The sequence below is a fragment of the Capricornis sumatraensis genome, chromosome 16 (genome assembly GCF_032405125.1).
Source record: "Capricornis sumatraensis isolate serow.1 chromosome 16, serow.2, whole genome shotgun sequence".
NCBI lineage: Eukaryota > Metazoa > Chordata > Mammalia > Artiodactyla > Bovidae > Capricornis > Capricornis sumatraensis.
In genome coordinates, this window is record NC_091084.1 from 27,403,216 (window position 1) to 27,475,304 (window position 72,089).

Genomic DNA, 72,089 nt, shown 5'->3' on the forward strand with positions numbered 1-72,089 from the left:
GGAGAAGGAGATGGCACCCCATTCCAGTATTCTTGCCTGGAGAATCCCATGGACAGAGGAGGCTGGCGGGCTACAGTCCCTGCAGACACAAAAGAGTCATGCAGGGCTGAGCAAGTGAGGACACTCACAGAGTCCCATGATAAGCACGGCTTTCAAGGCAGGAGATCGATTGCTATGTGTGCCATGGGCTTAGGACTGGGAGGTGGCATGTTTGCTCCCCCATCTTGCTCATATCCCTCACTGAATACGAGAAAACTGAGGATTATAGAAAGCAGATGCCTTGGCTGGCTCTTTAGTGGAAGTCTGGACTACTGAGCTTCTTTGGTGGCTCAATGATAAAGAATCCACCTCCCAATGCAGGAGACATGGGTTTGATCCCTGGGTCGGGGAGACCCCCTGGAGAAGGAACTAGCCACTCCAGTATTCTTGCCTGAAAAATCACATGGACAGAGGAACCTGGTGGGCTACAGTCCATGCTGTTGCAAAGAGTTGGACACGACTTAGAGATTAAACTACCATCACCACCACCAGATTACCAGTCAGGTTTTCCAACTTGCAGCCCAGAGTTCTCTCCAACACACACATGTTGCCATTTCCCAAACATTTGCAAGCAATGCAAACATCACACCGATGATCACTAAGGGCCTACAAACTGTAGCAGAGACCAAAAAGCCAAAGATTTATGAATCAAGGCTGTGTTTTCACGTCTGAGCACAGGAGAATCATCTTTTAGCATAAATAAGTCAGAACATAACCTAGAGTAATCCTCAGCAAAAACAAAGTGCTCAGAGAGCCTGGGCTCCTGCTGAGAAACACTAAGCGTGCGGTTTAAGTTTATTTGAAGCATGTAAAGGCCTGAGGGCCTACACATGGGCACCAATAGCTTTGAGGAGAGGCTATTTCAGCTGGAACAACGTTGTTTGGCACCTAATGCGTATCAAGCACCCAGGGTGGTCGGCCCAATTAGAGAATTAACATTGCTCATATCTGCTCAGCCAGATAGAAAGGAACTACTCTATAAAAGGGGCTAAGCATCCAAAATTAAACAGGGGAAGGAGAGGCCTCTAATTGCTCGCATTTTTTGCCCAGCAGCGTGGTGCCAGTCTCTGAATCTCCCAAGCAGATGGAAGGAAGGGAGGGGTTGAGAGGAACAGGGAATCACTCCACTTCATCAACTGCCTCCTCCCACTCTCCGGGCACCACTCCCCCCAGCTCTTTCTCTCTTTTTCCTTTTGTTCAACCTATTCTGCCGCCTGCTAAGTCACTTCAGTCATGTCCAGCTTTTTACGACCCCATGGACTGTATAGCCTGCCAGGTTCCTCTGTCCATGGGATTTTCCAGACAAGAATACTGGACTGGATTGCCATTTCCTCCTCCAGGGGATCTTCCCAACCCAGGGATCAAACCCAAGTCTCTTGCAGCTCTTGCATGACAGGCAGATTCTTTCCTACTAAGCCATCGAAGAAGTCCTTCAATATTTCTGCCCTACTCCCATCAGCCGAGGCTCAGGCACATTTTATGTCAGTTTGGTGACATAAAATGAGCATCAGACTCAGAGAAACCTGAATTGGAATCACTCCTTCTCTAATACAGTCTGTGTGACCTTCGACAATTTACTTAACCTCTCTGAGTCACACTTTGCTCTTCTGAAAAGAAGAGCTAATACTCTAATGTTTACCTTTCAGAGTCATTCTGAAAAATACATGATATCTATGAAAGTCTTTAGCAGACTGAGCCTTGCCGAGAGCATGCATACACTGATGTCAACACGAGTCAACCCTGTCCTCCAAGATTCAAATGCAATTGGCCCTCACCCCAACCTTACTTGTAGGAGAAAACCCAGGTTTTTCAAAGATGGTTGGAGGAGGCATTTACAGTTCTCCTGGTCACCTCTGAACTCCTTCAGGTTGGGACTCATTTTATCATCTAAAGATAAGCAACACATTCTACTCCAAGCAAAGTCACGTTGGACACCAGCCTGATTCCTTCTTTCCCCCAAAGCCTCTTGCTGAGAGTATGGATGCGGTGGGCTTTAACTTACATGAAGGAGCAGAGAGCATTTGCATTGTGGTACCCTAAATAACTTTAATTGATAACGATATCACTCCTATTTTCAAATGCCCTTCAACCCTCCCCAAAGGTTGCCCCCAGGTTTCCTCACTGGCCAGTTCTCTGCACAAACTTCAGTCTCTGCCGTCTTGTCTCCTCTTTCCCTCCTTTTCCCTTTCATTATCCTCTCTCTTCCCTCTTCACCCTCATGAAAAGTGAAAGTGTTAGCCACTCAGTCATATCTGACTCTTTGCGACCCCATGGACTGTAGCCCACCAGGCTCCTCTGTCCATGGGATTCTCAAGGCAAGAATACTGGAGTGGGTTACCATGCCCTGATGGTCAGATCTTCCTGACCCAGGGATCAAACCTGGGTCTCTTGCATTGCAGACAGATTCTGAGGCACCAAGGAAGCTCCTTTCTTCCCAGCCCAGGCCCCAGGTTGATATAGTCTCCTTACACAGAGCATTTTGGTTATCTCTTCACGTCGCTGTATCTTCCGATACCAGTGCTTGGAGCTTCATTTTGCTCATCCAAAACACTGTGTCAGAGAACTTTCCTGAATAAAGTCAGTCCTCCTCCCCCCTCCCCCAGAAGTCTGGTGCCAGTTGTTAGGGCAACAGTTATGTTCTTCCTACTACATGGAATCTTAGTCAATAGATGTTAGTAGCTCATTGCCCCTTCGTACTAAAGAAGATCGTTTCCGAGATCACCTTTCCCTCCCATGATCTTCTCCTTTAGTAAGCCTTAAAGGAATAAGCCGTCCTTTTTCCTCCAGCCCACCTCTCATTCATTGTTCAGGGAGATGCTCCCACTGCTCTTCTGCGACTGCTCTCTGAAAGGTCAGCTTGAATCTGCCCGATCCAGTGACCTTATCTCCGCTCTCTGGGGCAATCGGCACTGCTGACCTTTCTGACCGGGGTCTTCCCAGTGCTCTCAGGGCTGGTTCTCCTCCCATCTCTGGCCATTTCTCCTCCAAGTCTCCCTTCTCCTCTTCCCACTTTGACATCCTGGCCACTGGGCTACCAGCAGTAACACTCCCCTCTTCCTGCTGTACATGACCTTCCCAGTCATCCTCTTCATTTCATTCCAACCGCCCAACATCCCCAGTTGCCTGTAAAGCCCATGTGTTTCTCTCTAGCTGTGGTTCGCCCCAAAGCACACAGACACATGTGTGAACACCTGCTGGAAATCTCTGACTGGGTGAGGCACTGGCACTTCCAGCTTACAAATCCAGACCATGCTCATCATCCCCTCCATCCCCACCACCAAGACCAGACTTCGTTCAGTTAGGGAATCACCAGCCTCCAGCCCTCTCCGGGCATCCATTGACTCATTAAGTAAATGTTGACTGGCTCCTTCTCCCTATATAATCTCATTCATTCCCTTGGCTCTAAATAACATCTATATGCTGATGACTCCAAAATATATATCTCAGCCTGAAGCTCTCCTCCTAGCTATAGACTCATTTATCTTACTGCCTACACAACCTCTTCTCCTGTGACTTACCTCACAACCACCTCAAACTTATTTTATCCAAAATAGAATCCTTACCTCCCTCCACAGTGACTGTTCCTTTCCATTTGAACCCAAATGAGTAAATAGCAACTCCAAACATTCATTTACTTAAGCCTCAAACACTAGCATCTATCTTGATTCCTTCCTCTGCCTCATCCACGTAATTCAGCCTAGCAGCAAACTTCTTCTCCTAAAATGTATATAAAAACTATCCTTTCCCCTCCCTTTCACTCCCACTCCCATGATCTAGGCTGTTAGCATCCTTTCTGTTGGAGATTCCAGTGGCCTCCTTGTGGCCTTTTGCTCTGGCCTCTCTGCCCTCCTAATTCATCCATACCCTGAACGAGACAACAACTTTAAAAAGATACACATATTTATGTTCATGTTATCCTCCTACTTGAAACCTATCTGTGGCCTCCCATTTCTTTGAGAATAAACTCAAAATTCTTTCTCATGTCCTGTAAACACGTTGTCTCTCCAAAGTCCCTTCATGCACTCAGGTCTCTCTGTAATCACTAGACTTCTTCAAGTTCTTCAAGTAAGGAACAAGTCAAGCTCTTTCTCATCTTGGAAACTTAATTCTTCCTTTCTCCTCTGTAATACTTTTCCCAAGATAGTTCCTTCCTGACCTTCAGTCTCAACATAAATTTGACCTTGTCATAGAAGCCTTCCTGACCCTCCTAGATAGCCTTGTACCTGCTTACCCACCGTTATCTTTTTTAAAAAAACTTTTATATTACTTTGGAGTTCAGCCAATTAACAATATTGTGATAGTTTCAGGTGCATAGCAAGGGGATCCAGCCATACGTCTACGTGTATCCATTGTCCCCTAAACTCCCCTCCCATCCAGGCTGCCACCTAACGTTGAGCAGAGTTCCCTGTGCTATACAGTAGGTCCTTGTTGGTTATCCAATTTAAATACAGCAGTGACCCACCATTCATCATAGTATTTAATGCAGCAGCATAGTATTTAGCTTCTTTATGGATTTTTTTTCCCTACTTGTTTATTGCCTGTCTTCTCCATGATAGCAGAGAACTTGTCTGCTTTTTTAACCACTGGATTGCCAACATTGAGAACAATGACACATAGTAATCGCTCAGTTAATATTTGGTGAGCGAATGAATGTATGCTTGGAAAAATGAATGGATCTTTAATACGTACAGTATGTTGGAGAAGACACAGTCCTTGCTATGCAAGGATGATCCACTTGGTAGAATATAAACTCATAATTATAACACAGAGTTATTTCTTCTGTGAGAAGTATAATCCAAATGGTATGGAAATGCAGAGGTAAGTACAGCTAGGCCTGCCTGGGGAATTTGTAGACGACTTCACATAAAACCGATAAATAGATGGGAAGGGTACCGCACAAGATAGAGATTGGGTAGATTTTAATTTTTTATGTGTAGTTGATTGAATCAAAATTGTAATTTATTCTTGTATTTTAGCTTGACGTCAACTCAGGTAATCACCTGATGTTGAAGATAAGAGCTGGAAATTTTGAGTATCTGTGTAAAATACAGTCTCAATACCTGTAACAAAATTGTTAATCGGCTGGTATATAAAATGCATTTCCCCTCCTTCACCCTCCAAGGAGATAGTCCAAAAATTTCACTCAGTTTGAGGTACCAATATTATGAATGGAAAATGGCACACTGCAGATATAAATTAATGAATTGAATTAAGAATGGAAAAAGGGTCATGTCATATTCTCATTCACTACATCTCCTTCTCAGCATATATGTCAATCATCTTAGGCTACGTCATGCTGTGATAGCAAGTGATTCCAAAATCTTAGTGGCTTCCACACTAGAATTTTATTCTCACTCCTGTTATGTGGGTTTTAGTTCTCCTTTACCACTGATCCAGGCTGAAGCATCAGCTCCTACAATGTTGCTCTGGAGGCAGAGGGGAGAAAGAGATGGCAGAACCCAGTCATGGCTCTTAAAACTTTTGTTTGAAAGCAGCTAATATCACATTTCATTGGCCAAAGTCAATTACATGGCCAAGATGAGTACCACTGAGTCAAGGGTGTGAAATTCTTGCAAATACTTGGTGATAAAAATACAACCGACCATGAAGTGTGTAAGTCAAGTTCATTGCTAACATTATTCCCATTACTATAAGGAGGCTAAGAAATATATTATCTACATAGGAAATGCACTTAGAGACAATAGCTGATGCTTTGATGGAGTCATGCAGCAGGAAATATCCTTACAAAGACACAAATTTCAAATCCTACTAATCCCTCAGAGCCAGAATGTCAGATCTCCTGAAATAGTTCAGTATATAATAGCAATATGCACAAAGCAACTGTCTCCTTTCTAAGACCAAATAAAAATAAATTTCAATCCATAAATAAGGACTACTTAATTTTTTTTTAAAACTGGAAGCATTTTGTATGCCTATGTATTTTATAAAGTGTCAAATACTGTATACAGATTTTGGTTGGCTTTAAGAATTTGAAGGTTTTCTCCGGTATGCCATAGACATATTAAAAAAAAAATTTTAAGGTCATATCCAGAAGCGTCTCAATCACATCATTAAGTGAAAATTCAAACAGACATTTTAGAGGGGGAGCAGGGGTCTATTATTTAGTTAAAGCAAATTACAAGCTCCTTAACAACAGAGAGCACATCTTAAAAATTTGGAATCTCCATGGTAACTAGGTACCCAGGAAGTTCCCAATAAATGTTTCATGCTAACATGTGATATCAAATTTCAAAATGCTCATCAGCTTGACCCTGAAATTTCAATTATAGCAATCTATCCTAAGAAAATAATTGGAGATGTTCAGAAAGAAAATAATTGGAGATATAGGCAATGTTTACCTCAGCCCTATATGTAATAGCAAAAAAATACTAACAGCTAAAATATCCAGAGTACTCATCAAATATATAACAGTACATCATATAATATAGTACATCATCATATTATACAATTATGAAAAACTATATTTTCAAATAACATTGATGGTAAAGGAAAATGAAATATACTATGAAGGAGAAAGAGCAGTTAAAAATGAGTAGGTATAATAAAATCTCATTTTAATAAAATGAAACTATAAATGTACACCTGTATTCACACACACATACCAACATGCCTATATGCATATGTATCTGAATGAAACAGATACCAAAAAATGATCTGTTATTTGGGAAAAAACACTAGTTTCTTGCAAGCCCCTTCTGGCTTATAAAGATGGGGGATCTTTTGGTGACAGAGAGGAGAGATTCATGTGAAGATGTGGAAAGAGGTGAGGCTGGGGCTGGAGACAAGGCAGACTCTCTGTGGCAAGACCTAGAACAGGCAAGGAACTGAGGCAGTTGGCAGCTGATGACGAAGAACTCAGATGTCCCTTGGAGATGTTTCATTCCATGTTGCTGTGCAGTGTGTATTGCATCCTTCTCCTTTGCCTTCCCCTGAAAACTTTGGCCAAATCTCCATTTTTCTCTTCTACTTTGTGAAGGTAGATCTAGGAGATGTCCATAGGCTGACTTTCAGTCAGGAGCAAGACACAAGGGTTGGAGAAGGCAATGGCACCCCACTCCAGTACTCTTGCCTGGAAAATTCCATGGACAGAGGAGCCTGGTAGGCTGCAGTCCATGGGGTCGCTAGGAGTCGGACACGACTGAGCGACTTCACTTTCACTTTTCACCTTCATGCATTGGAGAAGGAAACGGCAACCCACTCCAGTGTTCTTGCCTGGAGAATCCCAGGGATGGGGGAGCCTGGTGGGCTGCCATCTATGGGGTCACACGGAGTCGGACATGACTGAAGTGACTTTAGCAGTAGCAGCAGCAGCAGCTCTGGGTTAAGAGAGAAAAAGGTGATTTTTATTTCCTCTCAGTACTTTAATGGATTTTCCAAATTTCTGCAATGAATATGCATTGCTTTTATAATCAGGAAAAAAAGTTATTTTTTAAAAAATAAATTGATGTCAAATGAATGAAGAAGTAAGTAAATCATTGAATGAATTAACTAATTAGTGAAATGATTGACCTGGGCAACAGAAGCTCAAACTGGATTCTAATAGACAGATTTGCTTGTTCTTATTTCCTGCTGTGGACATTAGTCAGCCTCTATCTTTAGATGAGACATCTTTCAAAAGAGAGAGAGAGAGAGAAAATAGTCTTCAAATTGAAGCAATATTTTCATGCCTTCTACTCTCTGACATTTGCAAAATGCCTCCATCCCAACCTGGGTCAAGCCTGACACACCTCTTATCTTTTTCCTCAGGGTCTGCGGCCAATACCCCCAGAATTCACTAGCATAGAATTTCATGGAAATCAAAGAAAACAGACAATGGTAGGATCTACAAAGAAGCCCGCTGCCCCCTGACTTTGAAATGTTGTGGTTTTGTGTTTATGTGGCCTCAAAATATCTGTGCGCATGTGTATGCATGTGTGTGTGAGACATGAACAGGCATGAAACCAAGGCTGCAAATTGAAAACATACTTAACACACATCTGAACATATTCACCCTGAATCAGTGCCAAACCACATGTGCTCAGCATGTCAACAAACTGTCTGATTTGTTCGAATCACCCACGTAAACACCGTCAGGCAGGGCTGGAAATCGGGTGCGCTGGGCTGGATGGAGCTACAAGGGCTTCTATAGAAAGCATATTGTGAACCCATACGGGCTGGTGGAGATGGCAGCTGGGTGAGGACCTTGCCACCTGCCGGGCCAAGAGCAGAGAGGCCCGCCCCAGAGTCCCAGAATCCAGGCTGAGGACGGCTCAAGGGCACGAAGAGCTTCCTGGATTATTTGGGAAGGACGGTTACTGGGTGGACTCTTGGAGAGGAGAGGGAGTGAGAGGGAAAGTAGAGCCTGCCTGACCAAGCTGATTTTTTTTTTTTTTTTTTGTACAGATGCTGCTGGCAGCAGAACAGAGTGGGAGACTGTGTTCAGCTACATTAGTCAGGGATAGAGTTTTAATAGGGCTGCAGAAGGAAGTGATGACGGCAAAGTTAGGAGCAGTGAGTAACTCAATTTGAGAGAGCTGAGCTCTCTGGGAGATGACAGCAGAGGTACCATTTTTCTCTTTGGCCCCATGGGGGCTGGGCTGTTGTCAGGGTCAAGGCAGACACTGGCATCAGGCGCTTTTACCTGAATAAACACGAGCCAGGGCCTCTGGGAGGTGACCCTGCAGCAACTCCCGCTGTGACCCCGAGACATCCTGGGGCTCATCAGCTATGCCAACCTGGGTGGAAGTGATCCTGAGCAGCAGAGGACAAAGCTGTCATTTATGGTTTTAGGAGGGAGGGGAAGCTGTGGACCCAGATGGGGCAGGGGTAAGGAAGCCTTTTAACTGCTGCAGATGTAAGGATGGTGAAGGTGCCACCAAGGGGTGCCAGTGATCAGCAAGTCTGGTAAAGAGAAACTGGTGACCAAGCTGTCAGGGCTCAGGCAACTTTGAATTAGAAAGGCATCCTCCTCCTGGTGAAGGATGCATGGCTTGGTGGAGAGGAGGGAGGGATGGAGTCAGCCTCCACTTCGCCCCCTGGCTGGGCACCTTTGATCAGAGTACCATCTGCCCAGCCATATGCAGCAACCCTGAAAACCAGCCTTTGATAAACAAACTCCTTAGCCTGGAATTCCTGGCCCTCCGTGAGCCAGCCCCACTGTGACTGTCCAGCTCAATTGCTCATATCCCTTGCCACAAACCCACCCTCCAGCAGAAGGCAAGTCCTAACCATTCTCCTAGCTTGCCTTCACTTTCTCACACTTATTTATACATTTGCTACTACTGTTCTTTCAGGCCATAATGCCCTAACCCACATCTTTGCCTAACATTACCACAGGCATTTTTAAAGTCCCACTCTTGTACCCTCTCCTCCAAGAAGCCTCCTCTGATTGCCTCCAAGGCAAAGCAATCTTGTTGTAACTTGAGTTCTTGCAGTACTATCTTCGCAACCTCATGTCATCATTTTGGGGTCACTGTTTACCTTTTGCTACCCTGTGCTGTAGTTTTTATGTTTCTTGTCTTCTCTACTAGACAGTGAGTCTCCTGAGGGCAAAACCTGTTTTTTGTTAATATCATATACTCCACAACATCAAAGTGGTGTGTACTTGGTACAGGAAAGATGCTCCTTAGGCTGTCCTGTAGAAAAAGTATTGGCCAAGCAGGTTTAGATTCCAGCTCTTGTCACTTGAAGACAGCAATAGCTAATCATCATTTACTTTTAGGGGTGTCAAGTACTGTTGCAAGTGCTTAACTTGTAGGAAGTTACTGAATTTCCCTAACTAGTCTAGGTAAGTTCTGTTTTTATTCTTCAAGTGCAGAATAAGAAACAGAGACACTAAGAAGTTAAGTGTTGTAAGGGGCAGAAGTAAGATTTGATCCCAAACCAACAGGTCCTGAGTACACACCTATTGCTGGGCTATCCATTACTAGCTGATGGGCCTTGGGTTTCATTAACCTGATTCTCATCTTATTCATCTGTAAAATGTGGATAATAATACTTATAAATTATATATGTATTTATACTAATTATATATTAACTGTAGATTCCTGGAAACTAATATAACTCCATAGTCACCATTAATAAATATGGTTTGAATGAAAGAAATACAGAATTTGTCATCCAGAGTAGAATATCCAATAGAAATACAATGTAAGCCACACATGTTATTTAAATTTTTCTAATAAAGGCAAAACAAAATAAAATTAACTTTAATAAAATATTCAATGCAATATATCCAAAATTTTATTATCTCAGCATGTAATCAATATAAAAATCACAGCAAGGTATTTTACAGTATTTCTTTATAGTAAGTCTTCAAAACCTGGCTTTCACTTTACACTTAGAGCATTTCTCACTTTGGACTACACATTTCAAATAATCAAGAGCCACATGGGGCCAGTAACTACCATATCAAACAACACAGATCTTGGCAGATCTAAGAAAAAATAGCCCTCTCTGAAAATCCTGTGAGGAAGTCAAAATTCTGTTATTTGAGTTATGATAAATTTTCTCTTTTCAAGAGCTCATCACTAAAATGTAAATACTTTTGGGAAGTATCAGTTAATGCTGAAGCTGGGCTAATGTTGCATCTCAGACTAGCGGAGATGCTCAGAAACCCCATTTGGTGCTTAAAAGTGTGAATCTGAGAGCTGTTCAGATCTGAGTTCCAATCATGACTTTGCCTCTCAGAATTCCTGTGACCTTGGCTGAATCCGTGAACATGACTGAGCCAAGTTTCCTTATCTGTGGGATAACAGAACATTAGGATGGAGTAAGAGGAGGCTTGTAGGCCAGAATAGGGCTCAAAAAGCATCAGCTCACCTCCTTTTCTACTGATCTCTGTATCCTTGTATGTCCCTCTCCTGGCGTGCATGCTCAGTCGCTTCACTCGTGTCCGACTCTTTGTGACCCATGGACGATAGCCCACCAGGCTCCTCTATCCGTGGGATTCTCCAGGCAAGAATGCTGGAGTGGGTTGACATTTCCTACTCCAGGGGATCTTCCCAACCCAAGGACTGAACCCACATCTCCTATGTCTCTGGCACTGTAGGTGGATTCTTTCCCATTGAGCCAGCAGGGAGGCCCCTTCCCTCTCCCTACACTGCCTCTATTGCAAAGAAACACCCTTAAGGTTTTGGTTCAGAGGAGTCACCAGGGTTGAGTTACTCTCACTCAGACTTGTTGAGCACTGATGTCCCTAAAACATGAGGTGCAAAGCAGTCCCCTCAAAGTGCATCACACTGCTCACGGTTTTTCCATGCCAGTGCTGACCTCAGGATTTTCAAGTCCATTACGACTCTGCCTCCTTCTTGAGCCTGATCTCAGCCCCTCTGCCCTCTGCTCCTCATGCCTGGGCCCCTGCTCCTGGGCCATGGGATAGAGCGGGCTGGCCTCAGTGTGCTGGTCCATCAGATCCAGTCTGAGAAGTGACTCTCCCTCTGGTCTGTCCATGGATGCCTCTTCTGATTATCTGCCTCCTATAACCTTCCTCTCTGGGGCCCAGGGCTTGTTCCTGTCACTTGACTTTGTCTTGTTCCACTGATGAGGCAAATTGTGTGAGAGGCCATCATGGAGGTGAGCACAAGTAGAATTGCCCTGGGAGCTATGGTCTACAAGATGGATTCATCCAAGGGATAAATGGGGATAGCCATAGTCAAAAGGAAAAGCCCAGAAATGAGAGCAGACTGCTCTGAGCCACGAAGACCACTGAGGGGCCTAATGGCATATGAGAGGCATGAGCAGCAGTCTGGGGTTGTCAAGAGAAACAAGGGAATGCCCCGTGGATGAGTGCTGGTCCTGGAAGCTAAGTGTGCAGTGAGGTGTTAGTTTTAGGACAATTGTTTCCATTGAGGCCCATGTGGGATCTTGGGGGTGGGAGCTCCCAGAGTCCCCTTGCTTGTTTGCCAGGGATTGAAAACACTTCAAATGCCTTGCAAACATGTCTACCCACATGCCCAGAGAAACTGCCCTTCATCTTGAACTTGTCCCTATCCCTGCCAGCCAGGCAGTGAGCCGTGGCAGCTAAGTCAGCACACGCAGCCATCCTGACGACAGCGCCTATGCCTCCCAGTTCCTCCAGCTGGCAGCTTCGCCAGACTTGCTCTAATTTATAGGCTGTGCCCACCAAATCCTGAGTCATGACATCATATGCTTACCATTTGGAAGGGTTAGATCAATCTAACTAGGAGGTAGCATAAGCTATCAGTGAAGGGCTTCATTGTCAGGAAGATCCAAATAGAAATCCCAGCCCTAGCCACTTGTACAAACTTACTCATGTGGTTTCATTTCAATTTTCTGTTCTGTAAAATGGGTGCAGCAAGCTCTATCTTACAGAGTTGCCAGAAGATATTAATGAGAGAATAATACATGTAAAGTGAGCTTAGTACCTAGCATGTAGGAATCAGTCTATCCATGGTAGCTTAACTCAAACACAGATAAGAAAACCTCCAGGGGCTGACAATGGATGGAGTGCAAAATCCTTAGCCTGACCCGAGAGGCCCTGAGCAATCTGATCCTGCATCCCTCACATCTCATCTTTCACACTCTCCAGAGATCCACTTCCCTCCAGTCACGCTCAGTCATGCATTGTTCCAGAATCAGTCACGTTCCCTGCTGCCTCTGAAACTTTGCACAAACCACCTCTTCTTCTTTGGATGCTTTCTTCATGTTCTTCACCTGCCTGGCTCTGACTCCCACCAAGCCATGTCTTCTTAAGCCTTCCCTAACCCTCTGCCTAAAACTCAGGCTCCCCTTCTACAGAGTCTAAAGCCTCTTGTTGGCCCCCTGGCCATATCTCTGCTCTTTATGCTATACCCTCTAACCCCAAACTCTGAGAACAGGGTCACAGATGTGCCTGACACAGGAAAAATAGTTAAGAAGAGCAAATATGTAGTGAGATGTAGTGAGTGTTACCCTGTTTCCAAGGAGGACGCTATGCTCGTCACATACATTATCTCATTTAATCCTCCATCACCTCTGAAGTGGATACTATTAACAGCTCAGTTTTCCAGCTGGGAAAACTTGAGGCGTCTGGGCATTAAAGAACTTGTCCTGGTAAAGCCAACTGTGTGAGGAGGTGGAGATTCCAAACTGGAGTCCTCTGACTCCAAAGTCTGGACACATAACTCTACCACCCAAGGACCGATGATGGAATGAATGAATAACATGATCAACTTCAATTGGTAGGGCAGTGAAGTAGAGAAGTACCCTCTTTAAGCAACCATTTGTGGGCTTTTTATTGCATATTTACAGTTTATGACACGTATCATCACTCTTGATGGTGACATATTTAACAAAACAAAAACTCAAAGAGAAATAAAGCACGGGATGGTGAGTTTCACTGTCCCTCTGCTCACAGAACACCTGTCCAGCACCTTGGTTGTCGGCAGGTCACCCTTGGAGGACACCGAGTGTGGTGACCAGTTGCCTCCTGCCCGTCTTCCTCTTCCTCCTTCCTGTGTGCTGGTGCTCTCTACTGCGTCCCTGCAGAAGCTAGCGAGGTACTGAGCGCCCGCAATGTCCAGGCATGGGTGGCAGGGATGCCGACTGGCCATCCCGCCTCTCTAGGAGGAGACGGGAGGCAAGAAAGAAACATCTGGAAGCTGCAGCATCCGTTCTGGCCCTTGCGCACATGAATGATGCACTAAGACAATTCTCTGCCTTATCATAAATTCTGCAAACTCATGAACTTCGCAATCTCTGAAGCTCAGCGCTGTATGGGAGCCACTTATCTTGTGCTGAAAGCAATATAAAAACAGATGGCAAAGAGTGCATCAGGAGATAAATCAGCGGCCTAGCTGCCAGGAGTTTGTGGCCAAAGCCAACATGGCCAGACTCTTGACTCTCAGACATGGGGCCCGCTGGGTGGGGCACCTCTAGGGTAAGGTGACCCAGCTGCAAAGAAGGTGGCTGGTAGGGGAGGCAGAACAGAGTCCCATTGGGAACAGGGAGGGGACAGGGCATTTTCATAAGCATTTTCCTTGAGAGAGTGGCCAGCTCTCTCCTGAGGGGTAGCTGGAGGATAACTTAGGCTCTGTCCACAAAACTGCAGCTGAGACCTGAGCTTTCACATTTACAAGTCACCTTCCCAAGGTTGACACGCTGAATCCTCATGGCAACACTGTAAGATATTTAAATTTCCAGATAGGGGAAAGGATTGTGACTTGGCAAAGTCACACGGCAGAGGCAGAATCTGAGTCAAGGTATCACACATCAGGGTTCCCCAGTGGCGCTAGTGGTAAAGAATCTGCCTGCCAAAGCAGGAGACATAAGAGATGCAGGTTCGATCCCTGAGTCAGGAAGATCCCCTGGAGAGAGGCATGGCAACCCACTCCAAAATTCTTGCCTGGAGAATTCCATGGACAGAGGAGCCTGGTGTGCTATGACCCATAGGATTGCAGAGTCAGACACTACTGAAGTGACTTCACAAGCATACACATCACAGCCCCAGGGCTCTGCCACTCACATTGCGGGTCTGCTTTGGCCATGTTTGGCTCTCACCATAGTCCTATGAAAAGGTATAACAAAAACGAAAATAGGACTTAGAGTTGAAGTGCCTGCCTGGGGTCTGAAGGCTCGTGTGCAGTTGGGCAGAAGAGTGCCCCATTCGGCACTTCTACCTCCGAGGGCTGCAGGCCCGCCTGATGCATCATCCACAGTGCCCAGAGCAAAAGTGAGCACCCCTGGACCCTAGGCCAGGCTCAGACCTGTGGGGGACAGGCCCCAAGCAGAGAGACAGTGAGGAAAAAGGTAAGGAGACTCAAGGGTCCCAGAGGAGTTGGAAGAAGAGAAAGAGTCCGTGGACAAGAGAGTGAGAGATGAAGGAATGAGAGAGATAGAGGCTGCACAGGAACCTGGGAAGCTGGTGCTGCCGTGGTCAGAGGACTGACTCGGTAACACTGGGTTGGGGGCAGCTCATCCTTGGAAAATGTCTGATGGACCCAGATAGTAGAGACATGGACTTATGTGCTCTGAAGATGCCACAAGTGTCAGAAAAAGACCGAGCAAAGGGCACATGATGCTTGCCCCTGTGCAGCACAGGTGTAGTCAGTGAGCATCTCCTGGGCGCCTGGCTCCACTGAGTACGGGAACGGGATGCTGATACAGATGAGTGTGGTGAAGGACCATGGTAAGCCCAGAGTTTGGACTCGCTCAGGTCCACAGATCCAAAGGCTGAATAGAGGGGTTCCACTAGGAGTGAATTAGAATGGGAAATGCAGAGACAAGAACTCGGGTTTGGGAGGTGTAGTGAATCCCAGCTCTGTGCTGCTGAGGGTGTGAACTTGAGTCATTCCAGAACCTCTCTGAGCCTCTTCAGTGGCTACATTGGGCTGGTGCCACCCCTTTAAAGACTTGTTGTGGGATTAGCTGAGATGACAGATGAGAGCACACATCTGAAGGACAGCACCTAATAAATGCTTGCTCCCTCCTCCCATACGGGCTTCCCTGATAGCTCAGATGATAAAGAATCTGCCTGCAGTATGGGAAACCTGGGTTCAACCCCTGGGTCAGAAAGATTCCCTAGAGAAGGGAATAGCAACCCACTCCAGTATTCTTGCCTGGGAAATTCCATGGACAGAAGAACCTGGTGGGCTACAGTCCATGGGTTCGTGAAAGAGTCAGACACGACTGAGCAACTAACCCTTTCTTTTCTCCTCCCACATCTAACTGACATGTGCCCTTTCCTGTCTTTAATCCTCCCCCCCCAACGCCCATCCTCAGCCCCTTCTCATGCTGATGACTTCTCCCCTCTGCGATGTTCAGCCTTAAGCCCTAGGTTCAGCCTTGCCCATGTGTAGGGATTTGAGGTCCTTGTGTCTTTAATGTTGTATTTCGGTTCCTTTGGTTGAACTTCCCCAGCATGGAGATGGCACCTTCCATCCCCTTAAAACCTCTGCAGTACATCCCCCTCCAGGACGCCAGTCCTGGGGGCATTTGTGCTGAATGACTGTGTCCAATGCAAGACTCGACGTCCAGTCCATCAGATACATATGAAGTCCCTGCCCTGCTCCACACATTGCCTGTGAAGGACATGTCACACTCAGTGCCTTGTTTAATCTTCCCCCAAACCTAAAGAGATGAGTATGGCATCTCTCTTACCAATGAGAGAACTGAGAAGGTCCAGAGATGGGAGGAGTTTGCTCAAAACCACATAGATTCTAAGAAGCCAAGCTGAGATTGCCATACTTAACAACAACCACATGATAAGGATAATAATGGTCAACACATAGCATTACTGACATTATCTCATTTGGATCTCTCAACAAACTTATGAGATAGGTACTCTTATTTCTCCCATCCTACGGATGAGGAAACTGAAGCACAGAGAAGTTAAGCAACTTTCCCCAGGACCCATGTGGTTGAACCCAGGTGGGGCTGACTAGAGCCTGAGCAGATACTTGATGTCCAAGGACTTCACACAGCTTAAGTCAGGCTTCTGGGACTCTGGATTCAGAGATGGTCACAGGATTGCAGCGGCAGGTGCTTCTGGATGCTCTCTGTGTGGAACTGTGGTTCAGGGAAGGGTTCCGCTCTGCCCTGCCCACCCAGCCCTCTCCCGGGAAAGGCTAACTCCAGTTTGGGAAGCAAAGCAGAGAAAGACCAGATGTGGGGAGGGGCTGAGAGGCGCCTGCCTTTCACAGAGGCAACAAACAAGATGCCTGCTCTTGTTTTTGCAAAACATCCCTCCCTTCCCCAAAATGAGCGGGCTTACAGCCACGGCTGCGCCGAGACAATAATCACTAATCAAGTCGAAGTTTCCTTCTAATCAGTTCAGTTGTTGGAGGAAGGAACGCAGCCGGGCTGGTGCTGGGAGGCTGGCCATTCATCACCACCGCATGACAGAGGGTTGCCGGGTGGCACCACTGCCCCCGATCATCCTGAACCCCTAGTCGCTCTTGACATCACTGGGCATCCGATGCTGCAGCTGCTCTGCGATGAAGCCTTTTCTGGGTGTTTCTGTCTCCCAGGCTCAAAGAGGTTAGAAACGGCAAGACTGAAATCATAGAAGGAGTGTTGCTTCTGAGGTCAGGCATCTAAGGTTCAAGGGTGGCTCTGCCATCCTCAGCCAGGACCTTAGGAAACCTGACTTAACACTGTTGCCCCTCTGCTACAGGAGAGAGATTAAAAACAAGTTGTGAGATTACCCTGGGGATCCAGTGGTTAAGAATTTGCATTGTAATGTGGGGGACACATGTTCGATCCCTGGTCAGGGAACTAAGATCCCAGATGCTGTGGGCAACTAAGGCCATATTCTGCAACTACTGAGCCCAAGGGCCACAACTAGGGCATATGTGCCCTGCAACTAAGATGAGATGCAGCCAAATAAATAAATAAATGTTTTAAAAATGAAAAGTTAAAAGATAGCTTAAAAAATAAAAGCAGATTGGGACTTCCCAGAAAATTCTACTCATCCTTTAAAATGGTATTTTTAAATCCTTTAAAATATCACTTCCTCTGTGACTCCTTTCCCAACCAGCATCATGTCCACCTCCCTGAATTACTTGTCCCTCTTCTTCATTTCCCAAAATATGTTGCTCAAATATCTGTCAGGGTACTGTTTCCTGGACGAAAAGCGCCTGAAGGGAAGAAGACAGTGCGTTCATAACTGTGACCCCCGCACTGGCTCACCACAATGCCCAGCACATAATAGATACTTATTAAATGTTTGTTAAGTGAATAGTGAATGAAGAGTAAATCAGTGGTATGTGTACTTGAATCTGTCATTTGCATTCAAATAGGATGCTTCCAGTCTTATCTGATGTTGTTATCAAATGCAAAACCTTTTACAGACTCTGGCACTTTGGCAATAATAATCCACAGGACTTGAGATATGCAGGAAATAAGAAAACTGGGTGATGAACAACTTCCACAAAATTTCATCAAGAGTTTTTCCAGTTACTGGCAAATGCACAGATCCTACTTTATTCAATCTAGATTAAACCTCTTATTGGGAGGACTTTAAATTAAGTGTGACTGAATTAGCTGCTGTTAATTTTTTTTTTTCCCCCCAAGATCTGCTAATCTCTGCACCCGGCGGGGCCCTCTCCTTCCGGACTGATCGGTTTCCTCTCTGGTGTGCTGGGATCGATCTCTATCTTCCGGGATATTGAGTGGCGGGGTCTCAGGCAGGCAGAGATACTGAGCCTGCTGGTGCAGCCGGGCCCTCTGGGCCAGGAGATTCCCCTGCAGGAGGACTGTCTGGCGTTCGGGGAGCCTGGACAATAGGTACAGTGCTTGTGAGGTGCTATCGCTAATAGTAATCTGTGAGCTCGGCTGAGCTTCGGCTGCAAACCCTCATTTCATAAAATGGAGATGCTGGGAGTTAGCGATGCCACAAAGCCTCTAATGGCACTAACTCTTCTCAAGGGCAGCAAAGGGCAGATGGATTTGCTGCTTTTCCTCCCCTTGCTGTTTTCTACCTCCACCCTCCAAAAAAGGCCCATGTTCCTAGTCTCCTCTTGATGTTCTGGAGGCTGGAGACCCAACAGAATGCTTGGATATCTTGGCCAGAATCCCACAGAGTGCAGCAAACAGCAGCCTGCATGTAATCAAGGGAACCATTTATAGGTTGAATTGTGCTCCTCGGAAAATTGTGGAAGTCCTAACCCCCTTTTCTTGTTGTTTAGAAGCTAAGTTGCATCCGACCTTTTGTGACCCCATGGATGGTAGCCCACCAGGTTCCTCGGTCTATAGGATTTCCCAGTTAAGAATACTGGAATGGGTTGCCATTTTCTCCTCCAGGGAATCTTCCAGACCCAGGAATTGAGCCCGAGTCTCCTGCAGTGGCAGGTAGAGTCTTTACTGCTGAGCCACCCCCTAGTACCTTTCAATATAATCTCCTTTGAAAGTAAGGTCTTTGCAGATTATCGAATGAACACGAGGTTATTAGGGTGAGCTTTAATCCAATAGAACTGGGGTCCTTGTTGAAAACATGTCCTTATAGGAAATTCAGACAGAGACCTGCAGACAAGAAAGGTCTTCCATAGGAAGACTGGAGCTATGCAGCCACGGCCAAGGAACTACCAGAAGGTGGGAGAGAGGCCCAGAACAGACCCTTCTCTAGTGCCTTTGGAGAAGCAGGGCCCTGCTGACAACTTGAACTTGGACTTATAGTCTCCAGAACTGTGGACAAGGACTTTCTGTTGTGTAAGCCATGCAGTTTGAGGGGCTTTGTTACTGCCACCCTGGGGAATAGTAGACAGCCTAACCAGGTCATTCCTGAGACAGAGGGGCCAATGGACGCCCACCACAGAGGATGCGAAAGAGACGTCTCTCCCATCTGTTTCACAGCTACAAAGGCGCAGTAGAAAGAGCTCAGGCGCTGCGCTTCAGTTTCTCCACCTGTGAGACAGGACTGAAGACTGAGCTTGCATTTCTGCCAAGAAGAGCAAAGTAGAAAATATATATAAAGCCAGATTTGACACAAGCACCTGATTCAATCAATTGAAGCTGCTAATTCCTGTTGCTGTGATTTAACTATTAAATGAATGCTAAAGAAAGACGTCCAAAAGACAGGCATATGTGAGCACTTCAGAGAGACCTTGCCGAGAATCTCTGATTCATAACTGTTGGGGCCTGGCTCCCAGAAGGCGGTTTTTCCCGCCCACAGTGCCTCATCCCCCTTTCTCACAGCCACGGCTCCACGGTCCAGCATGTAGGAGCAGTTCTGGCCCACGCCCAGGAGTGTCCTTCAGGTCCTCTTTGGTGGGAGCGGGGTGATGTGGCTTTGATGATTCATGACTCGGCTGCAGTAGTGCAAGGACTCCGGGCAGGTTATGAAGCCATCAGTCTTGAGCTGAGACTTTCTGGAACGCTACAGCCAGTGAGAATAGGTAGCAGAGGTCTGGGGGGCGGGGGTGAGAGAGACCTTGCCCAGGAAATGCGCAAGAAGAGAAAGGAGGCACCAGCAAACCAGAGTTGTTAGAAACATTTTTTATTCCCATCCTCTCCCATCCCAGCCGCACCTTCTTTTTCCCTTCTGCAGACTTTTTTTTTCTTAATTGGAGAATAATTGCTTCACAATATTGTGTTTGTTTCTGCCTTACAACAATCTGAATCAGCCATGTGTTGTGTTACTTCCTCAGTCGTGTCTGACTCTTTGCAACCCTAAGGACTGTAGCCTGCCAGGCTCCTCTGTCCATGGGATTCTCCAGGCAAGAATACTGGAGGGGGTTGCCACTCCCTTCTCCAGGGGATCTTCCCTACCCAGGGACTGAACCCGGGTCTCCTGCATGGCAGGCAGATTCTTTACCATCTGAGCCACCAGGGAAACCACCAGTGAATCAGCCATAAGTATACATATATCCCTCCCGTCTTGAGCATCTTCCTACTACCCCTGTCCTACCCCTCTAGGTCATTACGGGGCACCAACCTGAACTTCCTGTGTTCTACAGAAACTCCCCACTACCACTCCCTACCCACCCCAACCCAAAACACACATAAACATACCCAAGCCTTGGTTCAGCTCCCTCCCCCGAGGGCTAGTGTGGCCCCTGGGAATCTGGCACCCTTGCCAATCAATCACTGGTTTTGATCATTTGAAAATTTGGAAAATCTTGAGACTTCTCAACCTTGAAATTAACACTCTCCTCATCTGATTCTGGAATATCTTTCTCCTGCCATTTTCCCACCACACCCCCCTCCATCAGGCCACACACTGGCCTCCAACTCATTCCCACCTCTGTGCTCACAAGTGACCCCCGCTAAGAAAGAATCTAGGCTTTAGAAGCAGACTTGGATCGGTGGGGACCCAGCACAGAACAGGGTGCACTGAAATCAGGGTAATTGATGAGAATTCAATATAAGCCCTGTCTACACAAGTGAGGGCAGCCTTGGGGGAACAAACGAGGGATGATGAAGATAAGGGCCAGCAGCAACAGGGAACCTTACCAGCCCTAGGACAGAAGGGCAAAAGAAGGGAAACCTACGCAAGAAGATGTGAAAGGGAAATGAGCAGATCAGCACTGTGACTTGCTGAAGAGGTACCCCAGTGGGGAGGGAGGTGGGAGACATGTATCCTGACCTTACTGTGCCCGCAGCCCCAATCAGTAAACTGCCAGAGCCTCCCATTGGCAAGACTTGATAGGAAGCTGAGGGCAAGAGAGGGCACTGATGAAACTCCTGAGTCTGAATCTGCAAGGAACAAAGCAGGGGAGGAAAGTGAAGAGGGGATCCACGTGAGCAAGCAGAACATACCCAGCTTAAGGCCTGAGACCAAACTCCAGTTCTATTTACCGGCTGTGTGGCTTTGGACAAGCAATGCAACTACTCTGTGCTGCAGTTTCTTTGCCTATTAAAACCATGGGATAAGACTTTGTGCATGTGTGAGAACAAATAAGGTAATATTTTCTCACTGATTATTTTTAATAAAATGAAATAAAAGACAGGTTTTTCTTTTCACAATCTGAATGTTTTAACCAGCCATTTGCTAAATTCTTTTTTAGCTGTTAATAGTTCTTAAAGTGCTGCTCTTAGTTTTCCCAGATTTACACTTATATCTAAAAACAGTTATTTGGCAATTTCCTTTTCAAAATGTATAACTTCTTCCAGTATGCACATCATTGTCTCCAAAATAATGTTGAATAATCATAGTGATCGTGGGCATCCTTTTCTCATTCCTGATGTTAACAAAAACAGTTTTATTTAACTTTTAAGCATGATATGGGCTTTAATTTTACGCAAAGGAAGTGCCCCTCTATTTGGAATTTAAATAAGGAAGAGATATTGCATTTTGTTGAATGTGTTTTCATTCAGCATCTTTTGAGATAATCCCAAGGAGGATTATCCTGGTTTGACTGCCCCCCTGCTGCAAGCTCACCCCTGAACTCTATCAAGAGTGCCTCCAGAATTCCAGGCTGTCAAAGCTAAGCCTGCTCACCATTGAGCAGCTCACCTCTGGCTGTGACACAGTCCTCAGAAGATTTAAAGGAAGCCCCTAGGGCTCCATCTATCCTTAGTAAGACACCCCTCCCCTGTTGTGAAGACATTTCCTGGCGGACCAATCCCCAGAGGAGGCTACATGTAGAACTGATGAGACATCTTCTGCTGGAGACTTTCAGAGCTAATCTCATCAGACCCTAGCACCCCATTTGCCTCCCTTCCCACTCTACTATTCCCCACACAAAAATGTTCCAGTACAAACGCTGCTCAATTTCTTACCTCTTTAGAAACATGAGACCCTTCCATGTACCTCTGGAACCCATGGTATAGATCGTTGGCAATACCCCCATAGGAGATGTTCAAGCTCTTCTCTGCTTGCCCAGGGAATCCTGGCTCATCACCTTCTAGCTCTATCAATCCTGGCACAAAACATCCCTTCCCAGGAACCCCTCCAGAGATGGCTGCCGATGGTGCTTCCACAACCCACATGGAATGGGGCAAGGATTCCTCCTTTCTTCCTTGATACTTCCAGGCCATCTCTATAAACAACTAGCTCCTTTGAAGCACACATTATCTGTTGGCCCCAGTTGCCAGCACCTGTTAGCCATCCTCACTGGAATAATTTGCTTCACTGTTCTTGTCAGTGTTCTTAACCACTTCAGCATCCATATGGATGATTCACGCAACACCCAGCCTTTTCATATTGTTGACCTTTCCACTTCCAGCAAAGTGAGGAGTGTTCCTCCAACTTCACTCATGCCCTAGACTTTGTCCTTCCCAATAACTGCTCCACGCTCCCACTCTCAGACCCCCAGCTACTCTCCTATACACTCACACCAGCAGCTCTCCTCCAAAATTATTTGAATCCCATCAAAAACATCTATGCATTGGTATCTCTGGTTGTGTTTGCTTGTTTGTTTGCTCTCTGAAACTTCTTCTCCTTTTCTCTTGTCCTCTCCTCCCTTGTTTCCCAGCTTAGTTCCCAAATCACATCCCTATAATCTCTCCCTTGTGCATATCCTCAACTCTCTTGCTCTATTCATTTGTTAAATTCATCTGGGAAAATCCAATGCTCCCTCATACTGAAGCAGTAGGATCTGGCTACTTGAAAATTTTACTACATCTCCTTAATTCCTTATCCCTCTTTCCAAGATAACAGGGGGTCATCCCACAATATCTGTAATAACCTTCATAATAAAATCTTTAGTTGGATGATGGTTCCCCAGAAGATGACATTTCCCCATTTTTCTTGCCGCTAGGTGTGGGACTGTGGCCAAACTTTAGCCCAGTGGAATTTTCATATGGCAACGTTTGAAAACTTTCTTTATGTAACTGCAGAATCCCAATCAGTTTACCTCTCCTCTCTCCTTTATTTTGCTGCTTGAAACATGTACTTGGCAGCTGGAGCATCATTTCAGACTATGAGCATGAGGGCCATGTCCCAAGAATGGTGGAGTGAAAGCTGGAGAAGGGCTCCTACAGCAGCACTGGGTAGCCTACTTCTAAATCTCTAACTTACGTAAGCCATTGTTGAGTGTCTGCTACTCATAGAAAAATAAAATCTCAACCAATACACACTCTCTCCTTAACCCCCAACACTCCCTTCTTACTCTTGACTCTCAACTGATAACCCTGCTTCTTATTTTTCTGAGAAAACAGATGCAATCAAAAAGGAATTTCCACTTCCACCCACCACCAACCTATAAAAGCACCTTCATCTGTGTATATATCCTCTCTTTTCCCTTCTTGACAGTGGATGAGCCCAGTGCTTCCTGTTCATCCGCTGGTGCTTGCGAACTTACCTCACATCTACTCAAGGATTCTGTTCCTACAGTTAGTCATCTCACTCTTGCATCATCCACGTTTCCCATTTTAAAAGATCATTCCAAATAACAACAAAAAAATGCTTCACTTTTTCGCATATTAAAAAAAAATGCAAAAGCTCTCCAGCCATTTTCCTCTGTTCTTTTACAATAAAACCCCTTCTTTACTAGACATCTGTTCTCCAAGTCTTCTCTCTTCCCATCCTCTCTTGAGCTTCACTCCACTGAGCTTTCATCTCCATGATGTCACGAGAATCCTCTTGTCAAAATGGCTGCAGCCTCCACTTTTCCAAATCCAAGGGTCCATTCTCAGCCCTCCTGTCATGACATCTCAGCGGTGAGTCAGCATGTGAATTAACACTTCCAATTGCACACATTGTCTTCACTTGGTTTGGTGGCGCCCCTCTCTCTTCATTTCTTCCCGCTTTACAGGCTGCTCCATTTCAGTCTCTTGGCTGATTCTTCCTCATTTCTTTGTCCTCTAAGTGATCATGTGTGCCTGGACCTCTTCTAATCCCATCCGGTCTGATGGCTTTAGTTACCATCCGTATACTGATCCTTTCTGTAGGTCGTTTCATTTCTGTAGGTCTGACCTCTTTCCTGAACTCCAGACTTCTGTATCCAGCTGCCTATTCCACATCTCCAATTGGATGACTAAGAAGCATTTCAGACCTAATACAGCCAAAATCAAATTCCTGAAAATGCTAGACTTGTGTGAGGAGGGGAAACCAGGCTGGCTTTAGATGGATATGACCACATGGACATCGGATACTCTTCTCCAAGGCAGGACCATCTTAAACAAGTGTTCCCTCCATTTGCCTAGCTGCCCAGGCTCAAAACACTTGGAGTTATTCTTCAATTCTCTTTTATCCCCCTCTCTCTTTTTCTCATTCTTGACTCTCTTGTTGACTCCCCATCTAATGTGTCAGCAATCTTTTCAACTCTGCTTTAAGAATGAGGCCAAAAATTTATTGCTTTCCCAACTTCCTTGGCTACTACCTTTGTCCAAGCCAGTTATCCCTCTCTGGGATAGCCACACAGACACCATGATATTAGGATCTGTTCCCTGGCTGCCTCTGGGATTTCACCTATGACCTTTCTGCCCATCTCCCCCTCTGCTCTAGCCACAGTGCCTCCCTGCTTGTCCTCCAACCTACTGAGCATGCTCCTGCTTTAGAACCCTTGCCCATGCAGCTCCTGATGCCTGAAATGTTTTCCCCAGATACTCACATTTCCCTCCTTTAACCTAGGTGTCTGCTTAATGTGTTCCATGTCAGAGAGGCTTTCCTGACCATCTGACCCAAAATAGCACTCCATCCCCTCCATTATTCTCTATCTTTTACATTGTTTTACTGTCTTTATAGAATTTACCACTGCCTGATATTACATTATTCATGTATTCATTTCTCTGTTTATTACATATCTCTCCTCACTGAAAATATAAGCTGCATAAAAATAGGCAGTTTGTCCCCCTCTCTTCTTGTTATTCTCCAACACCTAGAATAGTGCATGATAACTGAGGCATTGGAATATTCTTTATTCCTAAAGAAGATATCCACAACCCACTCTAGTATTTTTACCTGGAGCATCTCATGGATGGAGGATCCTGGCAGGCTACAGTCCATAAGGTCCCACAGAGTCAGACATGACTGAAGTGAATGAGCATGCACGCATGCCCAGAAGATATGATACATGTATACAATGGACTAGTATTCAGCCACAAAAAGAATGAAATATCATTTGAAATGATATGGATGCAACTAGAGATTGTCATACTAAGTGAAGTCAGACAAAGACAAATATACGATACCACTTACATGCACAATCTAAAATATGACACAGATGAGCCCATCTATTAATCAGAAACAGAATCATGGCTTAGACAACAGATTGGTTGTTGCCCAGGGGAGAGGTCTGGGGAAGGGATGGAGTTTGGAGTTAGCAGATGTAAGCTTTTACATATCGAATGGATAAACAACAAGGCCGTAGTGTATAGCACAGAGAACTATGTTCAATATCCTATGATATATGTAAAATAGATAGCCAGTGGGAATTTGCTGTGTAACACAGGGAGCTCAAACCCACTGTTCTGTGAAAACATAGAGAGATGAGATGGAGTAGGAGGTACAAGCAAGGTTCAAGAGGGAGAGAACATATGAACCAACCTATGGCTGATTCATGCTGATGTATGGCAGAAGTCAACAATATATTGTAAAGTAATTATCCTCCAAGTGAAAATTAAAAAACGTTAATCTTATGATAAACCATAATGGAAAGAATATAAAAAAGAATATATATATATATATATATATCTGAATCACTTTCTGTACAGCAGTAATTAACACAACATTGTAAATTATAATTCAATAATGGAAAAGAATAGTCCTTATTCTTTTTATTCTTTAAGAACCGTGTGGACAGAAATTAGCCTCAGTCACAGGGCAGGCTGAGAGATGCTGATGACCAGTTCTTCACAAAAAGCTAGCCCTCTGACTGGGAGCTGGGGAGGCAGCCCTATGTTCTTGGCTGTCCCAGCCTGGAGTTGAGTTTCTGTCTCCCTGCGCTGGAATGGAGGGAACAGGTTTTGGTTCAAATACCAAGACTTCTGCTTTCCTTAGAGTTCAGTAGATGTTCTAGAATAAATATTTCTTCATTTGTTGTATCGCCTCAGGACCATTTCCAGAGAACTTAATTTTTTTTTTTTTAATAATTTTCACCAGTTTTGTGAGGGGGCAACTCCTCGGGTCTCCTCATACTGTCATGCCAGAAGTAAAACTAATAGTCCATACAGATCATCCTGCTTTTATCACAGGACCTGCCAGCCTATTCCCCTTGCCATTTCTTTAATGTTTCGGGTGTAAAGAATTGAGTTAATCATAGTCCTCAGTGAGTCGTCTGCCTATTATCTGTGCAGGGCCCCTTTATATTGATATATTTTAAAGATTTTATCTCCTTTAACCCCAACTCCTCACTCGCATTCCTGTACCAACCTCACAGACAGCCAGACTATCGTGTTTGCTAAGTAATTTTTGTCCTTTGTGTTGTGTAAAATATGTAGTGCATTATATAGCAGCTTCTTTTTTCCCCCTTGGCGCTGTTTTAGGATCTAACCATGAATACCTCCAGCCTGTTGCTCTTCAGTGCTGCTGGTGCTCTCGGGTGGGCACCCACTGCCCTGTATCTGCCCACACTCCCAGCAATGGACACCAGCTTGCCTCAACGCCCCTGCCACAAATAGTGGTGCAATGGATTACCCACCTGAGTCCTTGGGCTCTTTCATCAGTGGAAACTTGTTCACTCTCCAAGGAGTGTGGACTGGCTTCTTCCATGGGGTGAGTGTAGGGCAGATGGGTGGATTGGACTGGATTGGAGGCTCAGGTGGTCTGTCCCCTGCCTTGGTGGTGCTCTGTGCAGGAGTTATGTGTAGCACCGTGCTTTCGCTCCTGGCACCTCAGAAGTGGCAGTTGGGTTTTGGTCTTTTTGTATTTTGTTGTCATAATTTGCCCCAGTTGCTTGTGCATGTAGTTATTTTCAGTCCCTCATAGTTTCTTTGTATTCTGTTTCTCAAGGAGATGTTTGTCCAAATGCAAGCCCTGCAGTAAAGGGTCCCAGGTCCCAGCCTGTTCATTCTTATGGATCTGTGTAAGAATCTGTCTCAGATACATTCCACAAGTGCTGAACATTATTTGCTAGATTGTAACTGGCCTAAGTGTGTCCAAACTGCTCTTCAGAATGGCTGCCCCACTCAAGAGGCCTCCAGCCAGGCACAAAGACTCCTTCCCACCAACACTTGGCTTTATCCTAATTTTGCCAATCTATTAGATATAATTTCAACTTCTTTGGTCATTAATTTGGCGTCTCTCCGTATGCTTATTCATCTTTAGTTTTTCTCTATAAATTGCCTGCTCATGTCTTTACAGCTAACATTTTTTTGGTGTATAATATGTGTTTGGTACCATATAAGTGCTTTATATTTTCTATCTCATTTAATTCTCATAACAACTCTGTGAAGCAAGTAGTATTATTAGCTCCCTTATTATCAAGACTGACACTGTGATTTAGAAAGCTTTAATAACTCTCCCAATGTCATATGCATTTAATTAGCTGCTGAGCCATGACTCAAACCCTAGTCTCCTTGGCTCTCAAACTTCTGTGCTTATTCCAACACTGTACTGGTCTTCCCTGGTGGTTCAGCAGTAAAGAATCCACCCACAATGCAGGAGACTCAGGAGACTTGGGTTTGATCCCTGGGTTGGGAAGATCTCCTGCAGAAGAAAGCGGCAACCCACTCCGTATTCTTGCTTGTGAAATTCCATGGACAGAGGCTCCTGGCAGGCTGCAGTCTATAGGTTCACAGAGTCGTACACTGCTGAACACACACACATACTCTGCTAACAGAGGCACCTGATATTGACTGATGCCTGGACAAGACAGTGCAGTCAGAGCCTATGAGAGGAGAAGCCCCAAGTCAACAGAAGCCACTGGGGACAGAGATGCAGAGAGACAGAGGCAGGAAGAAGACTCGAGATTACTGCTGTTGATAGTGTTTATTGACATAACCACTTTGGAAAACAATTTGACAATATCTAGTAAAGCTGAAAATACATACTCTATCGTCCAGCAATTGATTTTCTGTCCACAAGCCCTAAAGACACTGTCACAGATGCATACAGGGATGTCATCGCATCAGTGCTTATAATGTGAAATTTTTTTAAGAAAACAAAATGTTCATCAATAGAGGGATGAATATATTGTGATATAGTCATACACAGTGGGAGGCAGTACAGTACTAAAAGAATGTGTGAGATCTATGTGTATTGACATGAAAATATCTACAAAACATAAAATAGATACACACAATATCAAAGATTTATACAGATGCTGGAAACCCAAAACAATGCAACATTTATTTTTATAGACATACTTTTAAGTGGAAAAAGTATAAAAACATAGACTGGAAGGATATGAAGAAAATTCATGATGGGTGTTTTCTCTGAAAGGGAGGGTGAAGAATGAAAAAAAGATGAGAGAAGAAAGGAAACTTTAGTTTCATGTGTATTGTTCTGTTTCTTTTATTTAAAAATTTGAAGCAAAAAGTGCAAAATGTAAGCATTTAAAAATACTGGATAGTGGGTACATTAATGATAGTTTATTTTCTGAACATTAAAAATTTTCTAGACATTTTAGAAAAAATATGTAAACAACAAAATAACCAAGTTTAGTCCATTAAAAATGGTGTAACATGTAATGTTAATACCTTTGTCAAAGACACGACAAGAACATCTTTTCCAATAGCAATTCTATTGCTCTTGATGAAACTTTTCTACAGGGCAAGGCATCATACTGGCAGAAACCAATCTTTGGCATTTGTTAGGATCTTTCAAATTTCAAAAATGATATCCAGGCTATTTTGGTGACTGTAGCTTATTGTACTGGAGAAAGAAATTAGAAAGAAGTCACTTGTTATGTCTGGAACAATACATTTGTAGCCCCCTGTTCTCAGGGTCATCTTCTAGAAACCAGCATCTCTTACTTCTTCTTCTACTGCCTCCATCATAGCTAGTTAGGCTGTTAGGACAAAGAGGATCCATTCCTCTAGCAGGATTAGTCCTTGAGACGTTGCACTAAAACATAACAGTTGTGAGAATTAGGTGTATGAGTCTTAGAAAATCTGATTGATCATGAGACATTGACCATGCCATGAAACTGAGTACCAAAGTGGAACTGGGCAGGACCCTATGGGGCCTTTCCAGGACAGACCCCTTCCCACATCCTCTGCTGTAATTCCTCTCTCAGTCAGTTCAGTCACTCAGTTATGTCCGACTCTTTGTGACCCCATGGACTGCAGCACACCAAGCCTTCCTGTCCATCACCAACTCCCAGAGTCTATGCAAACTCATGCCCATTGAGTCGGTGATCCCATCCAACCATCTCATCCTCTGTCATTCCCTTCTCCTCCCGCCTTCAATCTTTCCCAGCATCAGGGTCTTTTCAAATGAGTCAGCTCTTCGCATCAAGTAGCCAAAGTATTGGAGTTTCAGCTTCAACATCAGTCCTTCCAGTGAATATTCAGGACTGATTTCCTTTAGGATGGACTGGTTGGATCTCCCTGCAGTCCAAGGGACTCTCAAGAGTCTTCTCTAACACCACAATTCAAAAGCATCAATTCTTCAGCACTCAGCTTTCTTCACAGTCCAACTCTCACATCCATAGATGACCACTGGAAAATATATGGTCTTGACTATATGGACCTTTGTTGGCAAAGTAATATGCTTTTAATATGCTATCTAGGTTGGTCATAACTTCTCTTCCAAGGAGTAAGTGTCTTTTAATTTCATGGCTGCAGTCACCATCTGCAGTGATTTTGGAGCCCCCCAAAATGAAGTCTGACACTGTTTCCACTGTTTCCCCATCTATTTCCCATGAAGTGATGGGACTGGATGCCATGATCTTTGTTTTCTGAATGTTGAGCTTTAAGCCAACATTTTCACTCTCCTCTTTCACTTTCATCAAGAGGCTCTTTGGTTCTTCTTTGCTTTCTGCCATAAGGGTGGTGTCATCTGCTTATCTGAGGTTATTAACATTTCTCCTGGCAATCTTGATTTCAGCTTGTGCTTCATCCAGCCCAGCATTTCTCATGATGTACTCTGCATATAAGTTAGATAAGCAGGATGACAATGTACAGCCTTGACATACTCCTTTTCCTATTTGGAACTAGTCTATTGGTCCATGTCCGGTTCTAACTGTTGCTTCCTGACCTGCATACAGGTTTCTCAGGAGGCAAATCAGGTGGTCTGGTATTCCTATCTCTTAAAGAATTTTCCACAGTTTGTTGTGATCCACACAGTCAAAGGTTTTGGCATAGTCAATAAAGCAGAAGTAAATGTTTTTCTGGAACTCTCTTGCTTTTTCGATGATCCAGCAGATGCTGGCAATTTGATCTCTGGTTCCTCTGCCTTTTCTAAAACCAGTTTGAACATCTGGAAGTTTACAGTTCACGTATTGTTGAAGCCTGGCTTGGAGAATTTTGAGCATTACTTTACTAGCGTGTGAGATGAATGCAAGTGTGTGGTAGTTTCCTCTCTAATGGAGAAGGAAATGGCAACCCACTCCCGTATTCTTGCCTGGAGATTCCCATGGATGGAGGAGCTTGGTGGGCTACAGTCCATGGGTCGCAAAGAGTCGGACACGACTGAGCAACTTCACTTTCACTTTCACTTTCCTCTCTAAAGTACCTAAGTAACAATATCTGATGCACATTTCCTGAGTTGTTTTAAGGATGCAAAAACCCCCACCAAGTGGAAGATGTTAACTACTTGATGATCATGAGCACATAGCCCTCAGACCTATTGGTGCCTAAGGATTGATAATGTTAACCCCTGTGACACCTCCCTGTTATCTCACTATCAATCCATCAGAAAACCGTGCATGAATTGATCACTTAGGCTCCAACTTGCCTCCCTCACCTGGCCTTTAAAAATGCTTTCCTAAAACCCATCGAGGAGTTTGAGCCCTAGCTGCCCTGGACTTCTTCTTTGGTGCCTTGCAATGAGCTCTGGACTTTCCATCACTGCCTGGTGTCAGTAGCTTGGCTTTGCAGTACACGGGCCAGTGGACCCAAGTTTGGTTGGGTAACAAACTGGGTCTAGGTTGGACTCAGGAAGGGAAAACTAGCAAAAATTTTTAAGCATGGATATACCAGTAGCTTCTTGGTGTCCTTCCAACACCATGCATTCCCTCCCACCAGGTACACACACCATCCTGTCTCATTTATAGGATCCATCCTTTGATGTGTTGAGCTTGGTTATGCCCTCTGAAGACAACTTATTCAAAATTTATATAAACTTGGATCTGAGTTTTCTATTGGAAGTCTTTGAAAAAGTTACAAGTATTCCAAAGAAATTACCTAAGAACACAAAAAAAGAAAAGAAAAATCACTATTAAATATATGGTCACTCACAGCTATTTTGTTTTGAGGAGATGAAATTCGTGGTTGGTAGAAAACTTGAAAATTTGGTCCAGCAATTCAATTTCTACCCATGAAGCCTACAGACACTGCCACAGTGGTTCCTCAAAATAGACTCATAAACTGCATTAGGTAGAGTAATCGATCTGTTTTGATGTTCTGGGACAGTTCATGTAACACAAAGATTATGTGTTTCTTGAAAGTTGAAAGTATCCACTGGTAAAGTCCCAGGATTGAGAATCTTTATATCTGAGAAAACAGTCTATTGGCAAGACTTCTTGAAAACTTGAAATGTTTACATATGTTATTCTGAAATAATTATCACAATGAGTAGTCTCAGTTTTCCTCATTTTTAGTTATTTAAGCTATAGCTTTTAATTAAGTCTAAGGAGTTTTGATGTTTATAAGGTTCTTTTGCATAATGAAGTCTTTATTCTTGAATTTACACTTTTATCCCCTCTTAATCAAATGAAGTACATCCTCAAGTAGTTTCTCAATGAAGAATATTATTATTATTACCAACAATAATAAGCGCTAACACTTTTAGAACTGATAGATATGCCAGACACTCCTCTGAATGCTTTATGTGGATTATATCTTTTAAGATTCAAAATAACTCTAAATAACATTGAAATTCTATACAAGGCACTTAATATTATTATTGTCCCCACTGTGCAATTTACAAGCCCCTGAACATCTGAGAACATAAATAACAACAGGCCAGGGTATATAACTCTTGAGTCAGCCACATTCTTGACACAAGCAATCCAAATACAAATATCCCTATTGATTTTCATATTTAACATTGCTGAGAGGAAGTCAAAGGTCAGCAGCATTTTTGTCCCTTGGCAGCAGCCTGTCTTGCTGTTGTCCCCGGTGGTGGTGGCTTGGTTTGTTTTGTTTTCCTTACGCCACTTACTTATGGTGGCAGCATGATGCCCCTTCCCATGGTGCACTTTGTTTCCCAGCACAAAGTGAGCCCCTGTGATCTGCATGTGTAGAGTGTTTTCATTTCTGGAAAGTTTTCTCCAATTCTGCCTTGTTTATTGCTTCTGCTACACAATGTCAACTGCAGAGCTCTATTCTCTCTCTTCCACATCTAGTCTATTCTCTTTAAGCTTTCTCTGTAATAGAGAAGAGTTTTTTAAAGTTGTAATAAGCATTGCCGTTTTAATTTTCCAGGAAGTCAGATCTGTTCCTCATTGGTTCCAATGGGACTTTAATTGTTCCACTGCAATTCTAGTATCCTTGGAATCCTCCCCTAACTCAGCTTGTTTCCTTCTTGGCACATATTTTTATTTAATCTTCTCACTCAAACTTGCTCTTTCCCACTGGCTTTCTGGTCCTATTTCAAGGAGACCGTGTCCTTATATCCCAATGAAAACAGCAAGTAGCTTCCAGCACTTTGGATGCTTTGGGTTGCAAATAAGACAAAACCAATTTATACTGTAGCAAAGTATTTCTGTCACCCTGCTTATTTAACTTATATGCAGAGTACATCATGAGAAATGCTGGACTGGAAGAAGCACAAGCTGGAATCAAGATTGCCAGGAGAAATGTCAATAATCTCAGATATGCAGATGACACCACCCTTATGGTGGAAAGTGAAGAGGAACTAAAAAGCCTCTTGAGGAAAGTGAAAGAGGAGAGTGAAAATGTTGGCTTAAAGCTCAACATTCAGAAAACGAAGATCATGGCATCTGGTCCCATCACGTCATGGGAAATAGATGGGGAAACAGTGGAAACAGTGTCAGACTTCATTTTGGGGGGCTCCAAAATCACTGCAGATGGTGACTGCAGCCATGAAATTAAAAGATGCTCACTCCTTGGAAGGAACGTTTTGACCAACCCAGATAGCATATTGAAAAGCAGAGACATTACTTTGCCAACAAAGGTCTGTCTAGTCAAGTATGGTTTTATCAGTGGTCATGTATGGATGTGAGAGTTGGACTGTGAAGAAAGCTGAGCACCGAAGAATTGATGCTTTTGAACTGTGGTGTTGGAGAAGACTCTTGAGAGTCCCTTGGACTGCAAGGAGATCCAATCAGTCCATCCTAAAGGAGATCAGTCCTGGGATTTCCTTGGAAGGAATGATGCTAAAGCTGAAACTCCAGTACTTCGGCCGCATGATGTGAAGAGTTGACTCATTGGAAAAGACTCTGATGCTGGGAAGGATTGGGGGCAGGAGGGGAAGGGGATGACAGAGAATGAGATGGCTGGATGGTATCACTGACTCGATGGACGTGAGTTTGAGTGAACTCCGAGAGTTGGTGATGGACAGGGAGGCCTGGCGTGCTGCAATTCATGATGTCGCAAAGAGTCAGACACGACAGAGCGACTGAACTGAACTAAACTGAACTGAAAGTATTTCAGGGACATTTTGGATAGAGCTCAGCTCCAGGCCTCAGCACTTTGCTTGTTCTGCCCTCCTTCACACGTCAATTTGTTCATCAGGCTGGCTTTCTGAGATGCCTGCCAGAAGCGACCTGCACAATGTGTCCCAAGCAACCACGCAGAAAAAGAGCATCACTTCCTATACTTAGTGAAAAAAAAATTCTAAGCTTCACTCTGATTGGCCACCTTTGAACCAATCACTGTGTCTGAGGAAATACCTGGCTTAGGTCTCTTAAAACAAACACTGTGAAAGGGGATGGTACCCCATCCTCTCCATCCCCACACCCCTCCAACCCCTCGCCAGGAAAGGGATTAACAGCCTGAAAAATAATCTGAGTATGGTTAGGAAGAGGAAGGAGAGGATTATCTCCAGTTTGTTGATATTTGGTCTAGGTCTTAGTTTTCTGCAGCATTTGGGGTTTTTTTTGGGAGAATCACAGTTAGCTCTTCTCTTTTTCTCACCACCCTCACCCCCCCAAAGTCATCCACTGTAAGAACTAGCAACAATAACTCCCAAACATTTCCTGAATCTGACCAGTTGTTACCATGGCTTCTGTTTCCTCTAATTCCAGCTACTGTCATCTCTCACCTAATCATGACCGCAGTCATTTCGACACTCCATTCTTCACTAGGCAGTGAGAGAACTATTTTAAAATAGTATCTGGGACTTCCCTGGTGGTCCAGTGGCTAAGGCTCCTTGCTTCCAATGCAGGGGGCCCTGGGTTTGATCCCTGATCAGGGAACTGGATCACATGTGCTGCAACAAAGATCGAAGATCCTGCATAAGACCAGGTGCAGCTGAATAAATAAATACATGTTTATTAAACAACAACAACAACAAAATAGTACCCAAAATATCCACTGCATTAAGAATAAAACTTGATATATCAATGAAGGCATACAAGGCGCTAGCTAAAATGGACAGCTTTTCACTATATTCTAGCTATAACTCCTTTCTTCTGGTGCCAACTTGAACTCTACCTTGGGACCTTTGCAAAGGTTATTCCCTGTATCACATGGGTCCTCCTCACAGAAAGTTAGAGAGGCTTTTCCTGACCATTCCATATAAAATCATACCCACTTCATCACTTTATAATCATCTTCTTCATGGCATCTCTCCCTTATTGAAATTTGTTTTGCCCCAACGTAGTAAAAGCTTCACTAGGGCAGAACCTTTTTCTATCTTGTTCACTGCTGCGACAGCACCTGGCACCTAGCAATCGCTCTAGAAATCTCTGCAGAGTGAATGGGTAAATGACAAAGGACAGATTCTCTGGGAAGTTATTGGCTATGCAGAGCCAAAGGTTCACCCTCGGTACTTCTGAAGTGTATTGATAAGGGTGGTAGGGGAGTGGGGTAGGGGAGGGGGCAACAGATTGTGGCTACGTCTCAGAGAAGGATCCGTTATGTTCCGAGTCACTCGTCAAGGCAGGAAAGACAGGTGGGCCAGAATCTGCAAGAGGGAATTGTCCCTAACATGACATGATCAGCGTTTGTTCAAAAACAAGAGACAAAAGGCATTAGACAGGAACTCTGATTCCTAGAGCTTGTTTCCCAAGAATGCATGAAATATATAAAAGAAATTGATATGAGGCTCTGTGGGGGAAAAAAAATTGGTTACAAACAATTCATATAACAAGCCCTGGAGGGCTCATATATCTTCCTAGATTTATTAAATTTCATTTCAAAAGTTGGTTATAAATCAGCCAACAAAACCCCTTTTCAAACCGTCTCCAATATCCTCCATTGCTGTTATTTAGAAACTTAACTGCCATTTGCACAGAAGACATAACACTTTCCATGGCCTTCGACAGCTAATAACCTCAGCTGATTTAGACTCTCCATTTTGGCAGCGGACTTGAATGAGCCCCCAGAGACTAACACCCAAAAGGCTGAGGGATAGATGGGGAACGTGGGAGGGCTTCCAAGAAGTGGGGGAAGGCAGAGAGAGGAGAAAGCATTGCCAATACACGTGGAGAAGCATGGAGGGCAGCCCTCGGTGCCCCCAGACCTGCCCCATGCCCTGTGGTGAAGAACAGGAACCTTGCCCCCAGACAGATCTGGGCTCTACTCCCTGTGTGGCTACTTCTTACAAGCATGTCTTGGTTGGACTAGCAAATCGTTTTGAGCCTTTGTGTTATCATCTGAGATGGGTAGCGTCACCTAAATCATTGTGTTGTTGGGAGCATTAAATGAGATCATGCATGTGAAGCACTTAGCTAAGTGCCTGGCACATGTAAGCCCTCAATAAATACAATTTCTCAGGAGCCTTCCTGTCAAATGCACATCTGCCGTCTCTCGGGACAGTCAGCTACTGTGGCCCTGGATGAATTTATAGTAAAGCCTCATTAATCTGGACCTTACTCACTTAGAATTTACGATAATTCAGCAGTGGTCCAAGCTAAAATTTACTTTTATAAGTGCTATTTAAAAAAAGTAACAGGGAGATGTGAACGAATTTATGAGGGGACTGTTTAAGTTAATGAACCATTCACTGTTTCTTTAGAAATAGTCATTTACATACAAATAATGGATGTGCTAATTACAAATGATTCTTATCTACATAGGAGGAAAGTGGGCCCTTGATTTGAAGTATAATTCAAATCATTTAACGTGTAAAAGTTGTTTAAAAACCTAGTTTATCCGATGATGCTAAGAAATTGATATGATTATAAGGTGATAGCAATGTTTTACCAATTTTTAACATAATTATCTTAATATTCAAGTATTGGCCACATTTAGGAGGAAGTTCTAATGAAGCCCTGTTCAAGTACATGTGGAATAAAGGAGGAAGGAAAGAATGCAGAAAAGGACATAATTCTTCCCTCCAGGCTCCCTCTCATTGCTGGTGTCACGTTTTCTTTGCCATTGAGGGAACGCCGTTCTCACAATTACAATTTTCCAAGTAAATAATGACCACTTCTCCCCTTCTTGAAACTCTATAGCACATTTTATTTTTATTCAGATAAAACTGACATTTTTTTTGTAACTCTCAGCTTTTATAAGAAAACAATTTATCGTTCATCCTTTGATCTAGAGTTGTTATGAATAAAAAAGATAGTGAATACAGAAAGCCCCTACATATGAACGAGTTCCATTCAGAAAGCATCTGTGTAAGTCCAATCTGTTTGTAAGTCCAATAAAGTTAACCTTGGTACCTAACTAACACAATTGGCTATATAGTTCTGTACTTCAATAGGTTTATAATACGTTTCACATAAGTAACACATAAGAAACCAAAAAACCCCAAAAATAAGGAAAACATTTTAATTTTACAGTACAGTACCTTGAAAAGTACAGTAGCATTGTACAACAGCTGGCATACAAGGGCTGGCATCAGGTGACCAGGCAAGAAGAGTTACTGACTGGAGGAAGGAGAGGACGTGGGAGATGGAAGAGCTGAAGGAAGGTGAGTGATAAGAGACAGAGGGCAATTTGCAACTTCACTCACGCCTGACATCGATGAAACACATGTTCGCATCTTTGAAAGCTCACAACTTGAAGGTTCATATGTAGGGCACTTCCTGTATATATAAACACTGCTCATTTGAAAGCATTGATTTGGAATGAGAGAGCAGAAGTAAGGGAAAAGATAACATGGTCAGTTGAAAGAAAATTTCATTTTGAGAAAATACAGTCCCTTGGCTTCTACCAACAAGTATTGAAGGGTAAAACAAATCCTAGTTTTCTTCTGACAGAAAGATAAGAGACCCAGGAGTAGAGGAGACTGTGGAAGACATAGCTCATTTTAACAATATTTTTAAACATAATAAACCTTTGGTTAAGGAATTTCATCCTGGCTAAGATGATGTCATAGGATTGGATTTATCCCTCTACTGAAACACTTTTTAAAAACAACTAAATATACGAAACAACAGTTTTCAAAACAATAGACATCAGACAAAGAAGGACGGTGATCCCTTAGAGATGAGAAACAAAGCAGATGAGTCTTGGGATTGCCCCAGCTTCCTGCCTGAGGTGCAGCCCATAGGCACACCAATGGGGAGTGGGAGGAATCCCAAAGGGAGCCCAGAGGTGTTCCTGGAGCTTAGTGTCTGAGGAGGCAGAGGTAACTTAAGTTCAAGGGCAGAGTAGAAGAGAAGAGACAGTGGCACAAAGAGACCCTCGGAGATTGCAGAGGATCCCCTTCCAGTCTACAAGCTGAGCACTGAATATCCATGTGAAGAAACCACCCAAGGCTCATTCACCAAACTCAAGAGTTGCAGGGTTGGGGGGCAATTTAAGCAGGAATGAGGACAAGAGCTCACGAATAGGTTTCACCTGAAAAGCTATTCAACAAGATAATCTGTGAATGTTACCAGACCTATCAGGCAGAATCACAGTCTAGAGACTCTGGATTGTAACTGTTGACGTCCAAGAGGATGATCAAGATGGTGCGACATGTACACTATTGATATTATGTGTAAAATGGATAACTAATGAGGACATATTATACAGCATAGGGAACTCTACTTAATGCACTATGGTGACCTGAATGGGAAAGAAGTCCAAAAGGGAGGGAATATACGTACACGTATGGCTGAGTCATTTTGTTGTACAGTAAAAATGAAGACAACATTGTAAAACAACTATACTCCATTAAAAATCAATTTTTTAAAAAAGGTGGTGAGACAAAGGGGCAGATAAACAGATGATGCTGGGCATCTTCCCTTGGGATCTCTGGTGCTCTGTTGCTGGACTCTTTGTAGAATCATGAATGGCTACTTTAGGATTGCCCTGGGCTAGATACCTGGAAGCTTCTAATTCTTCAAATTGTTGTTCTGTCACCAAGTCATATCCAACCCTGTGACTTCATGGGCTGTAGTCTTCCTATATCTTACCCAGATCAATTCCTCTAAGCAACGGAGAAAGGTTACTCTTCCAGCCCTCCCTTTTTCCTTCTGGTCAATTGCATCCCTCTCCTTCTATGACCTGGGGCCTGAGTGAGAGTAGCCATCTGCTTACATGAGCCCAGAGAAAGTGGACTCTGGGTCCAGCCAAGCCGCTGTGCCAGCCTTAGACCAGAGAGACACTTTAAGAGGTGGACACATGGTCTTAGCCAAGATAATCAGAGTTCTTCCTTGGAATTTTATTTCACATTAGAACTTCAAGAAGAACTTCTTTCTTCTATGGTGGTAAACCTAGGATGATGGGAGCTTAGACATTTCAAGTTGCCACATCCTCAAGGAGGGCTTCACAGGTGGCCCTAGTGATAAAGAACCCACCTGCCAATGCAGGAGACTAAGAGATGTGGGTTCAATCCCTGGGTCAGAGAAATCCCCTGGAAGAGGAAATGGCAACTCACTCCAGTACTCTTGCCTGGAGAATCCCAGGCAGAGGAGCCTGGCAGTCTACAGTCCATGGGGCTGCAGAGAGTTGAACACTACTGAAGCGACTTAGCACGTAGCATATCCTCAAGGAAAATGCTTTTAATGATTAGAAAGAAAAGATAACACAGAAAGAAGCAGAAATGATAAATGGAGTGAAAATGTCCTTCAGGGGTTTTAAGTTACAGGTTTGGGCTTTCCTGATGTCATCATTATATGAGAACAAATTCCCCTTTGGCCTAACCTAATTCAACCTGGCTTTTTAAAAATGCATCAAAAGAAGATATACGGAACAAACTGTAATTTCTTATAGCTAATTTCTGGAGTAACAGGGGATCATTTTTTTTCTTTTTTTAAAAAATTTATTCTTTAATTTGAGGAAAATTACTTTACAATGTTGTGTTGGCTTATGTCATATAACAAAGTAATTCAGCCATAATTACACACATATCACCTTCTTCTTGAGCCTCCCTCCCCTTCCCCCAGTGGAGACAGAGAAATTGCTGTATAACACAAGGAGCCCAGCCTGGCACTCTATGATGACCTAGAGGAGAGAATATACTTAATCTTTGTTCCCCATGACAATTTCTTTAGATATTTGAACATTAGTATTATGTTTTTCCTAAATTATGTAATTTTTTTCAATAAAAATACTCTAGTTCTTTCAGCTAGTCCTAATACCTAATATTTCAGTCCATTTTAGTTCGCTGATGCCTAGAATGTCGACATTCATTCTTGCCATCTCCTATTTGACCACTTCCAATTTGCCTTGATTCATGGACCTAGCATTCCAGGTTCCTATGCAATATTGCTCTTTACAGCATTGGACCTTGCTTCTATCACCTGTCACATCCACAACTGGGTATTGTTTTTGCTTTGGCTCCATCCCTTCATTCTTTCTGGAGTTATTTCTCCACTGATCTCCTGTAGCATATTGGGCATCTACAGACCTGGGGAGTTCCTCTTTCAGCATCCTATCATTTTGCCTTTTCATACTGTTCATGGGGTTCTCAAGGCAAGAATACTAATGCTCTTGAACTGTGGTGTTGGAGAAGACTCTTGAGAGTCCCTTGGACTGCAAGGGGATCCAACCAGTCCGTCCTAAAGGAGACCAGTCCTGGATGTTCATTGGAAGGACTGATGCTGAGGCTGAAACTCCAATACTTTGGCCACCTCATGCAAAGAGTTGACTCATTGGAAAAGACCCTGAATCTGGGAGGGATTGGGGGCAGGAGGAGAAGGGGACGATAGAGGATGAGATGGCTGGACGGCATCACCAACTCAATGCACATGAATTTGGGTGAACTCCGGGAGTTGGTGATGGACAGAGAGGCCTGGCGTGCTGTGATTCATGGGGTCACAAAGAGTCAGACATGAGCGGACTGAGCGACTGAACTGAACTGAATACTTAATATACCATGGTTTCCAGGTCCCTCCCTATGCTGGTTACTCTACTTTGGATATTTTCTCGTTGCCTATGATCATCCTGAAATATGTAGACCTGATAAGTAAGGTGCCCCCCAACTTGGTCTTATCAGTGACTGAACCACACTCTGGGTACAAGTTCTTATATTAATATAAAATAAGACCAGGTCAATATTTTAGGCAATTGCATTATTCTTTGTTAAATTGAGATTATGATCTTTTTGAAATTCCAGTGTTCACATGAATTACTGCAAAGCCAGTTATTCCCAATCCCACAGTTGTGCAATACACTTTTTTTTTTTGCAATACACTTTTAAATTAAAGACTTTATAGTTTTTCCTGTTCAGTTTCATCTCACTTTGTTACTTTTGCACTAAGACAATTAAAAATCTGATTCTTTGATCTTTAATAGTAGTTATCATTCTAAATATGGTAGAGCCAACCTTTCTTGTCTAGGATAATGGACAGAACTTTTAAGGTGCCATAGACATACTCTCTGCCTAGCCATACGAGCCCTTAAAAGGTAAACTCCAGATGGGCAGGGGTGACTAGTGTCTTCTCACAATTCCAATGATAAAAACCAGAGCTGCCTGATCTTGTATTTAATCCTATCCACTATCTATTAAAATTCACTAAAGCTTGCTAAGCCTCATTTTCTTGAAAGCCTATCAGGTTTCGGTTTCATCAAAGTCAAGTGTATTTAATTAACACAATCCAATTCATTCTGGAAGTGGTCAGCTTTTCCGAAAGGTACTCAATAGAGCCACTGGTATTTTTATAGGAATTAAATGTATGATACAATAGACAAAAATAAGCATGCTTTATACATGCCATTCCTACCACGTCTTTTGCATACAATTGAATAAATTACCTTTTGTTAGGAAACATTAATCCTCTTTGCTAAGTGGAGTAATTCTCATCTCAGATTCAGCCTGCTAAGGAGTGCCTTGGGAGTCAAACTTTAGTGATCTTGTACTGGCATAATGAGAAGGGGACATAGTCGTTTGGAGAGGAATGCCTATTTCGTGATGTCAAAATTTTGCCCTCTGGCCTGATCTGGGGCAATTAAATCCCTCACTGGCTTTCCCCCCCTGGTACTCCAAATTCTAAGATGAGCTCAGACATGTAGGTACACGATTGCATGTAGGAAGCCAAGGTAGTCACAACCAAATTAGCCCAGCAGGACTTGGTCAGCAAGAACTGTGTAAGGAATTGGTGTGAACATTTCAGCCCCCAGGCTTCAAGAACTTTCCTGTAATAAGTTACCTAAGTAACTCAAAAAAGATATGTCCGCGTCCTAATCACCGGAACCTGTGAATGTCATCTTATAGGTTAAAAAGTCAAATGTTATCTTTTTCAAAAGGGTTCTTTGTAGATGTAATTAAGCTAAAGATCTTGAGATAAGGAAACGATCCAGGATGGTGTGGGTCCTGAATCCAGTGATGGTGTCCTTATAAAAGAAAAGCAGAAGGAGGTGGGATGCTGAGAAGAGAAGACAGAGGAGAGGTGATGTGAAGACGAAGGTAGGGATAGGTGTGATGCAGCCCCAAGCTAAGGAAAGCCGACAGCAGAAACTGGAAAAGTCAAGAATGGATTCTCCCCTAGACCCTCCAGGGTAGTGAGGCCCTGTCAACGCTTGCTTTCTGTCTCCTGACCTCCAGAACTGTGAGAGAATAGTTTCTGTTGTTTTGTTTTTTCTTAAGATTTTTTTTAATGTGGACCATTTTCTAAAGTCTTTATTGAATTTCTTACAATATTGCTTCTGCTTTAGGTTTTAGTTTTTTAGCCCTTGGCATATGGGGTCTTAGCTCCCTGACCAGGGATGGAACCTGTACCCACTGCCTTAGAAAGCAAAGTCTTAACCAGTGGACCACCAGGGAAGTCCCTAATTTCTGTTGTTTTAAAGCACTGAATGTGTACTAGATTGTGACAAAAGCTTCAGGAAACTAATAGCATTCCCCTTAGGTGGCTGAGTAATATCTGAGAAAATGTCAAAAGGTAGAATGGGGCGATGCTTCTATCATGTGTCTCTCGAAGTGTACATTTCATATTTCATACTCAGCCAAAGCTGCCCTCCCTGTTGCCAGGAAGATCAATGTGTTAAACTACCCTTCACTTAATGCTGAGATTTCAAAGGCTGTGCACAGCCATCCTCTGACTTAATGCAGCTCTGAGCTGTTAGCTGTGCTGTTTATGTTAGCCAGGATTCATATGGAAATAGGTTTGGGGAGAGGATACATGAGACCATTGAGGGGATTTCCCTAATTTAACTGGCTCTAGGAATGGAAGGAATGGGAGTGGCATGAACTAAGAGCTGGCCAACCAAGCTACCAGTTGCCTGGAACTCCAGTCAATAAGGGCTCTTAAAACATAAGTTGAATTAGTTGGAAATGCAGGGTCATTTGGGGCTCCCCAGGTGGCTCAGTGGTAAAGAATCTGCCTGCCAAGTGGGAGACGTGCATTTAATCCCTGGGTCAGGATCCCTGGAGAAGGAAATGGCAACCCACTCTGTGATTCTTGCCTAGAAAATCTCATGGATAGAGCAGCCTGGCAACCTACAGTGCATGGCATTGCAAAGAGTTGGACATAACTTAGCAACTAAACAACATAACTCAGGTTTTTCACACCAAACTCCTGTCATATATGCTGAAATGTACATGTGTTCCTCTCTCACAAGAATAGACAAATTCATTGAGAAGAAATATAGAAAGCTCTTTTTCTCTTAGATGTGGTTGTCTGTTTCTTTTTCAATGCATACAAGAAATGCAGCCTAGGTCAACATTGTTTTCTTTTAATTTCAGCACTCACTTTTTGTATTTCAAAAGTTCTTTCCTATTTTCTGACTCTGCTGTTTCATAACACTCAATTCCTTTTTGTATGGATGTAATATTGCCTTGACTTTGAGCAACACTTATAAGTTTTGAAGCTTTGATCATTTTGTTTTATTTCATAGAGACTTTTCTACCTTTCGAAGAATCTTTATTTTCTCCAAGATCTTTAATTTTCTGCTTCTTTCTCTTCATTTTCCTTCAGTTGCAGGTTTTTCTCAAGGGCTTGTAGTAATTAAAGTGGTAGATTGTGTTTTCCAAAGATGGCTGCAGTAATATCCTACACCCTACATGCTTTTCTACAACATAATCCACTCCCCCCATCAATCTGGATCTGAATCTGGATCTGGGAACACTCTGTGATAGCTTTGACCAATAGAGGAAGGGTTAAGTGCTCTGTGACAGTTCTGAGTACACCCTTAACTGGTTCAGCACCTTCTGCTTTCTTTCTCTTGGAAACAAGCCTCCAGGGAATATATGTGGTTACCCTGAGACTGCCATGCTGTAGAAGGCCAAACCATAAACACACAGAGAGGAAAGCCATGGAGAAGCAAGTCACTAAGCATGTGAGTAGGAAGCCATTTCTTGGAGACTCAGCCCAATAGGAGCATCAGTTGACTTCAGTCCCGTGTGCCACTTGATTTCAACAATATGAGAAACTTCAAGGGAGAACCACCTATGTGAGCCCAGACAATGTAGAGAGGCAGGAGAAAAAAAATAAGCCACTGAATTCTGGAGTGGTTTCAGGCAGCAATAGATCACCACACTTAGTTTCTCGTTCATATTTAAAATGTGGCAAGATGAAGACTGAAAGCATCTGGGCTGGGAATATTGAGCTCATGGCCTTCAACCTAAAGATATTGATTGAATCTTATCTTTGAGAGCATCAATATATAATGTGGAGAGCTTAGCTTTAGAGTACCAACACCCACACACAGCAGTTGCCCTAGTTCTTCTTTGAGTGTTCTTTAGAAAAGAACCTCATAACTTTTTTCTCTTGGCCTGAGATGAAAGGCCTGCTGCAGTCTTCTCTTTGAGCAGGTGAAGATGAAGGAAGGACGAGACAGGACGTGTAAACTATTCCATACATACACCTCAACTCTGCCTCCAGCTGCCATATCTGCTACTTGGCAAAACTCAGTCCTAAGGCTCTGGGACACTGAAGGGCAGACATACTCCCTTCTAAACAATAGTCACTTGGGTGGATTGTCTCAGCTTCATCTTCTCACTTCTACTGCTTTTCAGCGTGACTTTTGGGGAGTGGGGGCCTCGGTTTTGCATCTTCCAGAAGTGTGTTGAGTTCTGTCTCTGGTTGATGAATCATCTCCAGCTCTCTGTTTTATTCTTTCTTACATGTGATGGAGGTGGTTGGGTGCAGGAAAGGGGTTATTCATTGTTTTATTCTTTAAAATCATTTTAAATTTGGTTTTAGATCATTTAAAATTTAGATTAGAATAGATGTGTTCATATCTACATCCTAGAATCTATGTTTTATCTAAATTTAAAACACTTTAATATGTCTCCTAAGAAGTTTTTTGGCTTGAATATTTGAAAATAATTTTTTTAACTAGAGACCAAAAAATAGAAAAAAATTTTTGATTCTACTTCTTGTTTGTATATAGAACTTTGCAAGAGTCTCCCTTTCAGCCCAACCACCAAAACAGCCCAGGTGATATATGAAACCATAGATTTAAAAAGTCCGCAAAAGGAGAACACAAAGAAACCCAAATAAAGTAAATTCCAGAATACTAGGAATCCTTTAAAGAAAAGAAGAGATTTGCTGCTGTTCTTATCCCTGGTGAAACTTCAGGAGGCAGAGAATTCCATCATGGTGGGGTAAGGAGAACTCAGAAGCAAAGACTAAAGAACTTGTTAAGGCCATGTGTGCACAAGCCTGAGAGACTGGAATCCTTAAGAACCACGGCCACAGAGCAAGGCCCTCCCACTCCTAATTGTACAGGTCTTCACAAAGCACTTGCAGATGGTACGCCAGAAAGAAGGGATGAAGGACAGCTGAGACACATCCACCGTAAGACAGATGAGACCACCACTAAACGTAAGGCATTCGCCATTTGAAATCAGGGGGAAGGAGAAAATGAAAGGGCTGAGAGAAATGCAACAAAAACATTCTAAGCACTCAGGCTTTCTTTTTATCTTTTTAATTGAAGGATAATTGCTTTACAGAATTGTGTTGGTTTCTGCCAAACATCAACATGAATCAGCCATAGGTGTACATATGTCCCCTCCCTCTTGAATCTCCGTCCCATTCTCAGGCTGAAGGGAAGGAGAAGAGTTGAAACAACCAGCATCTTAGGTACTCCAGACTGTAACCTAAGGGAAACTGGAACAGAGAAGAAAAGCGGAAAAAAAAAAAAAAAGACCCTCAGGCAGTTAAGACTTTCAACTACCACAGACTAGGCGAGAGGCAGAATTTCTGAAAGAAACCCCTTTATTCATTCTAGGTCTTTGCAAAAGGTTGGGACTCTGCCCTAAGAAGACCCAGGGGTGAAACAACAGGACTGATAAAGATATCCCCAGGCTCAGAAAAATGAGGGTTAAACTCAGGAGGAAAGAGAATACCTCAGAGACCCAAAAGACAGGCAGTTGGGTTGTAAACCAAGGAGAGATTTTCCAGAAAGCTTTTATTAGTTCTTAGAGCTCGGGGATTATTGAAAAATATGTCCTAATTTCATCCTCAAAATATTTGAAGTCAGTGATGAATTGAATCAAACCAAAACCACAACAAAGACCAGATCCAATTCAACTACAGATCTGGTGGTCTGACATAAAACAGGGTATGCCTTTCCCTAAAGTCACACAATATTTGTCAAGTTTCTGCTTTGCTTTCATGCAAAATGTTCAGAAAATTTTTTAAACTCACAAAAAGAAAAAAAATGAAAACGATACCCTTGGTTAAAAGAGTAAACAGTGGTCATGGAAGCAGAGACAGAGATGACCCAGAGCAGAGACAGATTTTAAAATAACTCTGATAAGAATGCTAACAAATCTAGTGTAAAAAGTGGATAAGATGGATGAAAAGATGGTACATTTCAGTAGAAGCATGGGAAGTATAAAATAGACTAAAGTAAAAGCAAGGGAAATGATAAATAATATTTTTAAAAGAGATCATTAGATGGGCTTAACAGAAGAATAAACACAAACAAGGAAGGGATTGCGAACTAGAAGACAAATTTAAAGAAATTATACAAACTGAAATATAAACATGCACACACACAAAAAAAAAATGTAGAGGGAAAAAACAAAAAAGAGCATTCACGATCAGTGGAGCAATGTCAATAGTCTAATATGTGTAAGTGGACTATAAGAAGGAAAGGAAAGAGAAACAAATACTTGAAGAAATAATGTCTGTGAACATGTACCTGGGAAAACTGACCTATATCAATAACTCTGAGATACACACTATTAATAATATCAGAAAAACTATTTTAAGCCTACAAGGAACAAAGAATGTTATACTTTTTATTAGCCTTGTGTGAAGTCTCCTCAAAGACAATCTTCAACAAATAGATGACTGGAGAGTCTTGAGCAAAAGGACTGATGGTGAACACTGAATATATTTAAGTATAGAACTAAGGCTAAAACACAGGCTCCCCTGGTGGCTCAGACAGTAAAGAGTCTGCCTGCAATCCAGGAGACCCAAGTTTGATCCCTGGGTGGGGAAGATCCCCTGGAGAAGGGCATGACAACCCACTCCAGTATTCTTGCCTGGAAAATCCCATGGACAAAGGAACCTGGTAGGGTACAGTTCATGGGATTGCAAAGAGTCAGACATGACTGAGCAACTAACACACACGCACATACACAAAGCGAACACAATGATGAAGACAAGAGTGGAAGAATAGCATGTATATGTTATAGATTCTGAACAAGAAAAAACAAATAATGAAAATGGGGAGAGAGGGAAGAGAAAATAAGAGAAACAGAATAAACTCGTTGACTGACATATAAACATTAAGTAGGAGACAGAGGATTTCAATATTATAAACTCAGCAATAGTAGCCCATGTAAGAAAAAAGGGAACTGCTGGCATTAAAATTTATTGGTATAAAGGTAAACTGTTGAACAAATAAAGTGAAACTTTATAAATACCAAAGAAATTACAAAACAAAGAAAAAATGTCACATAGAGAAAAATGTTAAATCAGTGAGAAAACATACCAATCTATTTTTTTAATGGACGAAAGTATTAACAAATATTTTGCAAAAAAAAAAATCCAAATGACCAATATGCATAGGAAGAAAGGCACAACAGCAGTAAACCACCTATATAAATGCTTGAGAATGACTAAAATTTAAAAATGAGTGGTAGAAAATGTTGGAGAGACTGAGGAGTAAATTAAAATTGTGTACACTGAAGATTGGTATGTAAATGGTACAACTACTTTGAAAAGCTGTGTAAGCAGTGTCTACTAAACCGGACCTGGCAATTAGGCTCTTGGAATGTATGTACCCGACAGAAATGTATCATATGTGCACATATTGACATGAACAAGCATATTTATAGTAGCTTTACTTAGACTGAAACTGGAAGCAGCACAAATATCTATCAACTGTAGAACACCTAAACAAAGGGTAGCATAGTCATGAAAGAGAATCTATTACAGTCACAATGCATAGCTAAAAGTAGTCATCACTGAGACATAAATTTGGGGCACAAAGGAGGCTCCGTGGTAAAGAATCTGCCTGCCAATGACATGGGTTCGATCCCTGGTCTGGGAAAATCACATGTGCCACGGAGCAACTAAGCCGGTGCAGCAAAATGCTGAGCCTGTGCTCTAGAGCCCAGGAACTGCAACCACTGAGCCCAGGTGCTGCAACTACGGAAGCCCACGCGCCTGCGCCGCAGAGCCCGTGCTCCGAACAAGACCGTGCACCGAGGAGCCCACGCACCACAACCAGAGAACAGCCCCCATCTGCTACAACAAGAGAAAAGTCCATGCAACAAGTGAAGGCCCAGAACAGCCAAAAACTAATAAATAAAATGAAAAAGTACTCATTTTGAGCCAAAAGGCCAGACATACAAGACTACAAACTGTATCAGTTCATGTATGTGAAGTTCTAAAGTAAACAACACTAATTTATAGAGAAGCAGAATTGGAGGGATATTGGCTGCCAAACAATATTCTGAATGCTTCTAGGGTGCAAGTAATAGCTTAGATATTGATCTGCATAGTAGTTACCAGGATTTGTCCACTTCTAAAATTCAGTCATGTAAAATATGTCTGTATATTTCTGAATTCAATTAAACTTTTTTAAAAAAATTAAGACTGAAAGTAAATAAATGCAATGCCCAAACTCAAATGGCATGAAAAAGAACAATAAATTAAACAAAAATAATGCAGAAGGAAGGAACTAGTAATGATGGAAGATGGTACATTTCAGTAAAAGCATGCTGCTGCTGCTAAGTCGCTTCAGTCGTGTCCAACTCTGTGCGACCCCATAGACGGCAGCCCACCAGGCTCCCCCGTCCCTGGGATTCTCCAGGCAACAACACTGGAGTGTTGCCACTTCCTTCTCCAATGCATGAAAGTGAAAAGTGAAAGTGAAGTCGCTCAGTCGTGTGCCACTCCCAGCGACCCCATGGAAGTATAAAATAGACTAAAGAAATTTTTGAGGTAGAAAGCAGAGAAAGTGATAAATAAACAAAAATACTTCTTGCTTGAAAAAAAACCAATATAATGGACAAACCACTACCTAATCTAATCAATAGAAAGGAATAAAGCGCAACTATAAAAACTAATGATTAAAATGTAGAACTAACCATAGAAACAGAGGAAGTAAACCTGAGAGTGGCAAATAAACTGAAAAGTTAAGTAAAGAGGATAAATTCACAGGACAAGGTAAGGTACCAAATTTGGCCTCAGTGAAAATAGAAAGCCTACATGAACTAATTTCCATAAAAATTTTAAAAAATGATTTTACAGGTGAACTCTACCAAGCTTTCAAAGATCAAAAAATCTGAATGCCACTTAAATTGTTTTAGAACATAGGAAAAGAATCACTGGCTCAGACTGAATGTTTGTGTCTTCCCAAAATTCACCTCTTGAAATTCTAATTCCTCAGTGATGGTGTTAGGGGATGGGGCTACTGTTAGGTGATAAGGTCATAGGGGTAGAGCCTTATCCAATGGGATTAGTGCCCTCATAAAAGAGACAACAGAGAACTCCCTTGTAGCACTTTTCTGCCGTGTTAGAACACAACAAGAAGATGGCTCTCTATCAGTCAGGAAGCTGGCCTTCACCAGATACCAAATCTGCCAACACCATCATCTTGGACTTCCAAGCCTCCAGAACTCTGAGAAAAAAATTCTGTTCTTTATAAGCCATCCAGTCTATGGAATTTTTTTATATCAGCCTGAAGGGACTAAGATTACATCCAAATTCTTTTTATAAAACAAATAAAGCACTTCTACCAAAATCTGGTAAAGACAGTACTCCCACAAAATTACAAGCCAATGTGACACAGATACTGATGTGAAAAAACCTAAATAACATATTAGCAAACAGAATTAAAGATTACATGAAAAATAAAAAGAGAGAATGTATCATGACCAAACAGAATTTCTTCTAATAAGGCAAGAGTAGATCAATATTAAGAAATCTGTATAATTTAACATATTAATAGAGGCAAATAGAAAATGAGTATGATTTTCTCTAAAAATCCTACAAATGCCTTAGGTTAAATTCCAAGCACAATCCTGGTAAAGGTTGATGAATCCTTTCTTAACAAAATTTACAAATGATTTTCTCTAAAAATCCTACAAATGCCTTAGGTAAAATTCCAAGCACAATCCTGGTAAAGGTTGATGAATCCTTTCTTAACAAAATTTACAAATGCTTTTCTCAGTCCTGAGACTAGATTCTTAGTGTGGAACTACCAGAGGTATTGCCTTGAATGTCAGCATCAAGTGGGCAAGATTGCCCACTATGAATTAAAGACATTAGGCAATACTATCAGGTACATGAAAACCTTTAGAGTTGAAGAATTAGAACTAGAAATGAATGAAGAACTAGAACTGAAAATATCTGTCTCTTTTTGTGTGCTAATCACCTGAAAGTGTATGTCAAAGGACAATCAATACAAAAAATAACATACTTCACTAAGATATCAAGACATTAAAATAGCATACAAATCAACAGTTTCCATGTATACAATCAATTCAAATATACAATGAAGGAGCATAATCAATTCACAAAAGTGATGGAAAAAGTCAGGAATTAGGTTTAACATAAAATGTGCAAAATGTATATAAAGAAAACTTGAAAAGAGTCCTAAAATCACAAAAATAGACTTAAACAGTGGAGATGTCACTTTTCTTGGATAGTGTGGTGGATAGAATAGTTACCTCCCAAAGATGTCCATGTCCTAATTCCTAGAGCAGGTGATACATTACTTGATGTGGAAAAAGGAACTTCATAGATGTGATCACACTAAAGATATAGAGATAGGGAGATTATCCTGGCATAGTATCTGGGTGGGTCCAACATAATCATAAGAGGCTCTCTAAGATAGAGGGCCTTTAATGAAAAAGACATCGTTTTTGGGTGTTAGTTCTAGAAGGTCTTGTAGGTCTTCATAGAACCGTTCAACTTCAGCTTCTTCAGCATTACTGGTCGGGGTGTAGACTTGGATTACTGTGATATTGAACAGTTTGCCTTGGAAAAGAATAGAGATCATTCTGTCATTTTTGAGATTGCATCCAAGTACTGCATTTCGGACTCTTGTTGACTATGATGACTACTCCATTTCTTCTAAGGGATTCTTGCCACAGTAATAGATAAAATGGTCATCTGAGTTAAATTCACTCATTCCAGTTCATTTTAGTTCGCTGATTCCTAAAATGTCCATGTTCATTCTTGCCATCTCTTGTTTGACCACTTCCAAAAAAGATATCATTTTCATTGTAGGGGACTGCAATGCAAAAGTAGGAAATCAAGAAATACCTGGAGTAACAGGCAAATTTGGCCTTGGAGAACAGAATGAAGCAGAATAAAGGCTAACAGACTTTTGCCAAGAGAATGCACTGACCATAGGAAACACCCTCTTCCAACAACACAAGAGAAGACTCTACACATGGACATCACCAGATGGCCAATACCAAAATCGGATTGATTATATTCTTTGCAGCCAAAGATGGAGAAGCTCTATACAGTCAGCAAAAAAAAGACCGGGAGCTGACTGTGGCTTAGATCATGAACTCCTTATTGCCAAATTCAGACTTAAATTGAAGAAAGTAGGGAAAACCACTAGACCACTTGGGTATGAGCTAAATCAAATCACTTACGATTATACACTGGAAGTGACAAATAGATTCAAGGGATTAGATCTGATAGAGTGCCTGAAGAACTATGGACAGAAGTTCATGACATTGTAGAGGAGGCAAGGATCAAGACCATCCCCAAGAAAAAGAAATGCATAAAGGCAAAACGGTTGTCTGAGGAGGCCTTACAAATAGCTGTGAAAAGAAGAGAAGTGAAAGGCAAAAGAGAAAAGGAAAGATATACCCATTTGAATGCAGAGTTCCAAAGAATAGCAAGGAGAGATAAGAAAGACTTTCTCAGTGATTAACGCAAAGCAATAGAGGAAAACAATAGAATGGGAAAGAATAAAGATCTCTTCAAGAAAATTAGAGATACCAAGGGAACATTTCATGCAAAGGTGGGCACAACAAAGGACAGAAAGGGTATGGGCCTAACAGAAGCAGAAGATATTAAGAAGAGGTGGCAAGAATACACAGAAGAACTGTACAAAAAAGATCTTCATGACCCTGATAATCACAATGATGTAATCACTTGCCTAGAGCCAGACATCCTGGAATGTGAAGTCAAGTGGGCCTTAGGTAGCATCATGATGAACAAAGCTAGAGGAGGTGATGAAATTCCAATTGAGCTATTTCAAATCCTGAAAGATGATGCTGTGAAAGTGTTGCACTCAATATGCCAGCAAATTTGAAAAACTCAGCAGTGGCCATAGGACTGGAAAAGGTCAGTTTTCATTCCAATCCCAAAAAAAGCCAATGCCAAAGAATGCTCAAACTATTACACAATTGCACTCATCTTACATGCTAGTAAAGTAATGCTCAAAATTCTCCAAGCCAGGCTTCAATAGTATATGAACTGTGAACTTCCAGCTCTTCAAGCTGGTTTTAGAAAAGGCAGAGGAACCAGAGATCAAATTGCTGACATCCGCTGGATCATTGAGAATGCAAGAGAGTTCCAGAAAACAACCTACTTCTGCTTTATTGACTATGCCAAAGCCTTTGACTGTGTGTTTCACAACAAACTGTGGAAAATTCCTAAAGAGAGGGGAATACCAGACCACTTCACCTGTTTCTTGAGAAATCTGTATGCAGGTCAGGAAGCAACAGTTAGAACTGGACATGGAAAAACAGACTGGTTCCAAATTGGGAAAGGAGTACGTCAAGGCTGCATATTGTCACCCTGCTTATTTAACTTAGATGCAGAGTACATCATGAGAAACGCTGGGCTGGATGAAGCACAAGCTGGAATCAAGATTGCTGGGAAAAATATCAATAGCCTCAGATATGCAGATGACACCACCTTTATGGCAGAAAGCAAAGAAGAACTAAACAGCCTCTTGAGGAAAGTGAAAGAGAAGAGTGAAAAAGTTGGCTTAAAGCTCAACATTCAGAAAACGAAGATCATGGCATCTGGTTCCATCACTTCATGGGAAATAATGGAGAAACAGTGGAAACAGTGACAGACTTTAATTTTGGGTCAAAATCATGGCAGATGGTGATTGCAGCCATGAAATTAAAAGACGCTTGCTCCTTGGAAGAAAAGTTATGACCAACCTAGACAGCTTATTAAAAAGCAGAGACATTATTTTGCCAACAAAGGTCAGTTTGTCAAGCCTATGGTTTTTCCAGTGGTCATGTATGGATGTGAGAGTTGGACTATAAAGAAAACTGAGTGCCAAAGAATTGATGCTTTTGAACTGTGGTGTTGGAGAAGACTCTTGAGAGTCCCTTGGACTGCAAGGAGATCCAACCACAGTCCATCCTAAAGGAAATCAGTCCTGAATATTCATTGGAAGGACTGATATTGAAGCTGAAACTCCAATACTTTGGTTACCTGATGTGAAGAACTGACTTAATGGAAAAGACTCTGATTCTGAGAAAGATTGAAGGCAGGAGGAGAAAGGGATGACAGAGGATGAGATGGTTGGATGGCATCACTGACTCAACAGACATGAGTTTGAGCAAACTCTGGGAGTTGATGATGGACAGGGAGGCCTGCCATGCTTCAGTCCATGGGGGTGCAAAGAGTTGGACACAACTGAGCGACTGATCTGAACTGAAGCTAGAGGCCAGAGGATCAGAGTCAAAGAAGGTAATATGACCACAAATGCAGAGTGGAAAGGGGATCTAAACCTGCTATACTGCTGGCTTTCAGGATGGAGGAAGACCACAAGCCAAGGAAGATGGAAAGGCAAAGAAACAGATTCTCTCCTAAATCTCCAGAAGTAACAGTCTTGTGACATTTTGATTTTAGCACAGTGAGACTGACTTAGGAATTCTGAAATGCAGAATCATAAGATGATATATTTGTGTTGTCTTAAGCTACTGAGTTTGTGATCATTTTTACAGCAATTTTTCATGAGAAAACTAACAAAGACTTAATGACTCAACAGTAGTAGAAATACTAGTTCCACCATATTAACACACATTTAAAATGATCACAATAAAAATATCATTAAATTTTAATTTTTGAAATTAAACAACTTGCATCCAACTTATCCACTTCATAAATATGTGAATAACTGGAAAAAGCAGCAAGAGGAAGCCAGCCATGCCAGAAACTGAAACATACTATAAAGTCACAATAATGAAAACATTGTGGAAATGGACCACATAGTAAACAGACCAATAGAAATAAATGGCACATCAAGAAATAGACCCTAAATAAAATAAATTTAAAAATAAATAAAAGTTATATTTCAAAAAAAAGAAATAAACCCAAGTTCATCTAGAAAATTAGTACATGAAAAAGATTTCATTCAAATGACTGGGATAAAAATTATTTTTTAATAAGTGATAATGGAACATCTAGTATTTATTCCTCAAAGCATGCATAAAATAAACTCTAAATGAATCAAAGTTCTAAATGTAACCTCTTTAAGAACTAAAAGAAAATAAGGGTGAACTCCTTTATAACCTAAATGTGGAGAAAGACTCCCTAAACTATAACTCAGAATCCAGATAAAATAAATTCACCTACTACATTAAAGAGTTTTTGCCTGAGCAAAATAAAAAAGAAAAATCAATAAACAAATTTTAAACTAATAAAAACAATTGCAAAATGTATCATATGTAAAAAGTTTATCTCCCTAATATGTAAAATGTTATTTAATTTCAAGCAAAAAATACCAAAAGTCTTCTTTAAAAAAAAAAATCAGATATGAAGTGAAAGGCGTGGACAGATAGTTCACAGGAAAAGATATACAAATGTCCTTTAAACATGAAAAATTGGTCAGATTCACTCAAATTAAAAGAAACTCAAAACTATATCAAGACATCTTTTCTCACCACCAGATATCCGAGAATTCAAAACCTTGACAACATTCTGTTAGCAAAGCTGTTGGGAGACCAACAATCTCACATATAGCTGGTGAAAGTGCAAAATAGTATAACCTAGTGATTGAGGCAGAGAAGGCAAGGGCACCCCACTCCAGTACTCTTGCCTGGAAAATCCCATGGACAGAGGAGCCTGGTAGGCTGCAGTCCATGGGGTTGCTAAGACTCGGACACGACTGAGCGACTTCACTTTCACTTTTCACCTTCATGCATTGGAGAAGAAAATGGCAACCCACTCCAGTGTTCTGGCCTGGAGAATCCTAGGGACAGGGGAGCCTGGTGGGCTGCTGTCTATTGGGTCGCACAGAGTCGGACACGACTGAAGCGACTTAGCAGCAGCAGCAGCAGCAGTGATTGAGGAATTCAAAATATCAAAAAGAATTACATATATCTTAACCCTTTGACTCTGTAATACCATTTCTAAGATTTTATCCTTAAGATAAAACTGAAGAATCACTATTTAGGTGATGGATGTTAGCTTAACTTATTGTGGTCATTGTTTTGAAAATGTTTCATCTCTCAAATCATTATGTTGTACACCTTAATGTGATGTTATCTCAGGAAACTTCAGGGGAAAATACACCTCCAGAATTTATATGAATTTTTGGTTCCCACTCTGACGTGTAAGAAGCTTGAAAATATCACTTTCATCCCCACAATAAGAAAAAATGCTGAACAAACTGAAAATAAACAATTTTTCTTAGGTCCATCAAAGAACTGAGGTCAAAGGAGAAACAACTGCCCTGAAAACTGAACAGGAAAACACAGAGAACCATAGCCTACAGGGAGCAGAAACCAGTGCTGGAGCCAGCAACTGGTAGGAAATCAGTCGGAAAACAAACATCACTGACTAATTGCTGGGGACCGAATGTGCACTAGCTTGAGAAAAAAAGTCTTAGAGGCCATCCATAAGGTTGGCTATACTTTCCAGAATTTTATCCCCAAGAGGCTCATTAGTTCTGAGTGTAAAGAAGTGAGAATAATCCGCTTGTATTTCCAGAAAGGGAGGGGGAAATTAACCATTTAAAATATACCCAGTTGTTTTTCTTTTTCCTTAACAAAGCCCTGCCCTCAAGGAAAAACATTTTCTTGGAGCCTAATTGACAGGAGTTTCCCTGGTGGCTCAGAGGGTAAAGAATCCACCTACAATGCAGGAGATCTGGGTTCGATCCACAGGATGGTAAAATCCCCTGGGGAAGGGAATTCTAAAGTAAAGTAATTTAGAAGCTGAGAGTAGAAGGATGTGTGCTCATCTTCTCCTGTGAGAACTCCAAAACTGCAACACACTGCTGAACAACCATCGACAGGAGAGTGTTGGATACCACCAAGAAAAGATACCCCACGTACAAGGGAAAAGGAGAAGCCCCAACAAGACAGTATAGTAGGAGGGCTGAAATCACATTTAGAATCAAACCCCATACCTTCTTAGAGACACTTGGAGGGCTCAAATAAAACCTTGAGAGGGAGAGGGAGGGATGATTTGGGAGAATGGCATTGAAACATGTATACTATCATGTAAGAAACGAATCGCTAGTCTAGGTTCAATACAGGATAAAGGATGCTTGGGGCTGGTGTACTGGGATGACCTAGAGAGATGATATGGGGAGGGTGGTGGGAGGGGGGTTCAGGGTTGGGAACTCATGTACACCTGTGGTGGATTCATGTTAATGTATGGCAAAACCAATACAGTATTGTAAAGTAAAAAAATAAAAATAAAACCTTGTGCACACCAGGACCCAGAGGTCCCACAGAGACTGAGCCAGACCTGCCTTTGAGTGTTTTTGAGTGTCTCCTGCAGAGGCACAGGTCAGCAGCTGCCTTCTAAGGGGACAGGGGCTCTGACTGCAACAGACTTGGAACACGCAGCATGTGGCATAAGCCCTCGTGGAGGAGGTCGCCACTAGCCCCACCACAGAGTCACCAAGCAGACAACCCACAAACTGCAAAACAATTATACCAAAGAAATCCTCACACTGTTAAGAAAGTTCAAGGACCTACAATGGATTTCCCAGTCTGGGGATCCGGCAAGGGACTGAGAACCCCAGGGAATTTGACTTTTTAGGCCAGTGGGATTTAATTACAGAACTTCCACAGGACTGGGGAAACAGACTGTTAGAGGGCACAAACAAAACCCTGTGTGCACCAGGAGCCAGGAGAAAGGAGCAGTGTCCCCACAAGAGACTGAGCCAGACTTGCTTGTGAGTGTTCAAGAGTCTCCAGCAGAGGCATGGGCCACAGGACAAACAACAGGGAGGGAACACAGTCCCATGAATCAACAGAAAATTGGATTAAAGATTTACTGAGCATGGCAAAGGAGAAAAGGAAAGATATAAGCATCTGAAGGCAGAGTTCCAAATAATAGCAAGGAGAGACAAGAAAGACTTCCTCACCAATCAATGCAAAGAAATAGAGGAAAAGAACAGTATGGGAAAGACGAGAGATCTCTTCAACAAAATTAGAGATACCAAGGGAACATTTCATGCAAAGATGGGCTCGATAAAGGACAGAAATGGTATGGACCTAACAGAAGCAGAAGATATTAAGAAGAGGTGGCAAGAATACACAGAAGAACTGTCCAAAAAAGATCTTCATGACCAAGATAATCACGATGGTGTGATCACTCACCTAGAGCCAGACATCCTGGAATGTGAAGTTAAGTGAGCCTTAGAAAGCATCACTACAAACAAAGCTAGTGGAGGTGATGGAATTCCAGTTGAGCTATTTCAAATCCTGAAAGATGATGCTGTGAAAGTGCTGCACTCAATATGCCAGCAAATTTGGAAAACTCAGCAGTGGCCATAGGACTGGAAAAGGTCAGTTTTCATTCCAATCCCAAAGAAAGGCGATGCAAAAGAATGCTCAAACTACCACACAGTTGCCCTCATCTCATATGCTAGTAAAGTAATGCTCAAAATTCTCCAAGCCAGGCTTTAGCAATACGTGAACCATGAACTTCAGATGTTCAAGCTGGTTTTAGAAAAGGCAGAGGAACCAGAGATCAAATTGCCAACATCTGCTGGATCATCGAAAAAGCAAGAGAGTTCCAGAAAAACATCTATTTCTGCTTTATTGACTATGCCAAAGCCTTTGACTGTGTGGATCACAATGAAATGTGGAAAATTCTGAAAGAGATGGGAATACCAGACCGCCTGACCTGCCTCTTGAGAAACCTGTATGCAGGTCAGGAGGCAACAGTTAGAACTGGACATGGAACAACAGACTGGTTCCAAATTGGGAAAGGAGTACGTCAAGGCTGCATATTGTCACCCTGCTTATTTAACTTCTAGGCAGAGTACACCATGAGAAACGCTGGGCTGGAAGAAGTACAAGCTGGAATCAAGATTGCCAGGAGAAATATCAATAACCTCAGATATGCAGATGACACCACCCTTATGGCAGAAAGTGAAGAGGAACTAAAAAGCCTCTTGAGGAAAGTGAAAGAGGAGAGTGAAAAAGTTGACTTAAAGCTCAACATTCAGAAAACGAAGATCATGGCATCCGGTCCCATCACTTCATGGGAAATAGATGGGGAAACAGTGGAAACAGTGTCAGACTTTATTTTGGGGGGCTCCAAAATCACTGCAGATGGTGATTGCAGCCATGAAATTAAAAGACGCTTACTCCTTGGAAGGAAAGTTATGACCAACCTAGATAGCATATTGAAAAGCAGAGTCATTACTTTGCCAACAATGGTCCATCTAGTCAAGGCTATGGTCTTTCCAGTAGTCATGTATGGATGTGAGAGTTGGACTGTGAAGAAAGCTGAGTGCCGAAGAATTGATGCGTTTGAACTGTGGTGTTGGAGAAGACTCTTGAGAGTCCCTTGGACTGCAAGGAGATCCAACCTGTCCATTCTGAAGGAGATCAGTCCTGGCATTTCTTTGGAAGGACTGATGCTAAAGCTGAAATTCCAGTACTTTGGCCTCCTCATGTGAAGAGTTGACTCATTGGAAAAGACTCTGATGCTGGGAGGGATTGGGAGCAGGAGGAGAAGGGGACGACAGAGGATGAGATAGCTGGATGGCATCACTGACTCAATGGACGTGAGTCTGAGTGAACTCCGGGAGATGGTGATGGACAGGGAGGCCTGGCGTGCTGCAGTTCATGGGGTCACAAAGAGTTGGACACGACTGAGCGACTGAACTGAACTGAACTGACCATGGCCTCACCCATCAGAACAAGACCCAGATTCCCCCACAATCAGTCTCTCCTATAAGGAAGCTTCCATCAGCCTCTTATCTTTATTCACCAGAGGGCAGAAAGAATGAAAACCACAGTCACAGAAAACTAACCAGATGGATCACATGGACCACAGCCTTGTCTAACTCAATGAAATTATGAGTCATGCCATATAGGGCCACCCAAGATAGACAGGTCATGGTGGAGAGTTCCAATAAAACATGGTGCACTGGGGAAGGGAATGGCAAACCACTTCAGCATTGTTGCCTTTAGAACCCCATGAACAGTATGAAAAAGCAAAAAGATATCACACTGAAAGATGAAAACTCCAGGTCACTAGGTGCCCAATATGCTACTGGAGAAGAATGGAGAAATAACTCCAGAAAGAATAAAGAGATGGAGCCAAAGCAAAAACAATGCCCAGTTGTGGATGTGACTGGTCATGGAAGTAAAGTCTGAGGCTGTAAACAACAATATTGTATAGGATACTGGAATGTTAGGTCCATAAATCAAGATCAATAGGAAGTGGTCAAAAAAGGAGTTGGCAAGAATGAATATTGACGTTTTAGTAAACAGTGAACTAAAATGGACTGGAATGGGTGAGTTTAATTCAGATGACCATTATATCTACTACCGTGGGCAAGAAATCCAATAGAAAAAATGGAGTATCCCTCATAGTCAACAAGAGAGTCCAAAATGCAGTACCTGGGTGCAATCTCAGAAATGACAGAATGATCTCTGTTCATTTCCAAGGAAAATAGTTCAGTATCACAGTAATCCAAGTCTATGTCCCAACCACTAATGCTGAAGAAGCTGAAGTTGAATGATTCTATGATGACCTACAAGACCTTCTAGAACTAACACCAAAAAGATGTCCTTTACATCACAGAGGACTGCAATGCAAAAGTAGGAGGTCAAGAGATACCTGGAGTAACAGGCAAATTTGGCCTTCGAGTACAAAATGAAGCAGGGCAAAGGCTAACAGACTTTTGCCAAGAGAACACACTGATCATAGCAAACACTCTCTTCCAACAGCACAAGAGAAGACTCTACACATGGACATCACCAGATGGTCAACACTGAAATCAGATTGATTATATTCTTTGCAGCCAAAGTTGGAGAAGCTCTATACAGTCAGCAGAAACAAGACCAGGAGCTGACTGTGGCTCAGATCATGAGCTCCATATTGCCAAATTCAGACTTAAATTGAAGAAAGTAGGGAAAACCATTAGACCATTCAGGTCTGACTTAAGTCAAATCCTTTACAATTATACAGTGGAAGTGACAAATAGATTCAAGGGATTACATCTGATAGAATGCCTGAAGAAATAAGGGCTGAGTTTCATGATATTGTGCAGAAGACACTGATCAAGACCATCCCAAGAAAAAGAAATGGAAAAAAGGAAAAATAATTGTCCAAGGAGACCTTACAAATATTTGAGAAAAGAAGAGAAGTGAAAGGCAAAGGAGAAAAGAAAAGATATACCCGTCTAAATGCACAGTTCCAAAGAACAGCAAGGAGAGATTTAAAAAAAAAAGACTTCCTCAGTGATCAATGCAAAGAAATAGAGGAAAACAATAAAATGGGAAAGACTAGAGATCTCTTCAAGAAAATTAGAGATACCCAAGGGAACATTTCATGCAAAGATGGGCATAATAAAGGACAGTAACTGTATGGACCTAACAGAAGCAGAACATATTAAGAAAAGGTAGCAAGAATACACAGAAAAATGATACAAAAAAGATCTTAATGACCCAGATAAACAAGATGGTGGTTATCTTGAGCCAGAAAGCCTGGGTGTGAAGTCAAGTGGGCTTTTGGAAGCATCACTACAAACAAAGCTAGTGGAGGTGATGGAATTCCAGCTAAGCTATTTCAAGTCCTAAAAGTTAATGCTGTTAAAGTGATGCACTCAATATACCAGTAATTCTGGAAAACTCAGCAGTGACCACAGGACTGGAAAAGGTCAGTTTTCATTCCACTCCCAAAGAAATACAATAACAAAGAATGTTCAGACTACCACACAATTGCACTCATCTCACATGCTAGGAAAGTAATGTTCAAAATTCTCCAAGCCAGGCTTCAACAGTATGAGAACAGAGAACTTCCAGCTATTCAAGCTGGATTTAGAAAAGGCAGAGGAACCAGAGATCAAATCGTCAATATCCACTGGATCATCAAAATAGCAAGAGAGTTCCAGAAAAATATCTATTTCTGCTTTATTGACTAAATAAAGTCAATGAAGACTTCCCTGGTGGCTCAGACAGTAAAGAGTCTGCCTACAATGCAGGAGACCTGGGTTCAATCCCCGGGTTGTGAAGATCTCCTAGAGAAGGAAATGGCAACCCACTCCAGTATTCTTGCCTGGAAAATCCCATGGACGGAGGAGCCTGGTAGGCTACACAGTCCATGGGGTCGCAAAGAGTCGGACATGACTGAACAACTTCACTTTCTGCTTTTTGACTATGCCAAAGCCTTTGACTGTGTGGATCACAAAAATGATGGAAAATTCTTTAAGAGTTGGGAAAACCAGACCACCTCACCTGCCTCCTGAGAAATCTGTATGCAGGTCAGGAAGCAACAGTTAGAACCAGACATGTTAACAACAGACTGGTTCCAAATTGGGAAAGGAGTAAGTCAAGGCTGTATATTGTCACTCTGCTTATATATCCTATATGCAGAGTACATCATGTGAAATGCTGGGCTGGATGAGCACAAGCAGGAATCAAGATTGTTAGGAGAAATATCAATAACCTCAGATATGCAGATGACACCACCCTTATGGCACAAAGTGAAGAAGAACTAAAGAGCCTCTTGATGAAAATGAAAGAGGAGAGTGAAAAAGCTGGCTTAAAACTCCACATTCAAAAAACTAAGATCATGGCACACAGTCACATCACTTCATGGCAAATAGATGGAGAAACAGTGGAAACAGTGATAGACTTTAATTTTGGGGGCTCCGAAATCACTGCAATGGTGACTGCAGCCATGAAATTAAAAGATGTTTGCTCTTTGGAAGAAAAGCTGTGACAAACCTAAACAGCATATTAAAAACAGAGACATTACCTTGCCAACAATGTCCGTCTAATCAAAGCCATGGTTTTTCCAGTAGTCATGTATGGATGTGAGAGTTGGACCATAAAGAAAGCTGAGCGCCAAAGAACTGGTGCTTTTGAACTGTGATGTTGAAGAAGATGCATGAAAGTCCCTTGGACTGCAAGGAAATCAAACCAGTCAATCTTAAAGGAAATCAGTCCTAAATATTCATTGGAAGGACTGATATTGAGGCTGAAGCTCCAATACTTTGGCCACCTGATGCAAGGAACTGACTCATTTGAAAAGACCCTGATGCTGGGAAAGATTGAAGGCAGGAGGAGAAGGGGATGACAGAGGATGAGATGGTTGGATGGCATCATCAACTTGATGGACATGAGTTTGAGCAAGCTCTGGGAATTGGTGATGGACAGGGGAGCCTGGCATACTGCAATCCATGGGGTTGCAAAGAGTTACACATGACTGAGCTGAACTGAACTGAATTGACAGGAAGTAAGGGAAGTGCCCAACTTCAGCCTCCTCTGTCCTTCATGTTCCACCTAAATGTAGGGAAAAGAGAATAAACTGAGGAACACTCATGAAGGCCCCAGCCTTGGGCAAAGACTCACTAAAAGACTGAGACCTTATCATAGGATTATAGAAAAATTTTCCTCTTTCCCTTCCACCTCTTCACCACTCCATCAATAGGGCTACCATATAACATCAGGGGAATAAAACTGGAAGAACTGAAAGTCTCTGATATTGTTTAAGAAGAAGTCTCTAGGGAAACCCAAAGACAATGAAGAAGACAAAAGTAGGACTCCAGGGGAAGCTTTAGCCTTTGACACCCACAGCCACAGCAAATAGTAAACACAGCCTAACTCTTAGCCTGATAAACATAAACCTCATACTAATGGACTGTTTATGTCAGTTTCTTTTACTTAACAGAGGATGCCCAATTTTCAACAACAATAGAAAAGAATGAGAACAGGGAAAAGCTTGCTAAAAAGCAAAGTACACAGTCTGAAGAGACAGAGCAAGCATCAGAACCAGACTCAGATACGGCAGATTTTGGAATTAATCAACCAGGAAGATGAAATAACTATGATTAATACATTAAGAGCTCTAAAGGAAAAAGTGGACCCCATGTAAGAACAGATGGGCCGTGTAAGCAGAGAGGTGGAAACTCTAAGAAAGAATCAAAAGGAAACGCTAGAAATCAACAACACAGTAAAAGAAATGAAGAATGCCTACGGTGGGCTCCTCAGTAGACTGGACACCACTGAGGAGAGAATCAATGATCTTGAATATATCCCACCAGAAATTTCCCAAATGGAAAGACAAAGAATTAAAAAGGAAAAAAAAAAAAAGAACAGAACAGAATAAGCTCAGAACTATGGGGAGACAATTACTAAAGTATAACATATGCATGAAGGGAATGCCAGGAGAAGAAACAGAGAAAGGAACAGAAGACGTACACCTCCACAAATACAAAACAACATATGAACACAGCCACTCACTGAAGCACTATATGTAGCAGCAAAATATTGGAAGAAACCAAAATGTCTATCTATAAAAGACCGGATAAATAAATTATGATTTATCCCTTGATGGTGCAGTCCTACATAGCAGTAAGAAAAAATGGGGAAAATCTCCATGAGCTGATATGGAGAGAGTTCTGGAATATGTTGTTATATTTTTAATTAAAAAATAATTAAGATTTTATTTAAAGAGCATAAAACATACATATATTTAAATAATTTATATCTTTATATAATTATATTATATATTATTCATAGTATCAGTTCAGTTCAGTTGCTCAGTTGTGTGTGACTCTTTGTGACCCCATGAATCACAGCATGCCAGGCCTCCCTGTCCGTCACTAACTCCCGGAGTTCACTCAAACTCACGTCCATTGAGTTGATGATGCCATCCAGCCATCTCATCCTCTGTTGCCCCCTTCTCCTCCTGCCCCCAATCCCTCCCAGCATCAGAGTCTTTTCCAGTGAGTCAGCTCTTCGCATCAGGTGGCCAAAGTACTGGAGTTTCAGCTTTAGCATCATTCCTTCCAAGGAAATCCCAGGGCTGATCTCCTTTAGAATGGACTGGTTGGATCTCCTTGCAGTCCCAGGGACTCTCAAGAGTCTTCTCCAACACCACAGTTCAAAAGCATCAGTTCTTCGGTGCTCAGCTTTCTTCACAGTCCAACTCTCACATCCATACATGACCACAGGAAAAACCATAGCCTTGACTAGATGGACCTTTGTTGGCAAAGTAATGTCTCTGCTTTTCAATATGCTATCTAGGTTGGTCATAACTTTCCTAAGGAGTAAGTGTCTTTTAATTTCATGGCTGCAGTCACCATCTGCAGTGATTTTGGAGCCCCCCAAAATAAAGTCTGACACTGTTTCCACTGTTTCCCCATCTATTTCCCATCAAGTGATGGGACCAGATGCCATGATCTTCATTTTCTGAATGTGAGCTTTAAGCCAACTTTTTCACTCTCCTCAAGAGGCTTTTTAGTTCCTCTTCACTTTCTGCCATAAGGGTGGTGTCATCTGCATATCTGAGGTTATTGATATTTCTCCCAGCAATCTTGATTCCAGCTTGTGCTTCTTCCAGCCCAGCCTTTCTCATGATGCATATAAGGAAAATAAGCTATAGGTATACAAATAGATATAGATATTAGGATATTATTTTTTGTAACAAAGAAGGACTGATTTTTGCAAAAAGAAACAGAAGAAAAATGAATTAGAAACAAATAAAAATTGTTATCTTCCTGGGTGAGTGAGAAAGGGGAGGAAAAGTTGGGAACAGAATTAAGACTTTTCTAAATGCAACTTCTGCATGATTTTGACTATTGAGCCATGTAACACTTTTGCATTCAAAAGTAAAGTAACATTAAAAAAAAAGATGAAAAAAGTGGATACTCAAAATGAATGCAAACAGGAATGGATGAATCTAACAAAATATTGGGAACAAGCTAATTGCCTGCCCACAAAAGATTGGATAAAAAATTGTGATTTATCCTGTCACAGTATAGCACTATTTAGCAGTAACATGACCACAACAGAAGAAAGAGTTTTTGAAGTAGCTCTGGAACGTAGCACTTCGGTTGTATACACCTTGTGGAATATATTGTAAGATTTTCAAAGAAGCAAAAATACCTGAACATTATTTCATAAGTTTGCTATTAGAGGTGGTGTTGGTACAGTAAGTCTGAAACTCTTTACTGTACATAGTGAATATACAAATGAATAAATATAGTTATGTTTTGGGGAATGAGGTTCTTACTGTGTACAAGAGAATCACATATGGAATAAGGGAAAGGGGGTGATGTTTCATTTCCACTGTAGATGTCAATATAAACTCACAATTTTGTGCTGTCCACTGAAAGGGCCTAAAGAAATGACACTCAGTGTATTAAATGATATCCTCAGAGAAGTTTTCATTTCCATGCCTAGTTCTCTACTCCATTCCCACCCACTTCCCATAAGGGATCATTTCCTTCTGGTTCTGATTCATCCTTATTCAGTTTCTTTTTGCAAAATAAGCAAAGAAACATATAAGTATACAAAATATTCTCCTTTCTTACACAGAAGGTGGCATATAATAAAACTTCATGCCCAGAACTTGACTTTTAAATACCAGTCCTCACTAAAAGAAACTACTTCTTCTCAAAGAAATGACCAATTCCAGATCTGAGGTATAAAAGTTACAAAGTGAACTTAGAACACTCTTTGTGCTAGAAAGCAAGGGAGACAAAGACTCGAGAAGATATATACAAAGGACATAGGAGCAGGCTTGAAAGAGCTCTGATTAGAAAAATGTGGGATAATTTGAGCATCAAAATTACTAGTGAAGATAATAGGCCTTAATACATTGAATTTAAAAATCCATAAATTCAGAGTGATACTGAAAAAAGAGATAGAAAAGGTGAATGGGGTGAAGAATAAAGTTCTTTATGGAAGCACGCCATCTAAGAAAGACAGAAAGGATGAGAATTAGAAAAAATCAGGATTTTGCAGTCGCTGATATAATAATTGCTTCTCGCAAGGTTGTCAGTGGATGCTAAAACCACCGAGTTAAAGATTATTGGGGCACAGCATATTTACAAGACTTCAAAGTCTCACTTACTCCTCATTCCCCACAGTCACACCTCAGTTTTATTTCTTATGTATAAAGTTAATGAACTACCTTTAAAATAAAAAAGATCTGGAACACACCACCTTACCTAAATGATCAAATTTAGGAACACCAAGAGTAAAACTATCTGATGTTATGTGCCTCCTTATGTGATGCATGCAAAGTACAAAACATCAATCATGTAGCATTTCTGTTAAATATATATTGAATATATATATATGCACAAATATATTCAATATATAGTTTATATTCAATATATATCTATCATGGAATCAGTGACAGACTTTATTTTCTTGTGCTCCAAAATCACTGCAGATGTTAACTTCAGCCATGAAATTAAAAGATGCTTGCTCCTTGAAAGAAAAGTTATGACAAACCTAAAAAGCATATTAAAAAGCAGAGGCATTACTTTGCCAGCAAAGGTCCATCTAGTCAAAGCTACAGCTTTTCCAGTAGTCATGTATGGATGTGAGAGTTGGACCATAAAGAAAGCTGAGCGCCAAAGAAATGATGCTTTTGAACTGTGGTGTTGGAGAAGACTCTTGGGAGCCCCTTGGACTGCAAGGAGATCAAACCAGTCAATCCAAAAGGAAATCAGTCCTGAATATTCATTGGAAGGACTGATGCTGAAGCTGAAGCTCCAATACTTTGGCCACCTGATGCAAAGAGCCAACTCATTAGAAAAGACTCTGATGATGGGAAAGATTGAAGGCAGGAGGAGAAGGGGATGACAGAGGATGAGATGGTTGGATGGCATCACCAACTTAATGGACATGAGTTTGAGCAATCTCTGGGAGATGAGATGGACAGGGAAGCCTGGCATGCTGCAGTCCATGGGGTCACAAAAGTCGGACATGACTGAGTGGCTGAACAACAATGAATATACATATACATATATTCTTGCTAAATATATAGATTGAAAATGTGTGTGTGTGTATATATATATATATATATATGCACACACACTCAACCCAAGTCTCAGCATGAGGAAATAATCACAAATCCAGATCATACAAATCTACCAAAAAACTAGCTTAAATTCTTTAAATTGTTAATGTCGTAAAATATACATATACACACACATAGATGTGGGGGCGTGTTCTAGATTAAAAAAGAATAAAGACAAATGATAAGCACATCAGAACCTGATCCCTGATTGGATTTGGTATTGGGGAAGGAGCAACAGCTCTAATGAAATTGTCTGGATCTATTAGAGTAAGTTGAAAATGTGCTATACATTAAATAGTATTATTGTATTAACATAAAATCTTTGGGGTATAATAATGGTGTTGTGGTCATACAGTAAAATAGTCTTATTCTTAGAAGAATCATGCTGATAGTTTAGCAATGCAATGTCAAGTTGTCTGCAACTTACTTGCCAATGATGGAGAAATAAAAATACATGTGCATATAGTGAAAGACACAGAGAGACCTAATAAAGCAAGAGTGAGAGGAAGAAAGCAAGTACACATATGGCAAAACATCAGCAACTGAGAAATGTAATGTGAGTATAGTTAGTTAGTTAGCTCAGTCACTCAGTCGTGTCTGACTCTCTGCGACCCCATGAATTGCAGCACGCCAGGCCTCCCTGTCCATCACCAACTCCCAGAGTTCACTCAGACTCACATCCATTGAGTCGATGATGCCATCCAGCCATCTCATCCTCTGTCATCCCCTTCTCCTCCTGCCCCCAATCTCTCCCAGCATCAGAGTCTTTTCCAATGAGTCAACTCTTCACATGAGGTGGCCAAAGTATTGGAGTTTCAGCTTTAGCATCACTCCTTCCAAAGAATACCCAGGACTGATCTCCTTTAGAATGGACAGATTGGATCTCCTTGCAGCCCAAGGGACTCTCAAGAGTCTTCTCCAACACCACAGTTCAAAAGCATCAATTCTTTGGTGCTCAGCTTTCTTTACAGTCCAACTCTCACATCCATACATGACTACTGGAAAAACCACAGCCTTGACTAGATGGACCTTTGTTGGCAAAGTAATTTCTCTGCTTTTGTATATGCTATCTAGGTTGGTCATAACTTTCCTTCCAAGGAGTCTTTTAATTTCATGGCTGTATATATTGATGTTATTGCAATTTTCCCTAGATTGGAAATTTTTCAAAACAAAATCTTAAGAAAATATAGAAAAGTTAGAAATAGTTTGTAGAGTTGTAAATGAGTAAAAACTGGAAATATAAATATATTGTATGCATGATTTATAACTGTAACCATGGAAATTGCCTCTACTGTAAATAACTGAGTAGTGGAGCTACAGCTAGGTATGATGGCAAAATTACAAAAATCTAAAAAAAATAATAAAATGTTGCATGATTTTGAGTATTAAGAAAAAGTGTACAATTTCAATAAAGGAAATTCAATTTTCTCTTATCTCCACTAATAAAACATTGAAAAATGTAAAAACTATCATTTGAGGCTTTTAGTTCAAAATAGAGGATTTAATATATGCATTTACCTCTGCTCTTCTCCAGATTCCAGATTTATTTTATTTCAGTTTTTCAAATGAGCCTGTTCAGGTCTTAACCTAGAGAGGAAACTACAATAACAAAATTCTGAAAGCTAAAAAATGGATGGACAGGTAGTGCTTGACTCAGCAGTTGAGAAGTCATTGCATCCCAAATCTTTGTGATGGGGAAAGCCACAAAGCAACTCCACTTATACTGTAGAATCCATAAAAGAGGCTCAGAAATGAGCAACACCAGGTATTTTGGGAAGTAGGGAGTGAACATGGCTTAAAAAGAGGAGGAATGGCTACATGTCTATTTTAAAAAGTTGAATCTCTTTTGCAACTCTTATTAATAGTAGCCATGAGTCTGTCCCTTCCCCACAAACTGGATGCTTATTCTCTGGAAACCATAAAACAGTCATGCTGCGTGTGAAAGTACCATACTGAAAACAGAGCAGTTAAACAAAAATTTATATCACACTGTTGAGAACTAGCCTCCAACTTTCTTTTTCCACTCACCTTCCCATAAGCTGGAAGCCAAGTATTTAACCACCAAACAGGGAATTTGAAGTCTATGCTGATATGAACAGCCCCCAAAGACATTTAAATATAGTGACACAGGGCGTCCCCTGTGCTACCGTCCAACAGATCACACTAACAAAAGAATTATAGTTGACAAGTCCCACCATGCAAGCAAAGTGATCCAGGCCTAGATATAAGCAACCAAGGATCATGAACATCCGAGAAAATATTTAATGTGAAAAAAGGAGATCACAAGAGCAGACGGACAAGGGAGGGGATGACTAAGGAAACAACCAATTCAAGACTACAAACCTTAGTTTAAAGAACTATCCTTAAGCTCCTCAGAAAAATAGCAACCGTTTTGTATCCATGAAACAAGAATAGAATGCTAAAAGAAAGGAACATGCAAAACATTTTAAACTCGATAGAAGTAAAAGATACAACTGAGGGGAAAATAAAACAGAAATCAGAACACAAAGGTAAATAGAAAATAGGAAGGGAAAAATATAAGAAAACTGGAGAATTAATCCAGCATTCAGAAAATGGAGTTTCAAAGATGATAGAGGGCCGGAAATCATTAAGAGTAATTTAAGAAAAAGTTCCAGAATTTAAGGTTTTGAGTTTCCAATTAGCATTCAAACCTCCTAGTATTTCTCTCAACTTAAAAAAATAAATAAGCTTAGCTCCACCTCCTCTACAGTCACCATCTCATTTTTCTCTATTTAGTTAAACTATCTGAAAGAGCTGATTTAACAGGCTCTGATTTCTCCTTGCTTATCTTCCCTTGGGTGCACCCAATCAGAGCTTTGGCTCCACAGCTCCACTGAAACTGATTTTTCTCAAGAACAGTTTCAAGTTGCTCGATCCAATGGCCAACTTTCTAGGCTTTACCACCCACTCCAGACCTGTGGGTGACTTTCAAGTTGCTCAATCCAATGGCCGACTTTCTAGGCTTTACCACCCACTCCAGATCTATGACTCCTCAACTCTTGCCTGCCTCTTCTAATGACACCTTCCTCTTTGCTGTTGCTCAGAAAAAGAAATTGCCTTCAATTTCTTATCCTTCCATTGTAATCAACTGAATCAATTTCCCTACCCCTCAGCATTCCTTTTCCATCCTCCCCATGTTATTGTTCTCCATAGCATTTTCCATGATGTAGCACACCAACTTTTTCACTGTTTTTATGATCTTTCCCTTTTGGTAGAATGTAAGCTCCCTGAGGGCCAGGAATTTTCTCTGTTTTGTTCTCTGTTGTGTCACCAGCATAGAGAACAGGGAGCTTAGGGAGCACTCAATCAATATCTGGGGAATGAATTATTGAATAAATGATTGCTCACTGAGTGCACAGAACAAGGGGTGGAAGTAGATCTATGCTAAAAGTATGATGAGGAGAAAAGGGAAAAACTTCCATAGAGAAAGAAAAAAAGCAGGTCATTTATAAAGGATAGAGAATCAGAATGGCATCAGTTTTTCAATAGTCATTGTTGTTCAGTCACTAAGGCATGCCCTACTTTTTGTGACCCCATGGACTGCAGCATGCCAGGCTTCCTTTTCCTTCATTATCTCCCAGAGTTTGCTCAAATCATGTCCACTGAGTCGGTGATGCCATCCAACCATCTAATCCTCTTCTGCCCTCTTCTCAGAAGGTAAATGCAAGGGTGTCATTTCTTCAAAACTCCTAAAAAATTCCTTCCTAGAAATTTGATACACAAACAGTTAATTAAATGTATATGTGCACTAAATACACTCACAGACATGCCTTAAGGCCTTGCTACCTGTTATCCTCTCTATATGAAACACTCTTCCCCCTAATACCTTTATGGTTAATTGCTGCACCTCCTTTAAGTCTCTGTCAGCTTCTCAACAAGGCTACCCTGAGTGCCTCTAACTCTGTCTTAGTGCCCCTGATCCCAATACTCCTCCAAGATCCAGACAGGAGTGTCTCCGACCTGGGTGCAGATTTTGTAGGGCCTTTGGCATCACGAATACACACATACACACACACATACACGCACACGCACACACGCAATTGTTAAAGACTATATGCACACCTCTGTCAGTTGGAATCTGGCCCTCCAAGGTGGCCCAGCACTCTATCTGACGGTAAATGCCCATGCTCAAGATGAATACCATTCAGGCCGCAGAAAAATGCATTTCTCCATCTCTTTCTTGCTGTCCTTGAAATAAAAGGAATCTGAATACATGAAGTTCTGTGGATAGGGCCACTGCCAGCATCAAAGAGGAACACTGCTTTGGAGTTTAGGGAGGATTTGAGCTGTAGACACACTGAAACAAGAAACAAATTAATTAACTTGTCAAATCTTTTCTCTCAGATACCATGAATGCAGTAGATTCTTACATAAGAAAGCAACATTTTCTAGCACAAGAGTATATTACTTTCTTTGCATTTCAATTTTGCGGTTCTAAGGTACTCACAAACTCAAGAGATACCC